The sequence below is a fragment of the Gallinula chloropus genome, assembly GCF_964237585.1.
Source record: "Gallinula chloropus genome assembly, chromosome: 1".
Classification (NCBI taxonomy): Eukaryota; Metazoa; Chordata; class Aves; order Gruiformes; family Rallidae; genus Gallinula; species Gallinula chloropus.
The window spans coordinates 42,698,944-42,771,032 of NC_140085.1; the positions used below are offsets into that span (position 1 = coordinate 42,698,944).

The 72,089-nt window shown below is 41.1% G+C and overlaps 1 protein-coding gene across 1 annotated transcript; it reads right to left on the minus strand.

Annotated features, from left to right (window-relative positions):
• Positions 1-1,557: 1,557 nt before the first annotated feature.
• FAM3C (FAM3 metabolism regulating signaling molecule C) lies at positions 1,558-30,363 on the minus strand. Its single transcript, XM_084268613.1, has 10 exons — positions 30,259-30,363; positions 15,483-15,543; positions 12,684-12,788; positions 11,568-11,597; positions 11,033-11,156; positions 7,394-7,452; positions 6,081-6,131; positions 5,631-5,715; positions 3,208-3,334; positions 1,558-2,155 (listed from the first exon to the last, which is right to left on the minus strand). The coding sequence occupies exons 2-10, from the start codon at positions 15,493-15,495 to the stop codon at positions 2,066-2,068; spliced, it is 684 nt and encodes a 227-aa protein (XP_084124739.1). The 5' UTR covers positions 15,496-15,543; positions 30,259-30,363; the 3' UTR covers positions 1,558-2,065.
• Positions 30,364-72,089: the final 41,726 nt, after the last annotated feature.

The window sequence follows — 72,089 nt, forward strand, 5'->3', positions numbered from 1 at the left end:
TTTTTAATTTGATAAAAGATGAAATTTTCATTGGCATTTGAAACCAGAAAACTAAGAGCAATCCCATGAAATTACTAATGCATACGAGCATAAAGTTTTGGGTTTTTTTTTCCCTTAAACCCCTCACAAGTACTATCAGAATAATTTTTGAGATGTTTTGGATAGCAGCGTAACCAATACTGGCATATACACCGACAAAACTGAATTGCTGTGGAAAGTCCCAGGACTTGCACAATTAGCTTTTCACAATAGCCTCATGTTATGAAATATAATTTATTTTTTGATTGATATAAACACAGGGGTTATTTTGAAGATAAGAATATACATGATTTTCACATGTCCCCCTACATAAGAAAGTCTGAAAGATTTAACAAAAAACAATTTCACTGTGTAAGGTGCATTTATTGCTTTTCCACATTAAACTTGAGGGAAAACCACATTATATCACAAGCTAGTTCAACATACAGAACAACAAAGAATCCAGTCTTACTGTGGTATCGCGTATTTATTTGACTTACAAAGTATCTCCCAATATTGCTTGAAAATTTTAGTGCACAGAATGAAATTTGTCTCTGAAAACATCAACAATAGTATTTTGAGTACCGCTGCAGTCAACTCACACTGAGGGTTCCTGGAAAATCCTTTGTGGCTTTTGTCCCATGGTACAGGCTAGAAGTTTCTGAAGATTATACCAGAACTCATGACAAAGCTCCAAGAGATTCCACCCAATTCCGTGTCAGCCCCTATTTTGTGAACACCAACACCCTCAGTGATACCACAGTAACTTTTATTCCCGCAAAAGTTCAGGCTGGCCCTACTTAAAAGAAACAGAAGTCTCCAAAGCAAGCTGTTTTCCAACAGCTCTGACATGAGCTGAAGAATAAGGCCACTTCAACTTGGTCCGTTGTTGGGTTTTTTTCCATTAAAAAAAAAAAAAGATGAAGGAAAGTGTCAGTTAAGGTTAAGTGTCACACATTGCATAACACAGGATACAATGCTTTCCCTAGCAGCTCCCTGTAAGAACAAATTGCCTCAGCTCACTTATACCAATAACATTGATGGTCAAGGTGCACAAGTGCGTACCCTGGAACAACTCTGACTGGAAGGCAGACTGCTTTCTAACAGGGTTTTTGTGTGATGGGAAATTCATTCCTGATCTTAGAACTGAGAGGAAACTGTTCCATTATTCACAATCAGTATGTGACGAGCCACTATACCTCAATAGCCATAGGTAGAATTGACGGTTAAGCAGCAGTACAAAAATTGCTATAGAAACTGAACAACTTCACCACAGTACTGCTGCTTAACATGCCAAGTCTCTTCTGCACAGTAAATGTTATTTTCAACAAGCGAAGCACAAAACCTTCCAAGTTGCTTTTAAATATCACATACATTACTTAGGTATTTACTTTTGTTCTTCCCCTAAAAAAAAATCATTTATATTGTGCTTCTCATGGCATATCTGTGTTACACGAGCACGTACTCTCCCTTTTATTGATTACTGAGTTTTGATGGGGGGGACTACAAAATAAATTTCTGGAGCACTTGGAATTAGAGTAACCAAATAGCTTTAATAAAAAGTGATGCTGCCATTAAAAAGGCAGAGGATTAAAAAAAAAATTAAAGATCTTTATTAACTTATCACTAAAATCTACAATATTCCACAAAGGTTACATACTCACAGCAACATTACGCTGTTAAGAGGACAGTAAAACATTTGTCGGGATCTGTTTATTAGCTGCATATGCCATTTATTAGCCAGTTCATCTACAAGATATTATTTACCACAGGCAAACTAAATACTGTGCTTTTAAGAAACCTGCATAGAAATGATTTGATGTGTTGGTGTTTTTTACTGTAGACATATTTACAAAAAGGAGTTCTATGTGTGTTAGCAATAAATAATCCGAATATTCAAAATGTCAGTGCTCATGCACACACCGACAAGATGGTTGCATGCTTTAAAAATATTATTTACAGTACAGTCTCCTTCATAGCCCTCTCCCTAATAATAGCAGAAAGTGCATTTCCCTCCATGCTTGTTCTCCTTTCCTTTTGTTTCCATTTAGTCTTGCTTCTGCGGGATACAGCCTTCCATCTCGACAACTTCTGGCCAGCCTTCATACTTATTTGTGTCCTTGTTGTTCTTTATATGCTATAAAGAGAAAAAATATCAATCAATTGTTAAAGTAATTTATCCTGTTGCTTTAACTCACAGCTTTAAAAGACAATTTCTTTACTCATTTTCAGGCCATGGACAAAGAAAAGACCTCACTGTTGGCCTCTTGTGCTTTGTATCAAATGTAACAAGCTCCCAGCATTCACCACTTAATATAACTGGCTCAGACAAGTGTATCCTTAAAACTGTTAAGACATACTGGGAAAAGAGTTTAAAAATTTATTGTGGATGTTTATTTAGGAAGGGAGACAAGGCAGAATGAGACTGACTGCATTAAAATATCAGACACCAGGAAAAAATAATAAGGATCTTAAATTTACAAGACACTGAAAATGAACGGTCAGAACTTTAAGAACATTAATTAATGGTGAATTTTAAATTTATTTTTTTTTTAAATTACATGTTTATTTTTCCACTAGGCAACTATCTGCATTCAGGTAAGACATTACTGCCTCCAAGAGTTCACCACTGCTCCTGCACCAGGTCCTACTCCCTTGCAAAGCTGACAAAAGAGAATACGCTTTCCTTGCCCTCCTAGAACAAAAAAACTACCTTTACAGGTGATTAAAGGCAACAGTGTCACATGCTAGATTTTAACAGCTAAAACACAGAAACACTGTATTTCACAAGTTTTGCTATGAGCAATAATTTTTGCCAGAAGACCAAAGTGAACAGCAGGATCACCAACACCGTAATTCCCTCTTATCTGTCAGAAGTCTACCATTGCTAATGCAGCTAAAATACAAGCGTTAGCCAGAGAATTTTTAATTATTCAGTTTAATTTGATTAATTAAGAAGATAAATAATTAGTTATAACCCCATATAAGATTTTTTTAATTTGTTAATAACCAAGGAAGCTTTTTTGGTACGTTTTAAAGGAGGGTAGTAAAGGAACACCTTTGAAAAGAACGGGGTGCCACTACCACAGTAGATAGCCATCTCGAACAAGAGTGTGGTGTATATATAAAACATGCCTGGCCTTTAGTAGTGTGAACTGTTAAATTCCAGTAAGTGACAGAATCACAGACCTGTTCAAATGGACTTTTAGTCTTAATTCCTTTTCCACCGCAGAAGACCCAGTTGTCTCTGAAGCCCAGGTTAGTAATAGATGTGCTTCCTAAGTCAGCAATCAGTTTCCGTGCTTCCTCATTAAGCCTTGAGCAAAACAGACAAGTTCAGTGTTTGAATAAAATACATACCCTCAGAGCTTTCATTGTGCAATGGAACATTCAGCTTTAACCTGATTAAATATAGTTTAAGTCAGTCAATATTGGGCAAGATCTACCTTTCAAAATCAAATACGGCTCGTTCTGAAATCACCTGATCTAACCAGCACCGCTCTTTAATCTTATAATCTCAAGCAATCAGCATAGAAGCCCATCCATACCCCAACAAAAGCCAAGAACCCTCTCCTATGGGAATTTATACATACACCTCAAGTCATGTCAGCAATGCTCCAAGCAAGTAAAAAAAGTGCACTTTAAACACTATTTCCATGCTCAAGCTGAAGCCTAGATAAAGTAACAAGCTATTTTGGATGAGAGGAATGACTGAAATTATGAAAGAAAATTCTTGTCTGTTTGGGTCAATTCATTCAATTGTGTTGCCCACAGCAGGGCTCAGTGCATTTAAGTCCAAGCCAGATAATTTTAATATGAAAGGGAAAATATAGGATAAGTTATCATTACAAAACCTCCAAACAGCTCTTTTTTTTGTTCCTTCTTCCTTTCAGTTACTATATTGACCCAATTACAACAACACACACAACTTCTGATTATTACTATTTACCATGATATAGTTGTATGACTCACTTTAGTTGAAATTACAAAAATGATTTTGTTATTTGCACAACCCACACTCTGACTTTCCAGCGAATTATGGCAGCTTGTATTTAACAACAACAAAAATCAAAATACAAATATTTTCTCTTCTAAACATGTTAATTCTTCACAATTTTAATTGTTTTCAAGAACTGGCATTTATAATTAACCATCAATCACTTGTGGCTGATTATGTAACATCACTATATGCAGCTCCTGGCTGTCAGCATGAATGGGCCAAGTTCTCCTTGTTCAGCTGACTGTTACCTGCATACAATCTTTCAAAACTGTGACATGAACATTGAAACAAACTAAGTGCACTTATCTAAACCACCAAAGAAGAAAGGAAGAAGAGCAAAGAAGAGAAAAGCAGCAAAACAAGTGAGTAACAAACAGGAGAGAACAGCCTTTGAATGAAGAAAATTGCTTTCTCCTCCTAAAAGCCATGAAGATACAGATGCTTAACTCTTTACTGCAAAAACTGCACACTGCAAGGTTAGGACTTTGTCATAGGAAAGCGGCTCCTGTTTCAAAAACACAGTTTGCAGATAACTTGAAAGACAACAAATCCTTTGGATGGGATGGCTTACATTACAATATAATTTCTACAGTGATTTTTAGTATCTATTAAAAGTGACCATGGTTGGGAGCCAAGCTTAAAGAGAACTAAAACCTCTCAGGCTGTGTCTACATTAGTAAGTTGAACATCTTTGGGGTGGAGCAGTTGCAAACACCCAGACCAACAAGTATGAGGCACACACTAGTAACCTCACAGACATCAAAAAAGGATACAGGCAAGGCATATCGGGAATGGTCTCTGCACCCCTGGAACCATCAAACTTTGTCTTGGAGTTGATCCAAGTAAAGTTCTGGGTGGAACAGACCAATTTCCACCAGAGGATGTTCTCACAGTCATGTTCCTAAGCCTGGATCTATTCAAATTCACTACCATAAGACAGAACAAGCTGTCAGCACTAGAAAAACAGCACTTCTCCAAAAAGATTACATATCTTTGGCAGCATACATTTAGAAAAAGAAAAAGAAAAGACAAAGAAAAATATGTGGAGACAAATTCTAGGAAAGTGTCTTGAAACCTAAGGAGCAAGGGAGAATAAAGGTATGGTAAAAAAAAAAGAAAAGTATCTATATATAAAAAAAATACACAATGCCAGACAAGTCAATATTTTCTTCACAGCTATAGCAGTTTTTTGGGCTGACCATATGCCCCACATTGCCTTCGTGTTGCATCCACACCTTTCTCAGAGGAGAAAAAAAATTGAAATGCAACTACAGCAATTGCTAATTAGTCAACTATTAATCTCTAGCCTTTTCAGATTTTCAAACAACTCTTGGGATATTATCCAACTTATTGTTTGCCTGTTGCTAGTATAGACCCAACACTCCTCTATGGAAATACACACAGAACCCATTACAGCTGATTAGTTTTAATTTGATCCTTGCTGTCCCTGAATGACAGAAGCATTATAAAACCAATAAACTGAAACCATACTTTGAAATTCACCCTCCTGGAAGAATAAAAGTTTTATGAGAAGTGATTGTGTGATAAGAACATGCAGGTTTCTTAGTACAAAACATTCAAGTTGTTTTTCCCATATAAATCAATGACTGACTTGGTTGCACCATCATCGTATGTTCCCATTAACACTATTGTTCCATCCTGGATGGACTTCAGAAATTCAATAAATGGTGCCACATCTGAAAAGAGAGAGAAGATAGAAATGTTTAATAACAAGCAGCCTTTCTACACTTGAACACGCGCGATGTCTTCCTGCAAAGATATCCCCTTTAGGAATATCTGGAAATGTACTTATAAATTTATAAAAAGTGGGAGAAAGATAAAATGCAGAGAGTACTCTTTCATTTTATAGAAAGAGTTTCATCCACATTGTATAGAGACACAACCACCACTAGTGAGAACTACTCAGAACAAATGTGTTTAACCAAACCACTCCCCTCCCACTATGACTGTTTTTGTTTCTCCACAGCAAGTGAAGCCTGGAGAAGGAGGAAAAGTGTGTTTAAATTATTTCTCTCTAACCAGCTACAGTAATTGCACCTACCTCCTCCCCACATGTCAAAGAATTTAGTGTCTAATGCTTCTCCTGTTTTACCTGTAGAAAAAGAAATATTTGGTGTCAAGTATAGCCAAAATTATTTTACAGACAACATGCCCAACTCCTCCTAATGACTCTTTCAAATATTGTGCTGCAGAAGACACCATATAAATTAATTGCTATGGTAACTCTTATCTTTTATGAAGATTTATCCTTGAACAGCATAGTAGTTTGTGAAAAGGTGCAGGAACAGGAAAGAGAAAAAGAAAAAAGAGAACATGCAAATTTCTGATTTTACTTCAAGTGGAATATAAATTAAACCAGAAAGCCCACATCCTTTAAACCCAATGAACTACAGACTGGAAATTCTTCATCAGTTTGAACAAACTGATGAATGTGGAAAATAGTGATCTCACTAGGGTTTGTTGGTTTTTTTTTAAATTATTGTCTACCAAGGAAGTATTTGATGGAAGGTAGAGTTTTCCTTTTAATGCATACATCCCTGCAAAGTTTGGAAGACAGGCAGAAAGACTGGCAGCTATATAATACAATGGTAGGTGTTTCAAGTCTGAACAGAGACAATTTAAGAACAGGATTAGGAAAGTAATGCTTTAGATGACGTAAACCTGAGTACAATCCAAAAATAACATGAATTTATATTGCAGCGAAATGAGAAAGTTCTATTTCGGTGCTACAAGGAATTGTTTCCTACACATTAAAGACAAATCTGCCAGCGCTGATGTTCAGTTCAACTTTCAAGGTGATAGACAAGCAGATTTATTTGGGTTTAATGAAAATTAAGAATCCTGAACACAACTGCAGAACATGATCTGTTTAGGGACTAGATCTACAGATATGGAGTAATGAAATACGCTGATTTCAAGGTAGGAAATAATGATCTCGTCTTTCCATTTAGTAACAGGACCGTTAAATAAGCATTACTGGAAAAAAGAGGCAACAGAAGAATTTAGTCTACAAGATTTTTGGGAGGTGGCAACGCACTAAGTCAAAAGAAGTAACATGCATCTTGTGTGGTTTCTATTTTATATAAACAGTAGGAATGTATCTGATCTATCACTGAGATAGTCACCACAGCACTCCACATTATAATTTTTGCTACACATTTTTAGAGAAAAAAAACTTCGTTTTTCTACTTTCTAACAAAAAGGTCTAAACATCATGTGCATTATCTCACTATAAATATGCTGAACACTTCTGTTTCTTCTCCTGCTTGCCTTTCACCATCCCTTAGTATTTCACCTTGGATTTCAGAAAGAATTTGAAAATTAAGACAATGTGCTCACAAAAATGTCACTTACCGTTGACCAAGGCCACATTTATTCCTCTGCCAACATTATTTTTAACTCCACTCATTAAACTGAAACAAAATAAACATATATTTTTAATAGGACAATTTTTTGATGTTAAATGTTTCTGTTTTTTAAATAGGATCTATCAAATTGTAAGAGATACTTAGTTGAAAGACCACATGTTCAGGAGTAATTAAATGAAGAAAAATTTCCTTGTACTAACCTATGTTATATGAACTAACCTCTTATACCACCGAGTCACAAACAATGACAGATCAAATATCCCAGTTGTACCCATTTCATTTGATCACCTAATCATCTTGGTTCTAAAGTATATGTGTGTATTACAAAAAATCACAAAATATAAAGGGCTATTAATGTATTTCAGAAAATTCCCTGCAGTTAAAGAGCCTGAAACAAATAATAATTTGAGGAGCTTAACACAGTCATGCAATCAACATTTTAAGCTTTTTTGGAAGCACATGATGAACAAAAATGTGTTAATGAGTTTAAAGGCTAACTGATCTGAGGTATTTGTTTAGTATTGCAGCATCACAAAGAGAAACAAGAAAGTCAAAGCAGTTAGCTACTTGTACCTGTAATAGGAAACCTAAATCCAAGAAAAATACTTCATACGCTGCTGGGACTTGAAGCAGAAGTTGAATATAAACTTGGAGTACAATTACACATCCCAACAAAACAGTCACAAACCATGACAACTTGGCCAAACTTAAGAGTGGCGAAGGAGCTGTAAAGTATAGATGTGTTGTGAGGGAAGCCCTTCAGAACTGCAAAGAACAGCTAACCTAAACATCAAGACTGTTAGGGTGCTGCACTATCTTGGACCATGATGGCTGTGTACCCCTCTAGTGAGGGGAGGCTTAGAAACCTCCTCATGCCTTTTCACTGGCGCTGTGTAATAATCTCTGTTCTGCCTCCAGGCCCCAAATATTCCCGCACTAACATTTTGAAGTTACGAGTAAAACTGTTAACATAAACAAGGAGAAACAGGATGGATTTCAGACAACAAAAAACTCCTGCAAATGTAAATAGAAGAATTCCTAGTTAAAGGCATGTAGTGCAACAGTGTGCTATAAAGTTACAGCAGCACAGTCATGCAACTGGCTTAATAGAAGTAAAACTGCATGGAGAAGTTGCCGTAAAGTACAGCAACATCATTCCTTATAAACTCATTAATTAACAACCACGATACTAGCATTTTGACAATGACAACTATTTTTTTCCTAGTTTGAATTACATCCTTCTAGTACAGGAGTGCAAGGCCATAACTGAACTTCTACAGATCAGAATTCCTATTTTGCAAGAAAATACCTCTAGTTTAAATCATATAGAATTGAAATGCATTTTGACTTATTTCAGCACCTTTAGTACTCTCAAAAACCAAATTACATCCTTGTGTTTAATACACAGCAGAAACCTACACTGTAAATACCACTGACAAGTGATGAAAACCTGTTCCTGCTTGTCTTGGAAGTACAAAGAAGACAAAGTAATCGGAAAAATGCAACTTGCAGGAGTGAGTTCACAAAATATCACTTTTTATAAAAAAGAGCTACTGAGCAAGAAATAAACTCTCAGAGCTCTGAGATACTTGAGACAGCTTGTACACTGTCACAAGCATTCCAGGCTGTAATGTGTCAGTCTTCACACAGGAGGGCAGTCGTTCATCAGTTTTACAATTCTTCCAACAATTCACAGTCAAGTTCTGGGAGCTTTTGGAAGAGAAATCAAACTTCTTATAACTAAAGGAGGAGATCACATTAAAATGATCAAATTTTCTGGTGGACCTTTAAACGGACATTACAAGTCCTCTTTGTAAGAAATTCAGAAAGACCTTTGCCATAGCCAACTGGACTTAAGACTCAATAGCTGTGCACTGAAGTATGCACTAGTACTAATGGGAGAGTTCTTGCCAGTAACTACTTTTTCATCACTTTCTTCAATGAAATATCCAGGGGATTTTTTCAACAGGAAAAAGATTCTTCTTAGTTAACCAATAAAAGAGACATAAAAAAAATATTTCAAACACTACAACCCTGAATTAGAATATTACTTTTACTTCCACAGCTTTTAATCAGTGAATCACCTTAAGCCTTCACAGATACTTAGCTTCCCAGCAACAAGAATAAGAAGCTGGCAAGTTTTGTAACACCAATAAAACTACCATGCCAAGAGATTAGATAAGACTGTCTAAGGTCACAAAGCGTATCAATGATAAGAACAGAAAGCAGAATTTAGCAACTTCTAGGTAGTACATGCCAACAGCAGGCTCCTGCCTGCTCTGCACATGCTCAGGGTCTGCACCCATTACGCTCCGCTGCAAACCCACTCCTAACACAAGCCACGGAGCTTGAGCTAAACCAGCCTCACAGAAGAATGGCCTGAAGTTTGAGTGGTCCTTGTGTTTCGACAAATGACGCAAAGCAAAGACACTGCATTTGTTTAGCTGTTGGGAAAAAACTCCTATTTCAACTTCATTACATCTAAATTGCTGCACTCAATGCTTCAAATACAGTCTAGAATAAGTTCATGTAAGATGAATCTTACAGTGTTGCTTTAGACAGTAAAGCATTGAAAAATGTAAGCCTCTACTTTTTATTCTGTTACAGATTAATTATCCTACTTACTATACTACATGGGGTGTGTTGCTTACAGTAAAGTTGCCATTTGCTGTAGAATTAATTATCACTGATTGCTGTACGTGCTATCTGACCCATTCTGCACTATCACAGTGTTGGCTGCGAAGCAGCTAAACTACAGTAGTTGAAATGCAAATGAAGACTGGCTGATATCAGCGTGGCTGATATTAAAAACCCTCCTTCTGAAAGTGCTAACATCATGTCTTCCCTGGCATGTGACACATAAGTGGATAGATTATGTTACAAGCAGCTGTACACTCTGGGTGACAATGAGCAGAAACAACCTATGAGCAAAGAGTCTAAAAATATGTATTAATACTTCCACTATGGGGATTACTGAAAGGTATTCAGTTATGTACTCCAGGCATAGTATTAGAGATAACAGCATGTAATAAATGCAGTTATTACAAATACAGGACTTGAACTCAAAATCAAACTGCTTCAAGTAGTTCCTTTCCTCATTTCACAATTATTTTATTAACTTTAGTTATTAATGGCACAATTAAATTACTACTGAACATTTTTCCCTTCTGAAGCCATCCTTTCAAGCAAGGTGAAAAATATGTTCTGATATTGGTACTGTGGAACCAGATAGCCTAAAAGATGACTTTCAAAAGGCAATTCCACCACAGTTTTAGCTGGTAACATTCAACTAGAAATATCAAGAGTTCTTACTTAAGAAAACCATCATTCACCTAATTACTGTTTGATGCACAAGAACAAGTTACTTGGAGGCAAGTCTGTGTCTGACTTGACCAAGTCTGTCTAATGCCTGAAAAAGTATAAACTATCTTGCAGGTATTAAAATCGTGCACATTGCTGCATTTACCACAGAGTATTAAATGTGCTTCATCAGACTTTAAATAACAATGCAATAGAATTTTTTCACATAGCCAAACCACTGACAAAACACAACCTATGAAGACTCATTTAAACCACTGATTTTGTCTGCAAAGTGATCCAAAGATACTGAAGTAAAAATACTCACACGTTATCTTCTACACAAATTTTTGGTCCAACTACGTTTGCTGCTCCACTTGCCATTTTAAATGCAAAATGCTTTTCAGGACAAGCTTTAGAGATCCCACATTTGTATCTTGGAGGTTTTGTAGCTTTCAAAAGGAAATAAAATATTATTTTAGAGACAGCACAGATGTAGGCTAACAGAAATACTAGCTAGCTCTCTGAAGAAATACAAGGAAAAAAGCAAAGCCAATTAATATCTCATCTGCAGTTTAATAGCAGCCTAAAATAATTTAGGATCTTAGAGCATCTCATTATTCTACTTCTTGTTCTCACACCACTGCTTGCCTCTGGCACTGTCATCAGCAGCCACAAGACAAAACTACAAGTATAACACTGGCAAGAAACAGTATTTACCAGAAATTTAGGAAAATCAGGAAAAGAAGAAAATCAGTTTCTGATTGCATTTGAAGTGTAATTAGGACTTTCTTAACTATGAAAATTCAACAGTTATTAAGAAAAGCGAGTCAGAGCAGTAATACATGCATATGAACACTCACAGCGTGCAGCTGCATCCAGTGCTGATCTAGCTAAAACACAAAAGGAAAGTTTTACAAGATGTTACTATTAAAAGTCTCATCTGCTATAAAACACCCTATAAATTTAAACCTTTCCATAACCCTACAACAACAAGTTGGTCGAAACAAAGCATCAGTTACATCTGAACATTATGTTCTAATATAAACCCTTTAATGGTAGAAGAATGAAGTGGTCTGGGGACCACATTTAGAAGCACTGTATTAATTTATAACTCTCCAATTAACAGAAAGATCATACAAAACCATCAGGGATTTGTGGAGATATGGGCACTTAGAGTGAAACAAATTCCCTTCTTCAAGATGAGGTTCCATTCACCGCAGTGGAAGCCTGTGAATCAGGGGTATTCACAACTCCTGTTCTCAGGATAGGAAGAGACAAGTGACCTCATCATGGGCTTATCTACAATACATCTGTAATAATAGCATCTGTGTCCTCTCACCAATTATTATAGATACCTCTGGTGACTGGTTCAGATGTGGACTCACACTGTAGCAATCTGAAGCTAAATAACATGAACCCCACCCATTATCTGAAATTGTTTTCTTTAAAGATTTTTTTTTTCTTTTAAGTTCATTCAAAGCATATCATGCTGAATTTTAAGTCACCTCAGCTGCTAATCCTGTTCTCTGTAGAACCTGGGCATATCTGAAATGTTTTGATTACTGCATGTTTAATTATACATGGCAGCATACCCCTGCAAGCCAAAAAGCCCACCCAAAACATACATTTTGAATTGCTTAAGTGTCAGCAAGGCAGAGGGCAGATTTCCAGAAACATCATCCAAGTTGCCTAGTTTACAACTCCAGACTAAGACTGCAAGTACCAGTAAACAGAAAAATCATGTAAACTTATGCATACTTGGCAGGCAAAAAAATCAGAGTAGGTTAAACATTTCACACAGAAAACAACATACATTATACAATATATATAAAAAATAACTCTACGCATTGAAAACCCCACAGAATTCTTACGTGCAACAGCGTAAGTCAAGCTTAAAGCATAACGAATATGATATTCTTGATTATGACTCAAGTAAGTACTAATAGATGTTCAGAGAAAGCAAAGTCAACACTTACCAAATATATGTCCTAAGTTTGCATCCATTTTTATTTCAAACACTTGAGATATGACATAAAACGTCAACAAAAATATTGCTACGACAACTACAAACTTTGCAGCACCTGTTCAGAAGCAGATAAAAGTTTCAAATCATTACCTGCAAACGATAATACTACATTTAGCAGAATCAACTACATGAGAAACATGCATCAGATCACACTAAGAACTCAGAGTGATCATTCGTGGATTCACCAAGCAGAAGTAATCTGCAAGAAGTGAACGCTACAATGTAGGATGTAACTGAGCCAGTCTATCAGGTTACTACAGCAAACGCATACCCTGCTCTCAGTTTACTCCAGTTTCATGCTTGTCTGACACCACGGTACACCAACTCGGCTCAGCAGCCAGGAGAAACGAAACACTTCTCTGTGGATATCCAGCTTAACAAGATGAACTAAACTAATCCAACTTGGTTGCTGTCCAAAGGGGAAACTCCCCATTTCCCCCATTCCATTTCCCTGTTCTTAGCCACAGGTACATGTTTCCTCAATGTTCACAAACACTCCTCCCCCTGCCTACTCACCCCCCCGAAAAAAAATAAATAATTGAGCTGCCCCTATTTTAATGTACAGCCAAGACTGAGTGATGAGGGATTTGTTCATATGCTGCAGTTCGGCTGCTTTATTCAAGCAGTGATGAGCATAAAAAAATCCTCCTTTTTTAACAAATTCAGATTACTGACCTTCATAAAAAAAGTTTGAAAACCCAAAAGAGCTCATTTAAGAAGTAATAAAAAGTAGTACTCTCCCCTTGCCCTTTTAATGTGTATGCTTAAGTCTCAATTTTTACAAGCCTTTCTCCAGTGCTGAGCAGACAAGCTACCTCCTGGCAGAAGAGCTGGAAGCACGCAATCACAGCCATTTATATCTGAAATAGAAACTCGGGGGTGCGTGCTACTGCTGTGAACCCCACCACTTTTTAGCATAATTTTCAATAAATTTTTACAGAATACTTCTCTCAACTGATTGCAAAATACTAACTGACAGAGTAGTTAGGTGAGGAGGCATCTGATCAACATCCCGCCTTCCTGTCTCACCCCAGTATGTCAAACTCTTTAGAAGAAGCAATCTTACAAGATGCTTCTGTTTCTCAGATTGCCAGCCAAATAAATCTTTCAGCAAAAAAAAAAAAAAAAAAAAAATTCCCCAAGTTTCTGTACTCCTGCAGATCTCAGACTGCTGCTGTGATGGGCTGTTCAGGAAACCTTAAAATAGACAGATTACTCAACCTTCAAAAGGATGAAAGATGTTAATCAATCCTTTCGAATGGCTAAAAAAAAGATAATGGGATAGAAAAAGAAAGTAAAGGTGAAGAAAGATGCAACTTTTTCATTTGCTTGCAGCTCAGTCTTCCCCTTCCTCCCCGCACCATCACTTTCCCTTTTTGTGTGTGTGAACATACACGTACTATGTAAGGGAGCACCGCTGCAAGCTTAGATTTTACAATACTATCCTGGAAAACTCCAAAGAAGTTTGCACTTGAAAGGAAGCATGTAAGTACAAGAGAAAACAGATGATCTGATCATCTGTTAGAAAGTGGAGAAAAGGTTTTCAAAGCAACACTGTTTAAAAGACAAATGGTACCAGACTTTGGAATGTGTCATGTAGCAAGTGGCACTGCTGTTGCAGCAGACAGTACGTGACATAAGTAAGAACTCAAGGATGAGCACTAACCATCCCATCTTCACTCTGTATCCTGAGCCTTTCAGCTGAACTATGAGCACTCCCTTTAAGGGAGAGGTAAGAAATCTCCTAGGAAACTCTTAGCACTGGTTTCAAAACCAGCCTGCTTGCTATAGGTTAAACATTCTGTAGGAGTTGCCATGTCATCTTTGTGGGTTTTAACAACAAAAGTAAAAAAAAAAGAGGTTTGGGAAAGCAATTTTACAAGTGATTTAGACAATTCCTAAAAATTGCTACGTTTTCTAGTTCTTTATCAGATTTACTTTAGCAGGTTGCTCCCAGTTATACATATTGAGGTTAAAACAACAACTTCAGAAGTAGAGCCAAACAACTTTTAGAAGACAAAAAATGAGGAGTAATTTCTCACATTAAGAAGGTTAATGTACACCTGTCCTGGAAAAGGTGGTGTCATTCCTCCTCCTGCAAGTTAATGCTACAGCTACTGAGAAAAGTGCAATACATCAGAAACTCCAAACTGTTCAATTGCCACATGGGCGGCTGTTCTACTGCAAGGAAATCTCTACAATATTTTATTGTAGGCCTGTATCAGCAACAACCTTGTTTTTACAACCACTACACCTTCTGTCAAGTAAAATCAGTTCCTTCAACCCTCTACTACAGTACCTTACCACAATGGAAAGGCTTTTGTAGCTTTCAAACTCCCAGTAACCATTCAGGAAGTTTCAGACACTCTCTGGTAAGAGTTAATAGCGCTTACAGGAGCGTGAGGCGGGAGGGTGAGGCAGAGGGGGGGAAATAAATTGCTTAAGACATCAATGTGCCACTTCCTTATTCTTTCGTCATCTTACAGAATCAGCAACCAAAGCATGCCAAGTCATGGCACCTTCACCAGCCACTGCAGATCCGCTGCAAAGCAAGTGTTTTAACGAGCTGTTTGCTCTTAGACCATCCCAAATTCCAAAATGAGTTTCATTAAACACCAGTTAAATGGAACGCCGATGCCTGTTACGCCAGTTCAGTTTGTTTCAAAACCTTATTGTCACACCTGTTAATGCCATCTACAGAATTTGTTTTACAAGTGACAGAAGCCTTGATTTTACTGAGTATACTTACCTGCTATTCTCATGTTTAGTGTTCAACCAGGTAATGACGCTACTGCATTAAAAACAGCCACCTAGGGAAAAAGAAAATCACATCATTGTAATTACAGCCAAAAAGCACTTTTCTGATAAGTTAAGAGTACAAACACGCCCACAGAATTTATAGCTAATAACATTAATAACTATTGTCCTGAACACCTAATTTTTAATGCTCAGAGGAATGGAAGAAGATTTAAGATGGATATCAGATGGACTGCTTTAATTTGTTACTCCATGAAACAAGTGTTCTGAAAAAAAATTAACTTCATTTTCAAATACACCACAATTCTGTTCAACTTTCAACCTTTTAATCTGTAACCTAAGTATTTATCAGTGCTGTATCTACAGAGTCTTCGATTACCTAAAGCTATGTGATAAAAGTCAACAACTCCACCTGCATTGCTTCAAAGTCCTAGCAATGTGTGGATGCAAGCTGCTATTTGGCAAAACAACATAGCAAAGTATACTTTGGAGAGGAAAAGATTGAAGCATTTTGGCCTCTAGGATACCACATTAGCTGGACTCAAAGGAACTGAAAGCCGGTTATTCTAACAGTATGCATTACAGAAATGTAACAACCCTTTTGTCACCTACAGCTGCATCCAGAAGATTAACATGATGGTCAATGGTGAGGGAAGCACCAGCCCTAGAACTGGAACTATTTCAGCACAAAATGAAAACCACTGCCTGTGACAAACACTCCACACAAGCACCCAAACATTTCTTCTTGAGATAACCTCGCCACCACGTAGGTCAAAACAGGCCACAGCCTGCACAGACTGCTCAAGGGCTACCACCTCCTCTCCTCAGGCAACCCCTTGGTCCCTGGCCCATGCCAGGTCTCTGCCTGGTCATGCTCAGGCATGGTGGGTCCATGCTGCACTGTGCCTGGACATGTTCTGTCTCAAGTATCCCCTGCTCCTGAACCAAGAAACATGGAGCAAAGATGACCACTACAGCCACTTGCCACTGACATGGCATCAATGCAGATCAGGTTTGGCAATCTTTAACAATTAAATACTACACATCTGTTGGAAACACTGTAATTTGGGTTACGTAGATGAAGCACACAAAAAACCTTTAATTAATGGAATTAGAATTTGCTTGAAAACAGCACGCTACCTGACCTGTTCTATCTCATTTCTTCTACTCTTACCATACAGAAGGAAGGACCCTTGCTACTTTCAAAAAAATACATGAGGCATTCAGGCAAATAATTTGTACAATGAGTACTTCCCTTCCAGATTAAATAAAGAAAACATACTTCCAACTATGCATTTTTCTGCATAACTATTAACATATAATGTGGCAAAAGAAAAACTGTTTACATTCAGGGATCACCTACACCAAGGCTGAATTTGAAAATAATAAACTGTCATTTTAGTCCAAGCAGCTGTCCCACATCCACATCACAAAAGCTACAGCATCCCTAATACTATGCCAGGATTTCCAAAAACCATCAATACCCATCAAATTTCTTTAGAAGTTATTTGAAAAACTATTTTTATTAGAATTCAAAAATGCAAATCATCTGGAGATGGCCAAACCCCCCCACACAGTGCTCACGGTCTATGCTAGGGAGGAAAATAATTATACTACATAACCGACCTTTTGACTTTGCTTAAGTTCAGTGATTTCTGTCCAGATCCTCTTTGCCAGAGACACAGACAGTCATTGTGCTCTATTGCTTAAAGTTTCCAAGAAAATGGTCAGCAGAGAAATAAACAGGAAAAAACAAACACAAGTATAGAAATATTTCTTTCTACTCCATAGGAATTTGAAAATAAGTTCCAACAAAGTTTGAAAAGCAGACAATTGGTTTTGAATACTAAAGCTGTACAAGGGAAATCTCAACGCATATTATGGACATAATATATCCATTGTATTTAGAGTCAATTATACTAACTATATCCATATATAAAGTCTTTCTTCAGTGAAAGACTAGTATTTATCCATCCTATAAAAGAACAGCAAAAAAACTGCCAGGCAAATATACTCATTTTACTTCAAAGTCTTCAAGAGAGTTACTCTAAGCTGCTTTGTCTCCCCTCCCCACCCCTGGAAATATATCAATATTAAAATAAAGCACCACCTGTAGTTTGAACAGACACAAGCTTGTTTTAAGTCAGCACTGACAAAAATGTTTCCTCTTTTTGCTTGCCTATAAACAAAAATACCTAACAAATCCAAAGCATGAGAGCAAATAAATGAACAAAACAAAAAAGCATAAACTAAGTGAAATAATCACACCATCCAACCTTGACTACAGAATGCCCTTGTATGAATGCTCACATCCATCCACCTCAGTGATCATTATTTGTTGCAGTCAATAAATATTCAACAGATTGTTTTAAGTTTTAAATGAATATTACACTCTAACTTGACAGGAATTTAACAATTACATAGAAATTGTTCTCTTAAGTCACAGCATACCAAAAAATTGTGAGTTTTGATGTAACAAGTAAGTACAGGAATGCTACAGCACAGATTAACATTGCACAACATTTTCCAGCTACAAGAAACCTCAATTTATGAACGCCAAGTCATTTTCCTATACAGTAACTAATTTATTTTTTAATTAAAGACAGAACAGGAATAAAATAGGACAGCCCATGAGCCCTTAGGAATCACGTATAGGCCATTACTCCCTATCTTCAGTATTAGGCTTCATAACTGTAATTACAGAAGTGATATAAAAATGGACTTGGAATTCTAATAGTGCTTACTTTAGGATCATTTGAAAACAAGAAAAGGATAAATAAATGAGCTTGCTCAGTCTTAGATGCACAAAACCAGTGCCAACAACATTCCTTCAATTGCTTTAGGAATGGGCTAAACAGCCAAACACTATTTCTCTCTTCCTTAATATTTCATCAAGCAGAGGCAGCAGAACCACAACTTATCTTCTTGCCTTATCAATGTCCAGTAATAGTAATAATCACTTTTTTAGAATCATAGAATCATTAGAAAAGAACAAGAATTTCAAGTCCAACCATTAACCTAGTATTGCCAAGACCCACCACTAAACCATATCCCTACATGCCACATCTACACATCTTTTAAATACCCTCAAGGATGGTGAGACACAACCATTTCTGAGGGCAGCCTGTTCCAATGACTGACAACCCTGTCAATTAAGAAATCTTTCCTAATATCCAACCTAAGCTTCCCCTGGCACAACTTCTGCCATTTCTTTGTGTCCTGTCACTTGGGAGAAGAGACCTGGCTACAAAATCCTTTCAGGTAGTCATAAAGTGCAATAAGGTCTAGGCCTTCTCCAGGCTAAACAACTCCAGTTCCCTCAGCTGCTGCTCAGACTTGTGCTCCAGACCCTTCCCCAGCTTTGTGGCTCCAGCATCTCAAGGTCCTTCCGGCAGCGAGGGCCCAGAACTGCACACAGTACTCAAGGCGTGGCCTCACCAGTGCCAAGCACAGGGGGACAAACACTTCCCTAGTCCTGCTGGCCACACCATTTCTGATAGAAGCCAGGATGCTGTTGGCCTCTTTGGCCACCTGGGCACACCGCTGGCTCATGTTCAGCCAGCTGTCTGTCACCCAACACCCCCAGGTCCTTTTCCACCAGGCAGCTTTCCAGCCACTTCCCCAAGCCTGCGGTGTTGCATGGGGTTGTTGTGACCCAAGTGCAGGACCCGGCACTGAGGGTTGTTGAACCTCATAGAACTTGCCTCAGCCATCGATCCAGCATGTCAAGGTTCATTATGTATCATTGATAAAGATATTGTACCTTAACATCATTTATCTCTTGTCAGGCAGTACAATAAAGTTCACATTTATTACTTACTAGTCAAAGACTGAGGCCGAAGGAGCAGCCGACAGCCGGGTCTGTAGGCAGCACCCTGAAGAGCTGAGCAAAACCCTATACAGATGCAAAGGCCAAAGAGGGCACCACAAATCAGGCAACAGAAGTCTACAAGTTGCATATGAAAATGGCTGGATTTGGGGAAGCATTATATTGTATGATTGTGAAGCGTGGATTTTATTTTTCTTCAGACTGTTTTCTTGGTGCAGAACTTAAAGTGCTTATCAGCCAAAGTCTAAAACTTGGGTCAGTGGAAAGAAACAAAAGAATAAATCCCTGGCATGCAGCATCACGTGCTTTGAAAGGAGAAGCCAGCCACAAAAGAACTGGTGCCTTCAGATGCCAATTTTCTTCTACTTCATGAGAAAGTTGTTACTCCCTAGGCTAGTATATTGGATGGAGAGGTGTGGCAAACTGCAGATTTACATTTACTATAAACAGCAGTAAAGATAAAGTCAGAACAATAAAATTTAGAGAAAAGCAGCAGACAGGCAGAAACTGTTGCTGCCATATCAGAGTTCAGAAATCGCTCTTCAGCACAGCCTAGCATGAGGGCTGCTACTTCCCCCACTAGTAGAAAGAGTAGACATCTCACCAAACCAGGGAAAAAACAAAGTAACAGGTTAAAAATCCTATTCCAAGGACAGCATGTCATTGTCCAGTTCCCTGCATGGAGCTGCATGACTATCCATGCAGAAAAAGAGTTATTTATTCTGGATGCAAACTACTAGGGAGTGGATTTGTGGACAGGCAGTTGGGAGCTGAGGTTACTGGTTGCTTTTTTGCTGCTCCACCCATCCTTGTGCATTGTATTCTGTCCCAAGACAGGGGCAGTTTCCAGATGTTGTGATTTCAAGTGCCAAAGCCATTCTAAGCAACCCCCATGACAGCCCCAAATGCTGTACGCAGGGCAACATAACAAAAGTAGAAGACAACAGAAAACAGCAGCTTGCAGTAAATAAATAAAAGAAAAAGGCAGAGAGAAAAGGGCTTTCCCCCAATTTTCTTACCACTTGGTTTCAGTCTTCAGTGGATTATTAGTTTGTTGTTCTGCTTGTTGATGATCTTGTGTGGGAATGACAGACTCAACATGTATCTGACAAATTCAGTACATACATCCAAATTTCTACTGTGCATATTCTGATATGTACTTGTTTTTAACTGAATGAAGTTAATTTTAGTATCTGCTGCTCTCATGTGACCCGTGTCTCTTGAGGGGAACCCTGCCAGGTACTTCTCACGGGGACATTATAATATCATTTAGGAAAACTATGCGCCTGTAATCCTGCCAAGCAAACCATCATCACGTCTCATTAGATGATACACATTTTATAACGTGTTAAGATTGAGTTCTCCATTTATTAGATATGATGACCATCAAGCAAATTTTCTTCCTCAAATCAAAGTGCAAGAAGAAACGGCACTGAGGTAAGTAGTTAAGTAAACAAACAGTTCTTATTAGTACTGCCACACTGATACAATACTGAAATTAGTCCAGATTTCAGTCCTGAGATGAACGCCGTTCCATTCAGCCAAGTCTTTATCAGCTTTGCTCAACACTCGTGCCCAAGGACACACGACACGAGACACGCCACTTTGGCACAGCCTCTGCCCTGTGTACTACACATGAAAGCTTTGGCACTTGCAATGTACTTCTGTTTATAAGGGGTTTTCAAGTACGATTGCAATAAATGTTTTAATGGGCAATAATAAAACATGCAGATCAGTCTACTTCATTCCTGAAATAACAGCATTTCCATTAGAAATTTGATAGCGCTCATGGATTGTCCTTATGAAGTGGGCTGCCAAAAACAAGCAAGAGAATTTAGGTGGTCAAGGTAAGTCTGAATTCTGACTACAGTTGATTAGAAAACGGTCCCAAAATCAACAACAATATTTAGTAAAACAGAAACGAAGACAGTTCAAAATATACACCAAATATGACAAAACAGGCAGCAGTAATGAAGAACAGAATCAGAGAGATTACAGCAACTCTCTAACGTTGGGGTGAACAACGTGGTATCACTGCAAAAGTGTACCTGATCATTGGGAGCTGCACCAAGGGGACTGCTGTGTGTGAAACAAAAGGAAATTATTTTGCTCTGCCTAAACAGACAAAAAAAAAATACCCTGCTCTGTGTGTTACCTAGACTTTTAACTGAGACCCATACATATTTTTTCTATCTTAAAGCGTAACCCCCAAATGGAAGAACCTAGATCACAATTAACCTAAATAAACCAATTTAAAGGCCTAAAAGAATCAGGTTTATTTTGCAAGGAATTGTGAAAGCAAAGAGAGAAGGAAGGAACAGACAACTCTGACCGTTACCTCCAAGATAAAATTTTGAAGTTTTTTTGAAAGATGTCAAGATGGACTGTTCTCAATATTCACTACTTGCTGCTTATCTCTTTGTAGCTATAATGTTAACGAAAGACATCATCCAGCTACAAGGATAAACAAGAAATACAAAAGAAGGCTGTAAATCATCATAAAATTCTGGGAAAATACAAGAGAAATTTTCTTCGCCTACAAGATCTGAGTTAGCATCCTCTTCAATATTAACCCCGTATTTCTACATGTACCCAGATATGCAATACTAAATCTGTACCAGCCCTAGATGGTCTGAGTTAAATTGAGGGAAATTTTTCTTCCAAGAGAATTTAAAAGTTTTCATATTTTCAAAAATACTCAAATAATGTTATACCTGGTTTTATTTGTATTTACTATATGAATAGCATACAAGCACACTATACAGAATTAGATAAGCATTCAAAATTACTTAGTACCAAAGGGAAAAAAAAAAAAAAAAAGCTTGAGCTTTTATTTTTGAGTCATGAGTAGATTAGGATGGTATTTATTTTTTGCAGCACAAACTGTCATCCTCAGTGATTAACAGATGCATTTTCTCCCTGTCAGAGAGCAACAAAAAAAGCCATTTTACTTTTCCCTACCTGGTAAAATGGACTCAGTGAAACGTTTCATTTAATCCAGCCTGTGTAAATAGATATTTTAGTCTGTTGGTTTCAAGCAGTTCAGAGCAGTGGTGGTTTTATTACACAGTGAATCAGATGTGTCAGGGACAGCATTAGCTATTCTTATGCGAGCTCTGGTTTTAAACCAGTGCTTGTGCCAACCTGAATTACATGCCACTGACCAAACAGCTGAGACAGTCGAAATCATTCCAAGTCTGAACTGGCACAGGAACCCAGGCTTCTAATATAATCATTTTACGCAAATACAAGCAGCATTTCCTTACCCAGATGATTGTGTAGTCTAGCAGAAGGGTAAGCATAGTTTTTCCACACTATTTCAAATTAAATTAATTTTGCAAACTGACGAATGGCAGGCACAGGAAAGAGTTGCACTTCTTTTTAAAAAAAAGTCCTCTACTGCCGTTCAATTTTACTGTATAACCAGGCTCCATTTGTGTCTTCTGATAACACAGGCTGTGACCCAAGGAGCTGCTCCCTACAGGCACTCCTACATCCACATGAATTCCTTGTGGTTAGAACAAAACTCCACCCAGGCAAAAGCTTTGTCCACACAGAACGACCTAAAGACTCGCAGATAGCACTTTTTCCTCACTTGAGGCAAATACTACCATGAAGTATAATTATTAACTTCATAGAAAAGAAAAACCAATAACCTAAACAGCATTCTTCCATATACACACAAGATTTAGCCTGGTGTTCTGACAACACCCTAAGTGTTTGCTTCTTAAAACGAGATTTTATTTCACTGCTACCAACTGCAAGTGAAATCCAAACTGATTAAAAAGAAATAAAAAGGTAATTCGGCTACATGGTTTCACTTCTAAGAAAGGAAACGAAACATACATGGGACTAGCATTACTCTGCCAGAGTGTTTTGCTACCTCAAGTGCAAAACTAATGCTTCCCAAACATTTGGGGCAATCCTCATCATCAATACAGACTGGGAGATGATGCGATAGAGAGCAGCCCTGCAAAGAAGGACTTGGGGGTGCTGGTGGGAGCACTCACAGCCCTGAGAGCCAACCGTATCCTGGGCTGCATCAAAAGGAATGTGGCCAGCAGGTCAAGGGAGGTGATTCTGCCCCTTTGCTCCGCTCTTGGGAGACCCCACCTAGAGTACTGTATCCAGTTCTGGAGTCCCCAACATAAGAAGGACTTGGAACTCTTGGAACAGGTCCAGATAAGGGCCACAAAGATGATGAGAGGGCTGGAACGCCTCTCCTGTGAAGACAGGCTGAGAGAGTTGGGCTTGTTAAGCCTGGAGAAGGCTCCGGGGAGACCTTATAGTGTCCTTCCAGTGGGGCTTACAAGAAAGCTGGGGAGGGACTTTTTACAAGGGTGAGTAGTGAAAGGATATGGGGAAATGGTTTTTAATTGGAAGAGGGTAGATTTAGATTAGATATTAGGAAGAAATTCTTCACCATGGGGGTGCTGAGGCACTGGAACAGGTTGCCCACGGAAGTGGTGGATGCCCCCTCCCTAGAAGTGTTCAAGGCCAGGTTGGATGGATCCTTGAGAAGCCTGGTCTAGTGAGAGGTGTCCCAACCCATGGCAGAGGACTTGGAACTTGATGATCTTTAAGGTCCCTTCTGTCCCTGACCATTCTGTGATTCTAAATGACGAGTTAAAATTACTGACTCTGCAGGCTTTTGCTAGTAGTATCAATCCATCAATCAATCTTTCACCTTAGGCAACACACAAACTAACCTGTTTCCCAAACAGAAAAATTCTCCCAAATCCTGAGAAGCCCAAGTGCTAAGGCATCATCCCACTGAGAACAAAACTCAAGCCCCATTCCTTTTGCAATTAAAACAACAACAAAAAAACCCACCCTCACAAACTAATAAAACCCCTAACTGCATAAGCACGTAATCCACACTTTGAAGGCTCTTCCCAAATATTACACAAAATTTACTGGTTTGTATATTTAAAAACAGGATATAATTTACAGTCTCTAAAATCTATACTATTTATATGTGATAAACTGTACACTGCTGATGATGCAGCTCTTAAAGGCAGCCTTAGCCCTGTATTTCACAGAGTTGGATAAAATCATGTAGAAATTCAGACAGATTAAATCCTCAGTGACAAATCACTGAACCTCATTCACCCACTCATCTTCCAGCTTCATCACACAGACATACATAAATCTCACAGTAGATTTAAGAGTGAGGTTTAGTGTTTTCTTCTGTCCCCCTGATGCACTGCTGCAACTACAAACTGTTCAAAAGTTCAAAATAGCTGATTTGTTTTCTGCTGTGCTAAAGAAAAAAAAATTACCACCTCAACTTCATAAAACAGCAAAGTCTTTGAAGCCTTTCCACAACAGGAAGGAGTAAATAAAGCTTTGCAACGCATTTCACTGCAAGATGACAAGGTCTCGCTCAAAACAAGGTGTTGCCAGAATCCAGTAGATGTTTGAAATGTACAACAGCTTTCGTGTTGCATGCACATCACGACCACGTACCTTAACCTGCCCCATACAGCAATTCTCAATAGAACTGCCATACAGAAAGGGTATGGGTCTGAAGAACAATTAGGGCACATTACTATGACTTGATATAACCACACACAATCACAGCAGAAATTTGAGGCTCTGGTTATAGCACACCCCTTCACACTGGGAAACATTTCAAATAAAGTTATCAAGCAAGCAGAATGGCAAAGGAGCATTACAAATACTCCGTCTATAGGTCCAAATTCATGGCAAAAAACAGATCTGTTCCTTTCCCCTATTCTCCCCAAGCACAACCAGACTCTAGATAGTAGCTTTATGATGTCAGAATAAGATCATCAGCTTATAAGTGAGATTAATTTACTGCGCAGACCTCATCAGCCTTGTCAGAGCTGCACACTGAGACCACAGACACAGCCAGGCATGGAGCCCCATACCAGGGGACACCACCACAGGCTACTGCCAAAAAAAATACTACCATACAACCAAGCATTTGAGCTTCTTTCACAAAAGCTCATCATGATCTGAGGCTGTTTGTTGAAGAGGAGTTGTAACCACTGCTCAGTAGCAAGCTGACCTCACCAGGAAGCTAGGACGTGCCTCTGGGAAAAGTACTAGGCAACAATCACTGCTCAAAGCACTGTTGGTATTTCTCCCTCCTCTTCCTCCAAGGGATAGAGGATCCTCTGCTCTACTGACAGAGTGCTTTCCCATCCACTCATCTCCCATATGAGGCAGCACTTGGCTTTGGCCTTTTGCAGGTTAGAAAGAATATGCCAGTGGCTGTGGTAAACACCCTGCTGAGACAGCATCACGCTCAGCTTGGCGGGGAGAAGGCACAGCAGCAGCACAGCAGGCCCAAGGCACAGAGGGGCCACACTATGCCAACAGGCCGCTGGAGGATGGGATCACATTGCAGATATGAGACTGCTGTCGATGACTAATAACCTCCTTGATGTGTGATACACTCAGAATCACAGTATTCTGTGGTACGGGCAAGTTGTTGCTACTGGTCCATATTATCACTACACATGCCATCGTTTGTGAGCAGTGAGGTGGAAAACACTCAAAAATGTAGAGGAAGTCAGTTAGTGGCATGATCCTTTACAGCTCTGGAGTGACTCACTTCCTACTTAAGACAGAAAGACACAGCAACAAGAACTGCAGTCTCTAGACTGGCTTCCGAGCATGAAGTGATTAGAGCAGAAATTCATAACCCACCTCCTGGCTAGGTACAATCTTCCAGCAACCAGTACAAAACACATTCAGGAAGAATTAATTTCACAGAAAAGAAAGAAAAAAAAATAGAGGCAGTGTATTCTTATTACATTATTACAAACATAGACACTTTGCATCATTTAATATTTTGTTAACAATTGGTACACAGCCCACTAAATAAAATCCAACACAGCCATATTCTATCCTTTGAGATTTTAAAAGCTAAAGATCACCACAGGTGGGAAAAGTTAAAGCTACATGGGATAGCAAGTTACCGCATGTCATCACCTATGGAGAAATTTGCCACATTAATTATATGCAAATTAATTTAAGGAACAGCATTCCTCAGTGACAGAAGGGTGCTTACCACAGCGAGCTTACAACAGAGACTATACACAGCTGACATGAAGCTGCTGATCACTGTATACTGTAACAGCTCCTGATGCCATGCCCCTCTGGATCATGCTGTCCTAAGAGAAATTCACTAATCATTACAGAAATTCCTGTAATAAATCATTGCCTGAATCTATTCAAATGCAGTTCCAGAGCCATTTGAGGTGTCACCAACGTCCAGCTGGCCAGCAAGCAAACAGCCGTGGCAGTTCCCTCAACCACCTCACCTGGTATTTACACAAATACCTGGGCTGATCCAAAGGCAGAAATAAGTGTCTGGGAGCAGGTCAGCAGCTTTCTAGCAGCTGCAGTATTAGCTTATACCAGCTTAAACGTTTGTGAAATGCTGACTTAACCCACTGGTGATACTAAAACAGATTTAAAAAAGGTCTTTGCGATTACAAGACCCTTACTTTCTCCTTCGATAAGAGAAAACTAGAGAGATGGTAAGAGAAGGGAAGCCAGCCAACTTCAAGAAGAAAGCAGGTCTTATGAAGAGAGGGAAGACTTAAGTGTCATCTATTTTGATGTTAATTAAAATTTTAACTGGACCTTCATTACAACTACCATGCTTTTGCATATATAAGCACATTGTGCGACTTTCTGCCATTAAAACTGACTCAAAGGCAGCACACATTAAGTGCAAGGCAGAGCTCGCTCCAGCAGTTAGCTCCCTTTGTCCTGATAGTCTTCTGAAGTTTCTCCCCTCTCCCCTATGTCTCCTCTATATCCTCTTCTTGGCACTGAGCTCCAAGAAGACCTAAGTTGTAGCTCTGTCTGCAAAGGAAGACAAACCACTTTTGTATCACAGAAATATAGTACAAGAGTAACTACTGATAACTGCCAGTGGAGACTTAATTGTGACTGAATTTCAGGGAGCCTGGGTAAAATAATATTAAATATTGTCATCAATGACTAGGACTACTGAACAGGGATAAGTTTTTTTTTTAATTTGTGGATAACATCAAGATGCAGGCAGATACAAAGTAAAGGGCAAAATTAGAATTACAAATTAAAAGAAAAAAAATCTAGATAAGGAAAATCTTTAAGTCCTCTGGGGACAAATATACCATTAAGAAAAGCATGAGGAGGCTATGCTTGAATTTGTGGTTAGACACCACATTTTAGACAATGAAATAGGAAGCCAGGAGCCCCTATTTATATGCTAGAGATGCTTTAACATCTGAGTTGAAAATTCTGGTGCTAAGAAATGAGGTTTCAAGCAGCAATACCAGCTTAAAGTTATTTCCTCCCCTCGCTATATTTTATGTTCTGACGTCACTGGGTCTCAGGCCTGGATAGTGCTAGGAGGCATGAAAATTTATGAGATAGGTGACCTCACCTCCCAAAGCTGCTCCAGCCACGCTCACCCGTTCTCCAGCCCAGGCTACATAATTTTGCTCACTAATAAAAACTAGTCTAGTAAAAGAGAACTAATGTATTTTTTTGTCAGCTTAGCAGACAACTTTTAGGAATGTCAGGAGGCAAGGCACTGCAGCATCAGGCTGTTAAGATTTGTTCAGCCACCTCATGAAGTCCCATTTCAAGACTCTTCTTAAGATTTCAGACGCTACTGCAGTTCACGTTTTGCTAAAGTTATCTCAAGAATTTATGGACAGCCTTTATTTCAGAACAGTGTGAGACTTCCCAAAAGGAACCTTCTAAACTGTGAAACAATCAGAGCAGGATGTCCAGGGGGCTGGTTGGGTCTCCAACCCTGGATGTATTTAAGGGATGGGTAGATAGGGTGCTTGGGGATAGCGTTTAGTGGAGGATGGGTATGGTTGGACTCAATGATCTCAGGGTTTTTTTCCAACCTGGTGATTCTGTAATTACAATAAGCCCAGTGCTGCTGACATCAGAATGATTATCACAAGGTTACGCAGATAGCCACCAGTAGAGCAAACACGTGGGTTTACAATATTTTTGCCTTAAATTCTAAGCTTTCTCAGCAGATTTTAGTGACAAACTCAAAACTGAACATATAGATCAGTTATATGAAGCCTCATGGAAATGGTGACTGCTGGTGTAAATGGTAATATTTACAGCCCTTACACTCATATGTCAACTGTCTGACATCACTGGGACTGTGATTTTAGAGGAAAAAAAAAAATCTCATAAATTACACTAATATTCTGAACAAAACCAGAAACTAGACATTTAGTAGTAACAGTTCATTTCTTGAACATTAGCTTGTCAAAGCTTTATTAAATTCTCAAGCTCTTTCCATATTACTGCTCTTCTCCTGGAGAGATGAGAAAATTCTCCCTGGAAGTCGGCCACGAATATTCTGCATGCCCTGAAGAGCTCAGGCAGCACCTCGTCAGCACCCTGAGGAGACACTTCGAACTATTTACTCTGCCCTTACTGAGTGAATTGGTCGGGGCAGTTGGAAGGACATGGAAGCAACAGCCTCCAACAAATCAGGTGCCTCCTCCATCCCGAAGCGATCAGATGCTATTACAGGACAATCCCAAGGTGCGATCTTGTGAAGAGCCTCCCCGCAGGCTCGAAGCATGTTACAGAACTTGTTTTACCGCACACCGACAACTATGCAAATCAACAGATGAAAAGAGATCCCTTCATACTTAAAAGAATCCCCCCCGGGAGGGTGGGAGGGGGGATAATATGTGCTGATGAAGACATTCATAGCTTGATTAGTTTCAGAGGCTTTTAAAAAAACCCCAAAACTCTAGTGCACCATCATTAACGAGGTTTTGTTGTTCTTTTCTCCCAAATAACTCTCCCGCTGGTATTAAATACTTTGGTGGAAGGATCGCGCTCGTCAGCCGCGTTCCACAGCCAAGGAGCGCCATGGGCTCTAAGCCTGCAGGTAGGCTGGGGCACACGTAGGAAAGGAAACATGGTCAATGCAGAGAACTTTACAAACATCTGGAGTTATTATTTAACCTCTTTTTAACGTAAAAAAAATTATATTTATATATATATATATATATATATATATATATAAAAAACAATTAGGTGAGTTACGCCGCCCCTCGGCAGCTCGGGCAAAAACTTAAGGCATGGCAACACTCACCCACCAAAGGCAATAAAACATAGAATTACTGTATTTTTTTTCCCCCTACTTCAGCAACTCAAGATGCCAGAAACCACGGTAACACCGACTCCTGCGCCAAGTATCTCCGCAACCCCGGCCGCAGGGCACGCCGCCCCTAGCAGCTCACGGCTCTTCCTCTGCAACCACAGACTCCCAAGTGCTCCAGTCAAGCAGGAGCAGAGCCGCCCGCCAACAAGCCCGCGACCGGCTGGCTACCCAGCGCAGGGAAAGGAGAGAAGCAGCCCACTGGCACCGAGCAGCAGCACCGCTGCCTTCTCGCTGCGCCCAGCCGTTTGTTTCAGGGGCAGCAAGACGCTCCCTGCCCGGCAAACGCTTCCACTCGAACTGCGGCTCCGCCGAGAGCCGCCACCGACAGCCCCGACCGCCGGCACCGGGCGCAGAGCGGCTGCCGGCCCCGCGCCGCCAGGCTAGCCCTGAGCCCCCTCGCCGTGCCGACAGAGAAGGGAACAAGGGAGGAGGGGAGACCTCCGCCCCACTCGCCGCCCAGCTGGTTGCTCCGAGGGACGCCCGAGGACAGGGGGTGCCGCCCGGTTCTGCCCTGCCCCGCACTCCCAGCCCCCCTCACTCCTCCCGGACGGGGGAAGGGCCAAGCGGCCCGGGGAAGTTGCGCCGCTGTGGGAAGCCGTCAGCGGAGGCAAGGGCAAGCGGCCAGCGCCAGCCTGGCGCGGCGCAGCTGCCCCGCGCAGAGGAGAGCGATGCGCGCAGGGGCGGCAGAGCCAGCAGCGGGATCCCCACCTCAGGGAGGGGAGCAGAGCCGCCCGCAACCCCACGGAGAACACGAGTACCTACCTGGGTCGCACGGGCGCGTCGCTCAGCAGCCGCGCCGCGCAGGCTGCCCCGGCCCGCCCGCCGGCGACGGAGCAGGAAGCCGAACGTAGCCGCCGCCACCGCTGCAGAGCCAGAGGAAAGCGCAGAGGCGACGCGCCCGCCCCCTACCGGTGGCGGACCGTGGCCGCGACGGCACCGCCCCACAGCCCCTCCCAAAACCGGCCCGCGGCACCCGCCCCCTCCCGCCGCAAGCGGAGGGGTCGGCCCGGTTAGATGGGGGTCGGGCGTGCTGGAGTGGCGGCGCGTCTGATCCCACTCGAGGGTCGGACCGCTTCCCACTGCCTCCGGGGTCGTTCTACGCGCCCCTCAGGGTAGTGGGGCGGGCTCCTGCGGCGCTCCGAGCGGCTGCCGCCCCGGGGGGCAGCGCGGACCTGCCCCTCTGCCTGCCAAGTGCCTCCCGAGCACCCCGAGGGGGTTGGGTTCGCGCCCATCCTAGCTGGCACGGCGCAGAGGCGTCTTCTTATGGGGAGGGCTGTTCTGGACTACGGCTTCTTGGGTGGTTTGCCGAAGGCTCGTGTTCAGAGAACCCCTCCCGGCTGTGCGCCCACAGCCACGCATCCACAAGCGAGCGGCCGGGGGATGCTAGGTGTGCCTAAAGTCAGCCCGGCTTCTTTCCTTTTGTGTTTTAAACACCTCCCCTCCTCTCTCCACCCCCCCACCCCCCACCCCCCCCCCGCAAAAAAACTCCAAAATAAAACCCCCAAACGCCCCATCAAACAAGCAAGACACACACCAGAAATTGTCTTGTAGTACTGAATAGAAAAGGTTTAAAAAAAACAGAGCTAAACTGTGTTACTGCCCGAGAAACTCCATTTTTCTTCTTTATCCTTGGTTGTGCTCTGTGGCTGCTGGGCTGTTAGGGTCTTTCGGTGTGTGCTTTGTTTGGGGGGGGTGGCACCAGTATTCCTCTGCCCCCACGGTGAGCTGGTGTAGGCAGGGAGCTGGGCTGGCGGGCCTCTGACCATTCTATTGCAGGGAAGAAGATTTCGGTTGGCGCGACTCCCTCAGCCCGGCTATTGCTGGGGAGGGTACAGAGCAGGCTGGGGCAGCAGCCAGCCGGGTTCAGTCAGCTCCAGAACTGCCAAACCACAGAGAGAGCCCTTTTACACGCTGAAGTTCTCTTAGAGAACAAAGCCACAGCAAAAACGTAGGGCATATCATACACCATCAAAGTCAAGCAGACAAAAGGAAGTTTCCATGTCTTACGTTAACCGCATCTGGTTAACAGCTCTTTCTTTTAATGTGTTTACAATAATGTGCTGCTATCCCAACTGCTCCTTGTTTCGGGGTGGTTACTTGAACATCAGTCAAGTAATTTATGCAGGGAGTTCTCACAATACATTGAAACTTCGGGCACGCCGTAATCACAAAAAGGAGCGCAGAAATACCCAGTGGGAGCACCGCTCAAGGAGAGACAGACATCATACCTTTTACTTCTAAACAATTAACTAGGTAGATCTTGGTTTGGTGGTTATTTCAGTGCTTAACAGATGACATCTTACCACATTCCTGATTGCGTATGAGGTGACGCTGTCTACATAAGAGGGCAGTAAGGTCAGTATACTGAAGGAGGCTGGCCCCTTTGGTAAGCAAACGTCTGCAATCAAACCAAACATTTTAAGATTACATAAGTATCGTATTATTAGAATGAGAAATAATACTATCTGCACAATAACCAATACACATATCAGAGCCAGGGCTTGAGAACGGCCACGATTAAATCCTCTTGATTATTTACATGGCTGAAAGGCTGCCACAACGCACGCAGGGTAGAGAGTCGCGATTCCCTGGCAATGTGGCATCTGGCAGAAGCCCAAAGAAGGGGGTGTATGCCTGACACCCCCAGTGTCTCAAGAAAGCTCCGAGTTCCTATTTTTGTTCCCTCCCCAGTTTTCCTTAGAATTCTTTTTTTTTTTTCTAATTTTCTTTTTTTGTAATTCACCTCTTAATGAAATAGCTGTGGCCATTTAGTGGAGGCCTTCCATAAGAAGTACAAACAAGATCTACACCTACAAGAGTTTCTTTTCCTTTTTGCTACTGTCTGTGATGAACTATTTTTTCTTCTATAAATTGAGAAAGTCAGTATGAAACAGAATGTGCTTCATAGCCACTTACATGCTAAATGTTTCATCATGATGTAAAGTGTTCTAAATTTACAGGTTTTAAATCCAAAATGTGTATCATTATTTCAAACAATAGAGCAAAAATTAGCTTGTTTTTCTCATTAAACTCTAAGGAAAGACACATACTGTAACTATTTATTTTGCAAACTTCAGAAACTGAGGTGTCTTAAGAACTCAGATACATTATGCTTTAACAAGGAGAACCTTGTTGGCCTTACTCTCATCTTTGACAAGTTTCTTTGCTAGTGTCTTTAACATTTGACCTAAATATGCTTTCTTTTATCCCTCATAACTACTAATTTTTTAGTAAGTAAAATTATAGCACTGTGATACGCTTATTTTTTTCCTAAGAAAATAAAAGCATTCTCTTCATGCAGTTGCAGGAAAGCTAAACATGATGCACGCCTTATTTAGCATCCTAGATCTAATTAGGGAAAATAAAAACAAAGGAAAGTACAGAAGCAAAACCTTTCAGGTGCTTTATGCTTGATTATTGCCTCTTCGCCTCCGGCAGTAGATGTTCTGCTAATCAGTAACCAGTCTTGATTTTCAGTTCTGGTATCAAAGCATTTCCTGGTGGATTTTAAAAAAACCCTTTTTTTCTCATCATGTATGGTACAAACTAATGTCTCTGCCTTAGCAGATCTCGCTGTGGAGTTTTAAATGAGCTGGCCCCAGACTGCTGGCCAGACACCCAGCTCTCCAAAGCTTGGAAAACCAGTGGCTTAGAAGTTACTTTTCTCAATGCAGTGGCACAATCACAGAAGACGTCTTCGCATTTCCTTGGGTAGGCATTGCAGTGATGCTTTAAGATGCAAACTCTAGGCCTTCTTTTAAATGTTACATGGGGGGGGGGGGGGGGAGAGGAAATGAAGAAAAGAGAATAGAAGCAAGTAAAAGAATGCTGCAGGCAATTTGCCTTGAAGCAGTTGGAAAATGTGATTTTCGCTGAGTTGTGAGTAGCTTACCTAGAAATAGAAACTGAAATGTCTAAGTACAAAATGAAACCCACTCCTCTCTCTCCTCTCCTGCCTCTTCCAAACATGTGAGAACATGTATGAAAAAAATCTTCTTAGCTTTCTGGCTGGTGATGTCAGTTTTTATATAAATAGTATGGATATGTGTCTGAAAGAGAATGAATTATTTAGTATTTGCCCTGTGACGTGGTAGGTATTTAAAATAGATATCTTCCCATTTTTGTGACTTCTCCCCCTGTTGCTATCTAACATTAATTCTCAAGCAGCTAAAATATTATGCCTCTGATATGAGAAATCTGAGTAACAATGGATAAAAAGGACAAATATGGAAGTAATAAAAAAATCCAACTCCAGAAGATGGATTTGAGCACCTCCAAAGTTGCTGATGCACTGATCCTGATCTGTATCTGACAGATATCTCTTTTTTCTGTCAGATCAAAATAAACTCGAGGTCCAAGCATTCCCAGTCTTTCAGATGGTCTTTTTTTTCCAGTTTTATTTAGGTCTATTTTTATTTCAAGTTAAATGCATCTAATTATGGGAGGAAATCTTTACGTAAGTGTGGAAAATTCCACTAGAGTCAGTATGATTGCAATTGCTACAATAATGTTACATTTCAACCACAGTGCTTTTTATTTCATTTTCCTACCCGTGAGTTCCTCTAGTATTGTTTAACTCTTATAGGCTGACAATAGCAGAGACCAAAGCCTTCTGTGAATTATGGATGCAGGATAGGTTAGAGGAAGGTTTCTTTTCTTGTTTGTTAAAGTACCTTAAATGTTACAAGGACTGTTCCTTGTCTGTGATGTCCTATTAATTCCTTATGAAATATAATGGCTGGGTTTGTTGTGGGGTTTTTTTGTGAAATCTGGCAATTTGTTGGGGATGAGGACAGGATATTCTGTCATTTAGACAGAAGAAGTGGAAGGTGGTAGTTTTCTTTTACCATATGTGATTCATAAATATGGGTCTTAACATCTGGTACATAGGTACCAGTGCAGACACAGTGAAATATTGCTGGCTTGAGATCTTATAAGCAATGTGTATCTGGGGATCCACACAAAATCTGCATGCAGTGATAAAGAGCAAAAATGGCTATCTTTAACAAAACCTCCAATCTGTGGGTGTGCCAATCTTGTGGATCCCACATATGACTTCATAGACTCTAAGGAGTCTCCCAAAGAGCTTTAGAAATCCTAAAAAACAGGAGTCTGATTTTAGATGAAGAGCATCTGAGGAACACTTCCAACTGAGATGTACCCATTCAGATCATTCACCAGCTGGAAACTGTAGATGTCTGGAGACATACACACCACAGATGGCATTGTTCATGAGTTGCACTCTAAAAGGTCATGAGCACCACTCTGAACATCTTGTGGTAGCATGAGAGCTCTTTTCCGTACGATGAAGCTCCTCCAGCTGCAGCTCTTCCCCATAGGAAACATATAAAGCTTACCTCAATGTTTTTCAATGCTTCATGATGCTCTCAAGCAGCTCATACCTTTCCCAAGGCAGGGCTCCATGCATCCTTGCTGTTCTTACATAAAAAGGGCTATTCCTTCCCTCTGTCCCAGCCTGTCCTTGCTAAATCACCTGTCTCCATCCATTGCATCACCCCTGTTGCATAAGCTATGCAATGACATCACTGTGATACTAATAAGATATTGTAGCTTTGCAGCTGCACTCAGAGCTGTTTCCTCCCATCCTCCATGCCTCATGCGTTAATGTAGAGGCAGTTCAGATGGGCACCCAGTACTGCTGGTTTCCTGTAAAAAGTGCGAGTGCTTTCCCCATAAAACCATACTGTTGGCACTTCCTTATTGATGTGCATTTGTTTAAGTTGACCTCTTTCACCTTGTTCTGCTGATTACACATCACCCTGCACCACTTCCTTACTTGATTGTAGGTTGTCATCTCCTTCCCTTGTCATTCCTAGTTTAAAGCTCACCTTATCGCATTGGCCAGTCATTTGGCAGACTTGCTTTTGCCACATTTTATCAGGTGGATCCTGTTTCTTCCCAGCACTTGTTGGCCATCAGATAGGGTCCTATAATCATAAAACCCACATCTTTGTCATTGATACCAGCTACATGATGCCAGCTGGTGATCTGCAGTGTCTGTCCACTCCTCCTCAAGCCTTTCTTTTCTCCAGCAGGGATGAAGCAGAAAACCACCTGGCCCCTTGACTCTCACCACTAGAGCCATATAGTTATGCCTAATATGTCTGTGGCTTCCTCTGGCAATATCATCAATGCCCATGTGGAAGAGCAGCAGAGGACAATGGCTTTAAGGCTTACAAGTCTCAACAGTCTTTCCTCAATATCTGAGATACAAGGTCCAGCAAGAAAGAAACGCCCTTTACCAGCAGTGAAATCAGCCAATGGGGACCTCTTTTCCTACTGTAGGAACTCTGCCCCTACTATCACTTGCCAATCACTCCTGGTGATGCTGCAGGGTCAGGCTTAGCTGGTACAACTGCTTTGCTGACCTCAGCTGCTACTAGGGCACTCAGTCCACTTTGTAGGTACAGATCTGCCTGTTCCAGAAGGACCAGGAGCCTTCTTCCTGTTGTTAGAAGCCACAAGCTTCCAGACTTCATTATCATTTCTTTCCTCCCACCTGTGTAGGTGAATGAGCAATGTGCTCAGTTTTTCACAGCGCAACTCAAATGCCGAATTGATGGACAGTCTCTCCATGTCCACCCACACCTTAGTGCTTAATGAAGATAAAAATTCTTCCTCGCTTGCCAACATGTGAACCATCGTCAGTCGTCATGTCTCTGTTTTTCTAGTGGAAAGAATCCCATCTTGTGAGGAACTCTCAGGGTGATGGGACAAAGAGACAGGGCAGCTCAGGAAATATTTGGAGGGTAGAGCCTGTGGTCAGTTGGGCCCTTAGGTGTTACTATAATGAAAACCATTAAATCCAATGTACCCAGAAATAAAAAGCAGCCTATGTAATTAAGGATTCTGCCAGCTCACGCAGTTGTCACCAGCATGAAATGACCAGACCCCACCTTTCTAAGCCTCAAATGATGAGTAAGATAAAAAGTGCAGAGACATTGTTGATCATCCCATCTCTACTGTTTGTGCTGGGCTAGACCACAGTAAAAAAAAAAAAAAAAAAGAAAAAAAAATTTGCATCCTTGGTCATAGATAAATAAGTCCAACCCTGAAGAAGGGATTCTAGCTCTAACCACAGCGTGTTATAGAACTGGTAAGGAGGCATCTGACTGAAAGCGAAAAAGAGAACTTGGACAGCAAACAAATTTTGTGTGAAACAGATCCAACTGTGGCTGGTTTTAGGCCAAACAGGTTTATGTAGAGAACAGACCAGGCTACACTGTTGCCTAGCTATTACAAAGCAGCTCAGCTCTAATGAAAGGGTCCACAGCAGCTGCGGAAACTCCAACCTGGTGATGCAGCAGAGCTTACGGCTCACCAGCCTTGAGACCACACTTCAAAAATGAGCTCTTCAAAGCCCAGGAGATACAGTAGTCTGAGACTAAAATACTGAAACTGTGTCAGTTTGGACACTGAGGTTAGTTGGCATTACTTTGCAGTTGTAGAGGAAAAGAACCAGAACGGTGAGAACTTCTTAAATTACTTGAAAGGTGTCAGCTCCTCCGTTAATCTATATGCCCTTGGGACCTGTTCACTCACCATCTTCACGCTGGCATTACGCCTCTGTGGATGTCACCACTATTGCTGAAAGTCTCAAAGCAGCACAGTAACAGTCACAGTGATACGTAAGCAGACTATGGCCTTGCCTGGAGCTAACCAACTCCTGACTCAATACCTCTTCACAGTCCTGCCAGGACAGGTTCAGTGTCACTGAGCCATAAAATAAATGCAGTGGGGAAGTTTCTGTTTGTCTGGTCACAAGCACAGTGGTTTTCTGATCTTGGCATTTTAGGAACTGGAAAAAAATATCTCACTAATTACTTCCTCTTACCACAGGGTTGACATGGCCAACTGAAACTCAGATGCCTTTGAAGGAGGCTTACTTCAATAGTCAAATTAGCATGATATGAGAAGCAGCTGATTTTAACAGGAGTGTCATTAAACAAGATACCCTGTGAGAACTGACACCTCCTGCTTGCAGCAGGACACTCACTCTGCGCACGAGAACTTGTAACTGTTTCTTGTGCTTCTGGGTTCAGTACTGTACAAACTTAATAACACAGATTTTCTGACAAAGGAACAACATGGCGTTTGGGGATTTTTAAAAGCTGTATTCTCAAATGATACAACTAAAGGTAACTTAAACTTTAGTTCAAGCACTAGGAGAGTGCTTGCTGTGTTTCACAGTAATGCGCTGTGTACAAACAGCATCGGAAAGAAAGAGTTCAAGCGGTACAGAAAGATGCAGCTTGTCAGTAACTCTAGCCAAGGCGGGCTTTGGTGTGTTTCCTGCTCTGCTTTTGCTGGGTCTGTTCAGCCAGTTGTTCAGCTTGTGTTCAAGTCTTAACTTAAATACCAGCTTGTGGATTGTTCACACAGCAAAATCTTCCTTTTAAAAAGAGAGGCGCTCACCTTCCCAAGCAAAGCCAGATTTCTCAAACAGGCACAGACACCTTCCTTCATCAGATCCATCCAATAGGACATGCCCTCGCTGTCCCTAGAGCCTATATTTCTGTAGAAAATGTCACTAATTCTGAAGGATGAGAGGTTGTACGTGTGCCTGCCTGTGTACATGCGAAAATAGCTTTCACTTCTTACATCAAGTACTAACAGCCCTTGTAGCAGCAGTTCTGTTACGTACTTGATCTACTTGCCTGAATGTGGGTTTTTTCTTGGTGTTTTTTTTGGGGGAGTATTATACATTTTATTTTATTCTAACAGTATAGCTTGTCAAAAGGAGAATCTATTTAGTACTTTTTAAAAAGAAAATAATCTAGGCGAGATTCAAATTCTAAACTGCGATTACTTGCAATCAATCTTTTACCCTGCAAATGGAAACAGCATGAAGTGGAAGGAAAGGAAAATACTGGAGGAGTGAGAGTCTGTTATGTGTTGCACAGTTAGTTTCTAGACAGGACATATTGAAGCTGAAGTCATTTGACTTACACTAGAGAGAAGTGTTACTTTAACAGATTTGTGTTATGAAGTATCCTTTCAATGTACTTTCCTTCTTAAATTACTGTATTTCCCTTAAAATTCCCTGAAGGTGTTTCTCCCAGTATGCTGGTCTAAATGATCCCTAAATCCTTTCCTTTCAGAATACACCAGAACTGTTACTGGCTGATCAGATAAAGTAACCATAGTTCTCACAGAATATTAGGAGGAAGTTGAAAGGGACCCTTAGTGGTCACCTAACCCATCTTTCTACTTCCCATCAGAATCACTAATAGATGGACTTTTCCTTACAGATGTTGCTTCATATTTGTGTTGTCTCTATCTGGTAACGGGGCATCTAGTTTCCATACCATTATTTACCTATGCTTATGATCCTAATGTCTAACCTAAATCTTCCTTGCTGTAGTCCAAGCTCATTTCTTTGTTTCATCTACAGTCATGACAGAGAACCATGTATTTCCTTTGGCTTTGCTATTACCATTTTATGCATCTGAAGACCTTTTTTTTCGTCCTGTTTTCCCTCATTCCTCTAATCAGTGTTCGCAGATCGTGTTTTCCAGATGTCAGTCTCCTCCTCTGGATGACGATCTTTTTGAAACATGGTGCCCAAACCTCGACACAGCTCTCCTATTTAGGTATCACCAACATAAAATCAGCTATGACACACAGTACTCTTGCATTGTGTTTTCTTCTATTTTTGCTACAGCAGTCCTGTTGACAGCTGTGGCTGCGTATGACCCCTACATCCTCTGCTGTACAGCTGCTGAGAGTTTCCAGTCCTATATTTATACAGTTGATTTTTTTAACTAAACCGTAGCCTGACATTTTTACACCATTTCTGCACTGGGGCAAGATCTTCTTGAAGTTAGTCCTGTTCTCAGGCTTTTGCTCACAGGCTTTTGCCGATTTTGCTCACAGGCTTTTGCCGATTGGTTTCATCTGTTTATTTAACAATTAGATCCTCCATTAATAATTAGATACTCCATCATTTGGAGTGTTAATGGAAGTAGTGTTCTGTACTAGAACCAGGACAGACCATTGGGGAGAGTGCAGCACAAAGGGATTTTGGCATTATATACCAGAGTGAAGTTTTTTTCCCATCTCTGTTGCACCCATATCCTAGCAGTTTTCCCAAATCCAGTATGCCAAGGTTGCCTCTGAAAATCTCATGAAAAGCAGAGTCCACAACCCCACTACCATCAAGGTAGTGCTTTTTTCCTATCTACATGGCCTATTACCTTAGTTAGGTTGTCACCCAAGTAATTTTGTTCTTCTTTAGCGTGATAGGGTCTCTGATGTTTGCCAGAGGAAAGATGTTTGGTTTCTCATGGCATTTGAAATAACATTTTTTCTGCATTCATAGACTCTTGATTTCACAGTAATTAGGAGATATTTGCCCACTTAATCACAAACCAGATTTAACATCACAGAATTATTGCTATTTACATATAACCATCTCTTAATTGAAATAACCAGAAAAATCTTACACTTTTTGAAGCAGTTTTTGAGGGATTAGATTATTTTTCTTCCATGTAGCAGTATTACAAGCTGTCTAAATGAACACAAACAGCTTACAGAAACATATACCAGGATTTCCATAGGAAATCTTCCTTTCCTGTATTTAAGATTTAAGACTAATCTGGTATTAACGTGTATCTTTAATCAGAGACAGGCCTCTAGTTCAATTAATTGTGCAAGGGCTGTTCTGAATTTAAGAGCACTTATGGGCATATAAAAAAAGTAGCAGTAGAGAGCAGCTGATTACCTTTTGGTAGCAGCGTGCTTCACTTGACGCAATTTCTCTGAGGCCTGAATGACGAAGCTGGAACTTAGATTTCTGCCAGAAGGAGGGGTTCCTGGAGTAAAACCTACAACCCAAATGCCACTGCACATTCAGAGTCCTTTGCTCATTAAACTGCTCCTACCAAACCCTGTGAGAGTGTGAAAAAAAAAAACCAAACCACCACCAACCCCCCAAAAAAAAATCTACTTCCAGCAGGGAACAATCTGCCTAGAAATTTCTGATGAAACATTTTCTCATCAGGATATGCTATTCGCTGAAATCAAAATGTTCCACAAGAGAATTTCCATTTTTTGACCAATTTCCAATGGAATCCAGGCATGCTTCCAAAGCAACTGAGCCTGCCAGTTTGCCTGTCTGTCTTCTCAACAGCCCTTCTGGCTGGTTCTAGGGGATCCTGGGCTCACAGACTCTTTCACTTTGGAGCTGATGAAGTGCCGAGAGCTGGGAAGGAAGGACCCTTCAGGTTGTGGCTTCTTGGCATTCCTAACTGCCCAGACATGCAGAGGGTGAGACTGACAGGCTGCCCCTGAGCTGAGGCATCATGCCATGAAAAGACTCAACTCTCCTTGCTTTCGTTCCAAATTTTGAAATATTAAAATCTTCTATTAGGGGAAAACCTGTATTTCTTCATACTGTTCTAATGAATCTGCATTCCTGATCAGAGCCTATCTATATTAACAAGCTGTTGCATAAAATTACACAGATATTAAAGGGGCTCTGGCAGGCTGATTACACATAGGTGTATAGATGAACACATGAATATGAGACAAGGCAGTAGGTGCTCATGGTGATGTGCTTACATGCCACTATTAGTACTAATGTTTTTCTTCATAGTACTTGACAAGAGATTAGTTCTTCTTGAAGTACTAATAAGTAATATTCAATTTTACAGGCACAAAACTGACATGGAAATGTTACTCATTTGCTCAGAACCACAAAATATATTAGTATCATCACGTTTATTATTCCTCAGAGTCTTCATTAACATAAAAATATCATTTTTTGTGTCTTAGATAATAATGCAATTATATCTTCAGCCAACAGAAACAATTCCTTTGCTGCCTGTTCGTTTCACTTTTCTCATGCTATCTTACGGTCAAAGCACTTCCTTGCCCTTCAGCTCAGCTTACAGGAGGAGTATGTGACTGTTCCTGTATCCACTTCGTGTGATGGCACAGTCTGTCTCGTACTTATCCTAACATGGCAACATGAACCTATGCACTGACCCTGCTGTTGACTTTGGGGATCTATGGAAAAGGAAAGTAACAAACAGCCATGGAGATGGCAGTGACTTAAAAGCCACAGCAGATATTTCCAAAAAGGCTAGTTGCTGTTCACATTATTCATGGTTGTTTGGTATTCCCACACAAAAATGTGTTTGGGACAAGCTCCAATAGACCATGCACAATGTCAAATATAGAAAAATATACAATTAGAGTTGCTAAAGAAAGCTACTAACAATCAGATAAATTGGGGTAGTGTGTGGCACACAATACAGTATAGCTTTGGTCCAGAAAGATCTTTGAAAACTTGATGATCGGGCCAACAGAATCCTCATAAATTTGCAAGTAAGGAGGTGCAAACTTCTGCACCTGGGGCAGGATAATCCCATGCACTGAGAATTAACTGACTGAGTAGCAGGGCTTATGAAAAGGGCTGGTGGTGAGTGTCACAGTGGATGTCAAGTTGAATATGAGCCACTAATACAGTGAGGGGATAGGAGCATGTGATGTACAAAACCCAAGGGAGTTTGAGTGAGTGGACAAGAGTCCACATTCAAAACCTGCAGCAAGGAAGATTTTAACCAGACAAATGTGAAGTGCACAGTAAGAGAGATTATGCACAGTGAGGGATTGCTGATGAAGACTGTGGAATCTCCATCCTTGGAAATAGTCAACACCTGGTTCAAAAAGGTCTTGAGCATCTTATTCTAACATTCAAGACAGCCTGGCTTTGTAGACCAGGTGATCTAGAGCAGATCTACATTATTCTGTGCCTCTGTAAGTGCTCTCATGGTCAATATGGCAAGCTGCATACTGGGCTCTATCAGGAGGACACTGGTTGGTAGGTGGGTGGGAGCTCTTATCCCCATATTCAGCAGTAGTAAGGCTGTCCCTGGGATGGTATGTACAGGTTAAGGGTCACCAATTAAAGAAAGATGTTGAGTCCTGGATAGGACCCACAATGCAGTGAAAGGCCTGAGACACTTGACTGATAAACCATAATTTATCAGCTAGCTGATGAGGGTTATCTTATCCTGCAAACCAGAGTTTATGGGATTTGAACTTGTTCACTCTGCAGAAGAGGAATCTCAGGGGTGATCTGATAGCAGACTAAAACTGCTTGAAGGACAGCAGTTAAAAGGACAACAGATCTGAACTCTTCTCAGTAGTGGCAGACATCTTGACAAGGAGTGAGAGCCATAAAATGGCAATTGGGAGGTTCCATCTGGACATTCAGAATAACTATAACTCCAGGAGATTAGGGCAGAAAAGAGACTGGTGACCTGGAGAGGTTGTGGAATGTCTGTCCTTGCAGGTTTTCTAGTCCTGATTAGACAAAATCTAGCTGACCTGATTTAATGTTGGCTATAGTCCTACTTTGAGTAGGAGAATAGACCAGTCAACCTCCATAAATCCCCTCTAACCAACATTTCTATGATTCCATTAGTATTATATTTTCTAAATTTCTATTTGATTAACATGAAACATGATTTTCTAGGTGAAACCAAGAGGTCTGGAAGTTTCTTTATTGCAAATGAACAGGTTATCAGGGTAAAAAAAAAAAAAAACAACCCAAAACCAACCTGTTATGTTGTACTCATGATTTGTCCTAACCTTTTTTCCTCAAGCATACAGTGCTAGCCACTGTCAAATACAGAGTTACAGGAACTATTGGATCAACTTATCTATTAAGGAAAATACTAGTTCTGGGTTCCTAAAAGAAAAGTATAATGGCCCTTTCCACATTTGTTGAATGTAAACATTTGCTGAAGGTAATAAAAATGCCTGTCTGTCTTCCAGACAACTGCTATGGCTGGAAGACACCCCATGCTCAAATACTGCCTCTGAGGGAGCATGAAATCCTGGTTCTTAGGAACACCCATGAGAGTGGTTTCAGGGTTTCAAGCAGATGGTCTTAATCTGCCTACTTATGAGACTTTAAGACAGTGCTAATTTACCACTCATTTGACTAAAATTGACAATGATGTATATTTTAGAAAGTAAACTAAGGAAAAGAGTGTGTCTTGTATAAGGATAAATACAAGATGGCAAAGACGGATGGATTCTCCTTTGGCTGCTTACCTAATACTCTTTGCACATAATAAGAGAGTTTTAAAATACCCTTCTTTTTTTGCTATCATGACAAATTTACTGCCATGTGATGAATATGGGGGAAATCCTGACTTCTCTGAAGTCAGGGCAAACTTCCCGTTGCCTGTATGGGCCAACACCTTGTACACACATGACTGTGTGAGGCACATGAAATTAAATTTTTACAAATGTGAGCAAGAGACCAAATTATCTTTTATATAGTGATTAAGATTTATTTCCCACTTAGTCAAACATCTAGTTGTGTTACAGGGTAACAACTACTATGCTATAGACAGAAATCTCAGAGTGACTTGGCAGCAGATGAAAGGCTGCTGTCTGAACCTATCTCAGAGCTCAGCCCCCTCTTTCTGTCTGTTATAGCATTCTTAGGCTAACCCACACTCAAGTCTGCTGCCTTAAGGATGATCTTATCCCTTGATTTTCTTTCCAAAATATTAGGGCCCTGAGTTTACCGTCAATGATTTCAAAGTAAGCACCTCCTGTATTGGAGTATTTCACATTCGAGAGGTTATTTTTTAATTAAATTCCAAACTTTTCTTTGTACAAACCCTCTGAATTGTTTTGACTCAATTTGAAATTCACGTATCTTTGGGCTTCTGCTACTATTTGTCTTGGCTTGCTTTGACAGTTCTCATTTCTCTGTATAATGTAGTACCTGGGACCTAAATTAGTAACTATTCATGCTCTCAAGTAGGACTTTCAGTCTTAAAACCTAACGCCAGGAGACAAAAAAGAAATATTGGATGCAAGAGCAAGAGCAAGAGAAGGTCTTAGCTTTCTCAAGTCTTCTGCTTCGCTCCATCGAGTACCCAGACAGTCAGAAAAACACAGCTGAAAATGCATTTTATACAAGTTAGGTTCAAGTCAATTTGGCACAGAGTGGAGAGGCCCACCCCACCCAGAGAAGTCAGAGATACTAGTGTAAAATTAGTTGTATCCATGCTCACCATTTCTGATTTCAGTATGACACAGTCCCTCAGACTCGCTATCCACAGTTCAGCTAATACACTGTCTAAATAGTTTTCAAGGTCTCTGAAATAATCCGAGAACCTAAATCAATCTATTTCTAATGTAAATGGCCATCACACCCCAATTACACGGGGGTCTGGCATTATGACTGAACTGGCATCACGACCCCACTGGAAAACTATCCTGCAGCACTGCTCTGCCAGGCATGCACGGTCGGCTGTAGGCTACTGATTTTGTGAATTGCCTCCTGAACTACTGCTTTTTTGTCACTTGTCAAGGGTTTCTATGTGTATGAGTGTCTCCATGTCCACAAATGCAGTATATGCAGTCACTTCCCAAGCACTTACTTGTGCTATAGGCACAGCATGAGAAGTTTATAGCATATGGGACCCACTGTGCAACGGATTTGCACAGGCACTGGAAATAAGATGCATTTTGAACACTGATTTTTCAGCACATGTACAACAGCTCTGATGCATCCAGGGTACATCAGGCCCCATGCACGTCCGAACATGTATGAGTTGTGTTAGTATGAAAGAAGATTACAGAGATAGAGTAGGCAGGGTTGGAAACAAGATGATGATCTTTCTCAGACTCCATTGGTCTCACTGGCAGAATGAGACGCTGTCCAGCATGTGCCCATGGCTTCACTGGTTTCAGACACCACCAATCTTTTCCCCAAGGCTGCAAGACAGTTTGAAATCAGAGGGCCAGGTTTTCATAGCTAAGGAAAAAAACAAGAAGTATTCTTATCTCAGCCTCATACCTTGGTCACAGTTATTCAGAAATAATGGCTATTCATGCTACTTCATTAGAGCCTGTGACAGTAAAGCATGACCACCCCGTCAACCTGGCTGGCCAAGATGGACAACTTCCCTGTGATCAGAATGAAAAAGGTATGGTGTATGAAGAAACACCTTTGTGGCTATCTGCCTTACATACTTAACAACAAGTGTGTAGGAAACTTCCTCAGAAGTAGAACTGTGCTTCATGTAAGGACATGGTGCTGTCCTTTTACCCCAGTGCTTTGAGAGCTCTCTAATGCAGCAAAAAACAAGGAACAAAATGTAAACCTGTAAATCAGGTACCAACTCAATAAAGCAAACTATAAAATTAGGCTTCACTGCTGGAAGAAGTTAGACAAAGAGAAGGTAGACAAAACAGTGCTGCAGTAGCAGCTGAAAACTAAATTTATTTTTTTTTTCTTCATATACAGAAAACCACTGAACTTGCCCACAGAGCTTCCTGAGCCTGAGGTGGCTGCACACACAGCAGCCAATGGTACAGTGTATTTCTGCTGTGGTCACTTCCATTGTCTTGAATAAGCTGAGCAACAGCAGAGGGTCTTGTTACAAACTAATATACTTAGTGCTGCTGACTTCTCCTTTGTACTGCCACAAACCTGTGAGTTTGGTAGGGGTGCTCACAGCTGCCCCTATACTTGGAGATAATGCCTTCTGTTACAAGGCGTAGCTGTTGAGACATCAGTAAATACTGTATTATTTTTCCTGTTAGCTTGTAAAGCAAACTATGGAGCAGTATCAACTTGACCCTAACTGCGGTGGCTTGAAGTATGAAAGTCTGTACAGGTACAGGTTTTTCCACATTGTTTTGCCAAATTACTTCAGTGGTGATGCAGAGCCTGTAAGCTGTTCTGATCCTGAGTCAGGGCTGAACTGAAACTCTCAGCTCTGATAACTTTTGTGTTGCAAATGCAGACCTTGTGTGAGATTACTGCCTCAATTTTAACTTTAAAATATGGATTAAAGCTAAATTACTTCACACGCTAAGGTGGCTTTAAGATCTTCAAGCTAAGGCCTTCAGAAAAGAAAGATATCTAATGAAGCTTTTTGAAATTGTTTCCTGAAGAAAAAGATATTAATATGTTGGTAACAGGTTACAACATTTAACACTGTAGTCTTGACATTTCTTATTAAATATTTAACTGCTGGCAGCTGTGTACTTCACAAGCATTTGTGAAAATGAAACCCATTTTGGAGAACACAAGGTTGGTACTCATAAAATAAAGATGAGGACATGGACAAAAGGAAATATGATAATGTTATCACATCATTTGTTACCTCCAGGGCAAGATTTGAGCCTTTTTTTGAGATTTGCTAAGTGCATGATGTTTTTTCCCGTGGTGACAAAAGCTTGTAGAGTTACTGTAATAAGTGCATTTAATTTTAAAAAATGGTGATTTGAGGGTTGGTTGGGTTGTTTTGGTTGTTTTGTTGGGTTTCCCTCCCCACGCCCAGGATTTTATGTAAAACACTCCTTGTATTTTTAAAGCAGACTTTTTGAAATGTGGTGGTCAAAATAAAGCCAACAGGGGGAGAACTTCGCAAAAAGAGCAACACCGTGCACCTTTATACCCATCCTCAGGATAATTTCTTTTGTAGTGATACTTTTAAAATAGGAAACACCTGAGACATTTTGCTTTTGAGAGCTAGAAGCTGGTGCTGCTCTAAGTCTCTGTAGGAATTTTACCCAGAGGAGTGGATGAAAGATGGCAAATTAAGAATTATCTAATTCTTGTGCTTAAGTGCTATTTTTTTTCCACAGGAATAATAAGAAATACTGTAAATCTAGTAAAATGCCTAAGCACCTACAGAGCTTTTCCATTATGCTTTTATTATACACTGCACTTCTCTATCTGTATTTTCTGCATCATATGGGAGCGTTTCAATTTTGATTCTAAGTAAGGTCTAGTAACACCTAGTTACATCATGGAATACTCTTAAGCTGCTGAGGAGTAACCTTGGAAAAAAAAGTCCTCAGAGACAGCCTACTCAAGTCCTTCCCTAGCTATGTCTGAGGGCAGCAGGGTATAATTTTCTCTTCAGTATATTTGATCTCTTGAATTAGTGATCACTTGAATTTTCCTAGGAAGGGCAGAAACACCGATTTAATGGCTGATTAAACTGGATGTAGTCATCTTGAGTAGAATCTCAAAAGAAGAAAAAATTAATAAACAAAACACTGATCACAACTAATGACAGTATTATATACTTGGTATTGTCATATTTAAGCAATAGAACAGGTTTCCTGCCTACGTACATACCTAGAATAAACTAAGCCATTTATGTTGTCTTAGTCTTTCTTTAAAAATAATACATGAAATATATCAAATCTATAATATATGTCACATCAACAGGCCTGGAAGTGAAGACCTCTGCTCACCCTAAGTAAAAGTCAACCTCTTCAGAAGCAAGTCTCAAGCAATGAGCTTTGTGTCTACTGACTATGGTGGGAATGAGAATAAGTTTTTAATATGTTATGGTGGGTTGATGCTGGTTGGAAGCCAGGTGCCCAGCAAAGCTTCTCTATCACTCCCCTCCTCAGATGGACAGGGGAGAGAACTTACAACGAAAGACTCGTGGGTCAAGGTAAGGACGGGGAGAGATTGCTCACCAGTTACCATCACAGCAAAACAGACTCAACACAGAATAAAATTCATCTAATTTATTGCCCAGTCAACACAGAGCAAGATAATAAGAAATAAAACCAAATCTCAAAACACCTCCCTCATCCCTTCCTTTTTCCCAGCTTCAAGCTTGTTCCTGAGTTCTCGCCCTCCTCCCTCTGAGGAGGAGATGGGCAATGGGGGTTTTGTTCAGTTCATTACATGTTGTCCCTGCTGCTCCTTCCTCCTCTGGGGCAGGACTCCTCATACTGTTCCCCTGGACCAGCATGGGGTCCCTCTCATGGGAGTCAGTTCTCCACCAACTTCTCCAAAGTGAGTTCTTCCTATGGGAGCTTCAGCTCTTCATGAACTGCTCCAGTGTGGGTCCCTTCCATGGGGTGCAGGCCCTCTGGAACATACAGGTCCAGCACAGCCTTCCCACTGGGTCACAGCCTCCTTCAGGTGTCTCCACCTGCTCCAGTATGGGGTCCTTCCATGGGCTTCAGGTGGGGGTCTCTACTCCCTGTCATCTTCCATGGGCTGCAGGGGGACAGGCTACTCTACCATGGTCTTCTCCACAGGGGAATTTCTTCTCTGGTGCCTAGAGCACATCTTACTTCCCTTCTTCACTGACCTTGGTGTTTGCAGGGTTTTTTACATCTTCTCACTCCTCTCTCTCAGGCAGCAAAAAGCTGCTGCTTGTGGTTTTGGGGTTTCTTTTCTTAAATATGTTATCACAGAGGCACTATTACCACTGTTGATTGGCTCAGTCTTGGTCAGTGGTGGGTCAGTCTTGGAACCAGCTCATATTAGCTCTGTTGGACTTGGGGGAAGCTTCTGGCAGCTTCTTGCAGAAGCCACCCCTGCAGCCTGCTTCCTGCTACCAAAACCTTGCCATGCAAATCCAAAAAGTATGTGTTGATAAGTCATTTAGCATGCTCACCTCAGCACTTTATGCACTGGGAAGATAAATGGGAGGAACACTTTGGTACTTCTCAAACCATGAGAAAACACTCATGCACACGTGCACAAATGCTGCTCAATCTATTTTGTGATGGAAGCTGTGTAAGGACAGATAAGTGGCCTTAAGTTGGACTTATTGGGGAGCTGCAGGCTCTCAGGTCAGTTATGCTCTCTGCTCCTGCAAGCGTGTCTCCTGCCTGTCTCAAATGTCAGTCCCTAAGGAACAGTGAAGATTTTATTCTCTGTCCTTTGGCAATGCTTTCAGCTCTTCTGTTGAACTTGCCAGCACAGATGCTGGTTAGTGGCAGTAGCGGTGATGATTTTGTGATGAAGACATGTCTCTCTTGGGAGCTGGATGAAATCCATCTAACATTTTGCAGAACTTATTTCTGTAGAATGTATTACAACCTCTTTCAGTCACCACGAGCCTTACTTGATTCAGATGAGCAACAGATTCAGAAAATGAAGAGGAGTTTAACTGCACTTTTGAAATTACATTACCATATCTATTCCTGTTTCTATATGTAGTCATATTTTCTTAGCACTCTTTTTGAGCCATAGTGATTTTTGACAGCTTGTTGCCTAATCTGATTCCCCACGAAGAGACACAAACCTGGATGGCAGTTGAGATGCTTTTATTAGAAACACTCACGTCCATCAATGTGATGGGGAGGACCAGGCAATCACTTCTGCCTTGCCCTCGTCCTTCCAGCATGTCCACGGATAACAACCACAGCCTCAGAGCAGCCCCTATGTGAATCACCAGTTAATTTGTCCCTTTGGATAAGCCTGTGCATCGTCTTTATGTTCCTCTCTATACAGACACCACAGAGAGTTGTAGCTTGCGGTCTGCTCTCCTTGTTCCACACCAAGGTTAATGTGGTGTTCTGTGTACATGCATTAATTTACTGCAACAACAGTGTAGCCTGCAATTTCTTCTTATTTGCTCAGTTACTACAGTGGTTAAGGCTCTAGGTTTGTAGAGAATGCCATGGTGAACAAGTAAATCTCCAAGTGTGCAATGGGTTTGCATGTCACACAGCACATAAAAGGAAGATAATACAAAGTTCAGAATATAGAAGACCCTATTTGCACAGAAATAACTCCAGACACTTCCATTTCTCCTGTAAAATAGGGGGAGATATTGAGGTATCCAAGATGATACTGAACAGCAACTACATGCAAAGAAAGATTTTTAGTAGAACTTTTATCCACAATAAGTTAAAAACATATCATGGAGCATCATGGCTGTGTCACGGAAAATATTCCAGTTATAATACATGTTCATACTCTGCTATTCTGACTGTATCTTTAACTGTTTAAAATTCCTTGGCCATATTTACTCTTTTGCAGACAAATAATCAGAATGCATAATATTACAGTAATATTTGTAAAACGGCATCAAGACCAAGAATAGGCTGCCCTATACCCCTGGAAATCTGCCACTATGCAAGATAATAACGAGCAGAGATGTGGCCTCATTTTCTGTGGGCTGGCTGCACCTATGAGGCACTCTGCTATGTGTACAACATGAAGTCCATCAGCCCTTTGACACCTCTTAAAATCATAATCATGTTCCAGAAAACTTTGGTCCCTTAGCTGATCTGTCCAACAAACCTTCTGCAATCAATGAACAGAGACAGGCACTTGCAGTTGGCTCGGCTGAATCACTCTGTAAAGGTGGATCTCTGTCACCTGGAAGGTAATACCTTAACCAACAAATTCTGTTCTTCAGTTAGGAACCTGAAACAACTGCCATGATTTGTGTAAATGGCTCTCCAAATTTTGCAAGATCCAATGAAATGTTTGCACTGTCATACCTGAAAAGGACTTTTTTATTTTTCCTTTCTGTTCTGTATCCTCCTGTGGTTGCAGAAGGGTCCCTAGCAGGGGTGCTCCATTCTGCGCTGCTGGAGGGGAGATGATCATTTTCTCAGCGACTAACAAATTGCTGGCAGTGTAAACATTTCCCATGCAGAGTATTAGATGATGTCTCCTGACACCATTTCACCTTCTTGGGTATCTGTATAAAAAAAAGAGAAAAAGATCTTACTTTTTATTACAGCTCCTTAATTGATTTAAGAGCCAAACCACACTTCAGGCAGAGCATTTCTAACGTCTAATTCCATGCCCCTGGCAGTCAGTCACTTAGCCTCCACCATCAGCTTGCAACAGTCACTATCTGAAGTGTGAAAATAGTTACTGGGAGATAGATTTGTTTATTTGCCTGTGAGAAAGCCTTTACTCTATCAAGTTGTTTTGATAGGAATGTCTACAAAAGCCACAGGCTTCCAAGGATGGACTGAATCTTTTCTTTTTGGTTTTTTTTTTAATTATTATTATTTTTTGGTATCAGTATAAGCAACCTCTGCATAATTCAATTTCTAATTGAATTGCTCACCTCAGTCATTGCTGCTTGGCTAATTACTCTGGAAAATCAGTTTTGTTTACTTGACTGACTTTTAAAAATTATTGCTTCTTGGATACTGCAACTTAAGGTTAATTAGTTATTTGGGAGCAGAGGTATCTTTGTGATCTAATGACTATGAGACAAGTGAAATTTCCATCCCAGCAAAGTTTATTCTTAGTGCTGGGATTTCTACTTTTACCATAAGACAAATGCAAGCTTTTTACCTCAGATTCTACAGATTTTTAGAAAGCTTAAGCTAATTTTTGTGATGTGCGAGATTCATCCCTGTCAACTCTCAGTCAAAACCAGGATGTCTGTCATTGGTTTTAGTTAATGGAATGCATAATTTGATTGCATAAAGCAGAAGGGCTTCATCTGGGTGCTATTAATAGAAGACAGGTTGGTGGAGCTGAGGTCATTCAGGAGAAGAAGGATGGCAGAACAGTGAATTTATAGAGGATAAAGGTTGACCCTAGCTCTAGGGCATGGCCTCATCTAGAGACCAATGAATGGGCTTTTTTGGGGGTGTGTGCAGATGGAAGGAAAACTCAAAATGAGTGAAAAATCTGCTTTCATTTCTTTCCTCTTCCTCAATGCAAAGATATGCAGCTTAGTGCATGTTTGAAAATAAAGAGAACATTAACAGCAAAACACACTGCCAACCACTTTTGCTTTTACATAGAGTAGCCAACAACTCCATCGTTTTTGGCCAGCTGCTCAGGATGTAAGTAATAGCAGTGTTATGTTAAAATGCTGCATTTTTTAGAATATTTTGTGTTCCATTTTATTAGAACACCATTATAGTTCATAAATTATCGGTCCCAAATGAAGTCCAAAGCACAGGTTACTTGTGTAAAACTTCATTTCTTCCTACAGGGTAAAACCATTCAGAGAGGTGATTTTAGTGCACCATGACAGGGGGGAAGATAGATGATATATTACCATATCAGCAGATCAGTAAGTGCAGAAATCTCATAGGGATTCTCCCCTGCAGCATGTTGTAAGGACAGAAGCTTTTCAGGACCCTGAATCCTTATGGATCCTAACAGGAAGAGCTTCTTCAGCATCTGGTGCAGTCCCTTGTGACTTCATGCGTGGCTGCTAGCATCAGCCATTAAGATTATACAGATTTTTTAATGGTCATACTTGTTTCTTTCAGTATGTCATTTTTTAATATTTAGATGCTCAGAGCTCATTATAGTTGAATTTGTTGAGAAACATGGCTAAATGAGAGAAGAATCTGAAAAAGAAGTTCATTAGAGTTGGGAAAGAATCGTTTGCTGTGCTTGCCAAAGCTCGACTGCATTTTAGATCTCCAAATTTTTCTCAGCTCTGGAGGTGAAGCGTGACTTTGTCTGTAATGCAGCAAAACAAAATACCACTGTGTCGAAGTTCACTGAGGGCTTTTGAAAACTAGGAAAGAGCTAGGAACATAGAAGATTAATAACCTGAATGACAGAAGAGCAGCAGACAAAAGGAATTGGAAGGATTGAGAATATAATAACAAACATCTGTATTTCTCTATCAGAAAATAGCTTCCTAACTTACTGTGATACTGGTGAGTCTCCTCTTTTTAGCATAGCATCTCATTACTACTATCTGCTTTTCCAGAGGTTCAAGTTATTAAGTGGGCACTGGAAATTAAATGTTAAAAATTATATTCAAAATCAGTGCATTAAAATAGAGAAAAGCTTTAGAATTCACATATTGAGAACCCAGAGGATGACAGAACTGGGGATCTTTGTGAAATTTTAATTTGATCGTTTGAGGCACAGACATTGTGATTGCCTTTAATAGTATGAAACTGCACTGTTATTTTTCAGTGGTTTCCCACCTCATCCAGTGATTTGGATTAAAAAGAAATCTCATTTTCTTTACAGAGGCTTAAGGAGTGCTGTTAATAGAATAAGCTAAGTAATTCAAAACCATTATTATAGTTATCTCCACAATGTGACTGGTACATTATGTGGTATCGTTATCCTCATTCTATAGGCAGAGGCAGAGAAATGAAAGCCAAAATTATCAGTACAAAATATGTGGCGATTTCTACAGTTAAAAAAAAATAAATCAAGGCCCTAAATTTTCAAAGTATAAGGATCATTGATTGGGAAGACAATAGGTTGAGTGTAAAAAAATGTGTATAGAATCACAGAAGCAGTCCATAGCTGATGAAAGGTCAGGATTCATTCCCGTGGAAAAGCACTCAACTACCTCGTCTTAAGACCATAACTTCCCATTCTGCTCTTCCTGGGCTTACCCACCACATGTCTACTGATGTCTTTAAAGGAAGCAGCCTACAGTTTTCTAGCCTTACTAGCTCCAGATTTGCCCCAGTGTGTCACTAATTCCTTTTGTGAAGCTGAAATATTTTGTAATTCGTATAATCTTTTGTACAATTAAATATGATTATCATAACTCTTAATGCCCAAGGAAAAACTAACTGGGATAGAATGAAGAGCCCTAACTGGGACATGTAGTGAAGATGTCCCTGCTTACTGCAGAGGTGTTGGCCTAGATGACTTCTAAAGATCCCTTCCAACCTTACATGTTCTTTGACTCTATGATTCTGTGATCTTATAAGCTTGTGAATGCTTGGCTTTACTATCTGATGTTTTTTGGTGTTTGTGTTGAGAAGGGGGAAGCTAATTACAAGCACATTTCCAGGGAGGGCATGATCATCAGCATGCTAGAGTTGTACTGATTTTCAGCATTAGTAATAAGGCAGTCAGCCATCCAAGTAATCTTACAGTAACCATTGTGTACTCAGCTGCTCAAATGAGTAAAAATAGAAGGAATAATTATAAATTACAAACGCATAGTGGTTTGGGTTTTTTCCTAAAGAATGGTACAAGACAATGTACTGCAAATTCGTTCTTTTGCCCTGTGTGTTAATTGCCTGTTGCAGTTGAAATGGCTGGCTGTGATCCAGCTCATACTGAATTGTGTGAGAATCACTCCGCTGACTCCAGCAAGAACAACAGCATCTCAGGGTGGCTCTAAGGTTTGTTGGCATTTCACATCAACCAAGCAGATTCAGCAGCTGCAATTTGGCATTACTCGTTAGCTTTTTTTTCTTTTTTTCCTCCTAAACACAGCAGTTTTATAGAGCTTCATCGTTCATTTGTCTGTTTGGAATGATGCATTGTGGTAGTTGCATCGTCCTGTATTTTTAAACATATGTCTGGTAGTAGGTGAACCTGAGAATAACTCCACAGAACTGAGACAACCATGTCCGTACCTATCTGCGGCCTTTCAAGGAGCTTGTTAGAGTTCTGATCACAGCTGCACAAACAGAAAGCTAGAAAGAGAGGAAAATGAAATGGCAAAGACTTAAAACTGACAACTCATGGTACCCACCACTACAGTGAGTATAACAACAAACCCTTCCTTGCTGGAGAAATGCCAAGCGTGACTTAAACCAAGTCCAAGATTTCTGCAAACTGCAAACTGTAAAATAAAACAACGTTATCACTTGAATAAACAACTCAGTAAGGTCAAAAAACCCACCTCTTTCTCAAACATTCCTACTGTGTGCTATCAGGGCTGCATGGGCTGTGTCTGGTACGCTCTTCTCTGAACACACTCAGGGGGAGGCTTGCATTGACGTGCAGCGACACGAGAATACCGCGTGCCAGGGCTCTAGTCACTCACCGGGGCTCCCAGGCCCCTATAAAACCACAGAGCAGTGCTGCAGGGCGGCTGCCCCAGCAGATGTGGTTGACCCCACCTGTGCATGTAGGGAGGGCAAAGGGAGAGGCTTTGCATAGGGATGGTGTCCCCATATCCATGACTGGGGATGAGATCTCACATCAGCTTCTCTTATAGACCAACTTTTACATTTTCTTGTTCATTATTCGGCATAACCTGGCCAACTCTATCATTTCTTGTAATAATTTGCTGGATTTTTCTGTGCTTTTTATGCCATCACATTTTTGCTAGGATTTCCATTTTCCTGGATGCTACTGCTCTAGTTGAGGTTCCCAGACACTGTGGAGCCCCAAGAAATGAGTACTTTGTACTTCTACTTTGCATGTGCAAAACTTTGCAGTTAAGATATCCCATGCGGTATAGTGTGGTTGTCCAGCTGTCAGTAATCCACCCAGCTGCTCTCTCAATCCCTCGCCTGATGGGACAGGAGAAAATAAAGACAGGGAGATCACTTGCCAGTCACAGTCATGGACAAACCAGACTCAGCTTGGAAAAGATTAATTTAATTTATTGCCAATTAAAAAAAAAAAAAAAAAAAAAAGTAGGATAGTGAGAAGCAAAGAGAAACCAAAACCACCTTCCTTTCACCCCAGACCTTCTTCCCAGGTTCAACTTCAAGCCATGATTCTCAACTCTTCTACCTCTTCATTCTCCCCCAGGTGGTGCAGGGGATTGGGAATGAAGGGTTTCTGTCAATCCATAACAGTTTACTTCTGCTGCATCTTCCTCCTCACACTTTCCTGCTACTCCAGCATGGGTTGTTTGCATGGGGTGCCATCCTTTAGGAACAGATTGCTCCATTGTGGATGCCCCCTGGGCTACAGCTCTTTATCTGCTCCTGCGTGGTCTCCCGATGAGTTTTGGGTTCCTTCAGGGCACATCCACCTACAGGGATGGCATGAGGCATGGTTTAATGTGGATATCTGCTCTGCCATTATCTTCCACGGGCTTCAGAGGCACAGCCTGCATCATGTTGGTTTTCTCCATGGGCTGCAGGGAAATCTCTGCTCCAGAACCTGGAGCACTTTTTCCCTCCCCTTCCTCTTTGATCCTGGTATCTCCAGGGCTGTTTCTGTCACATTTTATTACTTCTCTCTCTCTCACAGCTGCTGCACAGTGTCTTTAACTCTTTCTTAAATGTTTTTACAGAGTTGCCATGAACTTGGCTGATGGGCCAAGCTGTGTCCTGTGGTGGGTCTGTTAGAGCCAGTTGGAACTGTCTCTGTCCAACACAGGGACAGCCCCTGGTCTTTTTTCACAGAGTCTGACCCTGCAGCCCTCAACTGCCAACTCCAGGGCATGGACACCCAATACAGTTGCTGTGGAAGTGTGCAGGAAGTCCAACTTGTCCAGAATGCACCATGTTGCAGCACACATCTTATTCAACTCTGCAACACATCCCTGACTGCATCTGTCCCACCAGTAGTGAGTCAGCGTGCAGGTCGGGAGCAGTCTGGTTATCCTCATGGCTCATTGCTTGCCAGAAGACTGCTCCTGCCCTTTCTTCCCATGCTTCCAGCTACGTAACTCTCCTGCTCTAGCATGCCTTAGCATGTCACATGATCTGCTGATTCAGTTTGTTAATCTGATGCAAAACCTCTCCCTTCTCGTTTACAGAGTTAGTTTTGTGACGTTTGTTTCCTAACAGATGGTAAGCATCTAACTAACTAAGTTAGTTCAGCTGTAAAGTTTAACTGTGTGTGAACAGCTGTGATGGGTCTCTGCATGGTGTGCAGAGATGAAAGTATGGGATGATTTTTGAATGTGGAGTGTGGAGAGGTATACATGATGAAACAGAGTTGTGATTCCCTGTGCTCAAGTCTGTTACCTTCTTGGAGTGCTGGGGAAGAAAATGAACTAGCTTATGGAATGGCCTGCTTTGCACATTGTAGTCAAGAGAAAAAATATACCAAATTTCACAAAAAACTACACCCAGGCAAAGGATTTGATGATAGGTAAGGAAACAAAAAATTTCCAGCTAAAGGGCCAGAGAAGGATAAGCATGATCACAGAATCATAGAACAGTTTGAGTTTGAAGGGATCTTTAAAGGTCATCTAGTTCCACCCCCCTGCAGTGATCAGGGACACCTTCAACTAGATCAGGTTGCTCAGAGCCCCATTCAACATGACCTTGAACGTTTCCAGGGCTGGGACACCTACAACCTCTTTAGGCAACCTGTTCCAGTGATGAAATATATGGAAGAGAAAGGGAAGGATTTGTTAATATATAAGGCTATTAGTCCAGGAGCTGAGGAAGTATACCTTGTTGCCAGGATTGTCTTTCAGCATCACTGTGCTAGGCTAGATGGACATTTAATCTGAAGCAGTACAAATGCATTCTTGATGACAGACAGTAGCAAGACATGTAAGTAAATGGTATGATTTATTGAACACTTGACAAATGAGCATTAATTGCTGTGCTATGATCTTTTTCAACATGCATGTCTTCCTGAAGTAAACATGAATGTGAGCTCTGACTCCAGCCAAGATGACAATGCCGATGCTTTCAACAACATGAGCATTTACAAGGGAAAAGGAGAGAGGACACCCCAGAAGGTGCTGCATGTTTCGTACTCCTGGAGGTCAAGCAGCCCAATCCAGACAAGGAGGAACCTGAGTGGAAAATGGTGGGACTGCCTGAGGCACTGGAAATAAGCGGCAAGTAGGGACAAAAGAGCCTCAGCAAAGTCAGTAGATTTTTTACTTTAGCCTTGGGAAGGTTCCCATAACTTTTACATCCTTTATAGCGGAGAGACCAGATGAGGTACAATGGTTTCAAGTAGGCATATCAAAAGTATTTAGACCAAACGAAAGATTCAAACGTTAATAAGTCAGCCAGAGCAGATTGCATTCACCCAAGAGTTCAGAAGGAAATGAGACATAAAATTGACAAACTGTTGGCCATCTACAGCAAGTGCTAGAGGGAGGAAACCTGGGAGATACAGAGCAGTGAGTCTGATTCTTGGGAAAATGGTGGCAAAGGTCTATAATAAAGAAAGAGATTGCCAAATACATGAATAAGTCTATTGGAAAAGTGTCAGCATGGACGGGATGAAGACTCACTGGCCTGCTGGATCTCTGGCATTGACAAAGGGGATAGTATATTTGAATTTCCAAAAAGCCTTTGACCAGATTACATGCCAAAGGTTATGGATAAAACTTACACTGCCACAGGATTGCAGGAAATGTCCTTTTATTGATTGGAGGATGGATAAAGGATGGAAAATAAAGACTAGATCTTTGTAGGGTAGACCAATATCAGCAGTGGAGACCTGTAGGGACTGCTGCTGTGACCAGATTTATTCAACCTCTTCACCCGTGAAGCAGAAAGGGAGATGCAGCAAAATCCTCATGTCTGAAGATGATATCAAACTCTTCTGGTAAGCAGGGAGGAATTCCTGAAGGAGTTTACAAAACTGAAAGGACAAAGAGGCATAAAATTAGTTTTGCTGTATCTAAATTAAAAGTAATGGAGGTAGAGAAAAATAATCTGAAGTACACCTACCTGCGGAATTCAGAATTGGTGCTTTCAGCTCAGGAAAATGATCATGGAAACATCATGGTCAGTTTATCTAATTCATTAGCCTGGTGTTCAGTGTCAGCCAAAAGAAGGCAGTAAAATGTAGATCAACACCGGGAAGGGGGTTGAGGATAAGACAAGGAACATCATTTTGCCAATATGTAAAACCCTAATTTCAAGAATTTATAATGTCTGGGTCCTCAAGAAGAACACAATGGAATTAGACAAAGTACAGAGAAAGGCAACTAAAATGATTGGAGGGGACGTCATGGCAGCCTTATTAGGAAATATTAGAAAGGCTGAAGCTGTCAATAGTGAAATGAGAAGGCTGAAAGGTAAAAGGAGTAATATATATAGAATTACGAAGGTGGTGGAAAAGGTCAATGCAAAAGTGATATTCACTAAATCTTGCAATGCTAAGACTAGAGAACACTAGTTCTAGTTTAAAATAGACAAAAGGGAGATACTATCGCAGGCTTGACAGGGAGTAGACAAATTCCTTAAAGGGAACAGGCAGCCATGTATGTTACCTTCTGGTATCTTTTACCCAAGACTTGTGGATGTTAGGGAGCTATGAGGGGAATTGACCCCAGATAGTGGTGTTTGCTTTCTCCAAATCACATCTTCTATTCCCACATTAAGAGGCATGATGGGGGCTGATGGTTTGACTGACTGGTCCTAAGATAGGATGTTCCATGTATTTTCCCCCGCAGACTAAATGGGCTGGACTAAATGATATGTGAGGAGAAACTTCTCTCCTCATAGTGAACACCCACAAAAGTCACTGCTTTAATTTCTTCAAAGCCCTTTGGGAAAAAAAAAGTAATAAAAGAAATTTCTCTAATATTTTGCTCCCCCTCATAAAAACATCCTGTTTCTATTCCTTCCTTTAGCATCAGCTTATTAAATGCTAACCGCACTGCAAGCTATGCAATGCACTCTGGTTGAATAGTAACACAAAACTAAATACAGTAAGTACAATAAACACAAGGACACGGCAACATTAATAAATACAACATTTCTTTCTGAAGGCTCCCATGGCCAGTGAAATGGAAGATTTTAATTTTCTTCTGTGCCCCACATGCACATGATGATCAAGTGAAGTGAAACTAGATTTCAAGTTTTCACAGCTCTCTGCGTCTCAGAAACCTACAAAAGGTTTTACTGTCCTCCCACTCTGCTCACCACTCCTCCAACTGACATGCAAATAAAATCTGCTTTCCTCCCTCCCCAGCTCCCTTCCTCCCACCAGAATGGATAAAGAACAAGAGTGGCTTTCCTGACTTCTCACTGTTAACAGGCATGCTTGAAACTTATCTTCTCACTCCCCTTGCCCATTCACAACCAAAAACAAAAGAAAGGAACATCGCATTGGTGTTTCTGGTACCAGTAAAACAAAGCGAGTCAAAGCTTTCCTATCTTCCCACACTTCCTTCTCTGGCTTATCCTGCTTTACTTGCTGTCCTCTTAATAACCCCAGCAGGATGGCACAGTTATCTTTAGTTGTTTCATTGCCTTTAGGTGTCTTCATTGTTTCTTATCCCCTTTAATCCTCATCTATTCAGGGCTGGCTCATCCTGTTACCTTAGTTGAATGTCTAGTTGCGGCCTCCCACATGTATCCTTAGTTCGCATTAAAGTCCTGGACTTTCTGTTCACTTTGCATTGCCCTTGAAGCTGCCGTACTGCCCTGGGTTTCCTGTTGCCCACATCACCTGTCCTGAGTGGGGATGCAGCAGCAAACCACACAGGTTTGGCCCAGGAGACAAGCGTAGCACAAGCGAGACAGTAAGACCCTTTCTCCCCAGTGAATATTCAACGTTACTCGTGTTGAATTAAATGAATACAGGCAAGTGACTGGAAAATCAACGTCCCGTGTGCGGTCCCTGGGCTCAGAGGATTTCAGGCACTCCTCTGGATGATGTTTGCTCAGTTTCACAAGCAAAGTGGCACTTTGAACTCAGGCCATGCCCAGCCCTGTGGAATGCCCTAACCAAATGTATCTGTCACGCTGAAGTGAAGCCACCACCACCCTTGATTTCCTTGGCACCAGCAGGACCTCAGAATGCAACTTCTCACATCATGCATTAAATTTGATCTAAAACTAATAATTCATCTACTTGAATGCAAAAAAACCCCCAAAACCCTACCCTCAAAAAAGGAAGAAAAGATGGTGTTCTAGGTTAGCTGAATGGTACTTTTTAAAAAGGTTTTTCATCCTGCCACTGAATCAGACAATCTGTTAGTCATAGAGCTTTCACCTAGTACAGCCCTTAAACAGCTCAGAGAGTCATAGCAATAAACATCTCATCTGGAGGGACTGCATAATTACGTAATGCTTTTGTAAATTAATGTTAAACCCACCTTTTTATAGCAATTACATATGTTTGTTCTTATTTCTTATAACTTATTCTTTCGATTTATTAAAAAATATGAAATGGTTTTGCAGTATGTTACCTTTTTATTTTAAAGACTATAATGCATTCTAAGCATTAAGATAAAAAAGTAAGTTGTTTTAGAAGGGAGTGATTTACAGAAAAAGATCTTTATTTTAATGAGAGCCATTAGGACACTCATCGTTCTCTTTTTTATTTTCTTCTTTTTTTTTCCCCATGTGTTAGTTTTGAGTTATTTTTCTCATAAAGATGCAGTGCATATATGGGTCTGAGAGACACAAATGACAAAATGTTCCAGGAGCAAGAAATTCACTAGGAAGTTTCAAGACTTCAGTGCAGGCACCCACATACATTCCCATGTTTTGTGTGGCACATTCAGCTCTGTAGCTCCAGTCTGTGTTCTCTGTATTTCTGTCGGTTTATGATATGTAGAAGTTTTCATAGCAGAACATCTACATAGAATCAATTTTGACAAGTCATAGCATGACAGCAGTGGGGAAAACGTTCTTTTAATTTATTGCTCCTGGTGAGGAAAATGTAACAGCACCACCACCACCAGCCCCCTTTGCTAGTGAGCAATGCACTGTGTTATTTCACAAAGAATCAATGCCCAGTAGTAATTCATGACAATATCACCGCATTCCTCAGACAAATAATTTCCGTGTTGCTGAGGCAAAAACCTGGACAACTTCTAACACATCAGATATGAAGCTGATAAACCTGAAATCATTTTGTAACACTTACTTTTCTTCTTGCTAGGGAGAAGTTTTTTACAGAAAGAGTGGTGAGGTGTTGCAACAGGCTGCCCAGAGATGTAGTGGATGCCCTGTCCCTGGAAGTGTTCAAGGTCAGGTTGGATGAGGCCCTAGCTCATAATTTTTCAGAGGAGGTTTCAAAACTTGTTTTATTTTTTTTCTTTTGTTTAATAGAAAATCCACAACTTCTGGTTTCTTCCATTTCAAGTACTGCCAAGTACGCTTGGGAAGATAAACACCACCACTCCAAACATCCCCCTCTTCCTTCCTCTTCCCCCAGCTCTATATGCTGAACATGACACTGTATGGTATGGGATATCCCTGTGGTCAGCTGCCCCAGCTGTGTCCTTTCCCAACTCCTTGTGCACTCCCAGCCTCCTCACTGGTGGGGTGGTGTGAGGTGCAGAAGAGGTCTTGTCTCTGTGCAATCACTGCTCAGCAATGACAAAAATATCCCTGTGTTACCAATGCTGTTTGCAGCACAAATTCCAAACACAGCCCCATACTATTGACTATTTTCTATGAAGAAAATTTACTCTACTCCAGCCAAAACCAGCATAATGCAATTAGGAAATTGAACTCCTGTGGGAGCAGAAGTGCAGATGATGTGTAGTGGTGTCCTTAGGAAACTGAAACACTACAGCAGAAGGCTCTTGGTCAGGGAGACTGTAAAATGGACTGAATTGGTCTATTACAGTAACACTACCAGAGTTAAAAACTTAGCTGAAGTTTGTCTGTCTGGGCATGCAACCTTTTGGCAAGTATTTTTCATATATATTGGACACAAAATGTCTTCTGTGCATTTGTCAGAAAGACAAGGAAGGACATGAAAGAGGGCAATAATGACTAAAAATCAAATGACTGAGTCCTGGGTTTTATCAACTGAGTCATGAAATTATTTCTCACAATTCTTGTCTGTTCTTAGTTATTTGGTGCATCAGGGTGTGGAACAGCAACTGTATATAGAGTACAGAGGACTCTATTCAAATAGAGTACAGAGAACAGAGTTCAAAAGAAGCAGCAGCTCTGCTTCAAGCTTTAGCCAAGCGTGAAAGAGTTGAGCTAGGTAAAGAATTTATAACATGAGATTTTGATAATATATTTTGCTATATGGCATGCAGTTACTACATACACACCTATATTACGTTACATTAATATATTTTTATATATATTTATTAATTTTTATATAAGAATGATTACAAATCCAGCTGTCATCCCTGCAAGTCTGACAACACTCAGAGTTCCCTGTTAAACCTGAATAGCCAAGAATGAAATGCAAAGATTAGACAGATAAATTTAAAGGGATTTCTCACTCTGAGACAGAATTTATAACAGATGTATCAAACTCTGATAAGCAGCTGGAGAAGCTTTGAGTTATAACAGGGGGCCCCAAGTTCTTACAGGAGCTTTGCACCTTTAAGTGGTGCTTACCACCTCCAAGTGTTAGACAAACTGTTCAGCACCTTGAAGAATGAGATTTTACTCAGAGTTGCACATAAAGCTCTAATTAATGTGCATTAGATTCACAGGCATGACAAAGAAACAGGGTAATTATCATCTCCCTTCTTAGATATTGCTGACTTCTTGTGATGCGGAACAGCTCCCAGCCTTTGAATGAGAAAATTTGTTGGTATAAGTAAAATAGATTTAATGTATGCGATGTAATTCAGAAAATCTAAAGGGAAGACAGAATTTGCCCATGAGTTATGTTTTAAATTAAAAAATTAAGAAACAGTACAAAGCAATTATTAATTTCATATGAATTATCTCCATAAAGGAAAATACTTTTCTCCAGGAGTGCAAGGAATTAAGCTGATTATGGAGAGATGCCGCCAAAATTAAGGATGAAGTGCATTCACTATGCAAACCCCATCTTATTTTCCTTACCTGTTCCACAAAGCCATGGTATTAAGATCCACTTTTTTCATTCAAATTTTTCCCAGGCCTATTTTTTTTTACTAATTCCTTTTAGACTCATTTTTGCAGCAGTTTTACAAATCTGGGAGATGCCTTCCCAGTCAAAAAAGGAGATGATGCATTGCCGGTGCTTCTGATAGTGCACTTCTAAGAACCATCAGGAGTTATTTTCACTGAAAAAGAGGGTTGTATTCAGATTTGTCAGTAACTGATGCAAGGTCTAGGAGACATTCAAGAACAAAGTCTGTTTGTGTGTACTTTATCGTTGTAAGGGAAACTGAGCCTTGTCTCAGAAGCCCGTCAAGAACCTGTGACTCTCAAAACATTGGTCACGCTCGCTAAGGTTCTGGTAAATCTTATATTGATAGTTTCTGTCTAAGCTAAGAGCCAATCTCCAATCTCTTCCTAAATGACACTGTGTGATACGTGTATCTGGCTGAGAGACATAATACGGAGTTTAAGTAGAGTCTATTTCATTTAACTTGTTAACAGAGGTGTCAGTCACATCTCAGGTTTCCTCTTTTGGGCTGGATTCACCACTGCTGTGCACTATGTGCTGGTTATTTTTCTCATGTCTGAAAGAAATGTAAATTGACTTGCTAGCAACTGCCTGAGATGCAGAAAAAGGGTGAGTCAAATGCTCTGCATGCACCTGGGGCAGACATGACAGAGCTGCCGTGGTCTTGTCAGAGGGGTCTTTTTGGCAGCCCATGACACTGAACTGCACAAAGCTGTTTTACCTCTTCCAGCCCTGGTGAGAGAGGTAGGCTGTGTGACCTTAGAAAGGCAGGCAAATGTGTTTTCTGCCCCATAGCTGAAAAAGATTAAATATAGTCTTTTGTCCTCATACTGGGTCATAACGAATCACAGAATCACAGAATAGTTTGGGTTGGAAGGGACCTCAAATATCATCTAGTTCCAACCCCTTGCCATGGGCAGAGACCCCTCACTAAACCAGGTTGCCCAAAGCCCCATCTAACCTGGCCTTAAACACCTCCAGAGATGGGGGCTTCAACAGCCTCTCCGGGCAACCTGTGCCAGGGTCTCACCACCCTCATAGTAAAGAATTTCTTCGTAACATGTAATCTAAACCTTCCCTTTCAGCTTGTAGCCATTACCCTTCGTCTCATCACTGCACTCCCTGGTGAACAGTCCCTCTCCCCCTTTCCTGTAGGACCCCTTTAAGTATTGGTACACCGCAATTAGGTCACCCTAGAGCCTTCTCTTCTCCAGGCTGAACAAGTCCAACTCTTGCAGCCTGTTTTCATAGGAGAAGTGCACTAGCTCCTTGATCATCTTTGTGGCCCTCCTCTGGATTCACTCCAACAGCTCGATGTTTTTCCTGTACTGAGGATCCCAGAGTGCTGGGAATGCAGCACTGCAGGTGGGGTCTCACAGGAGCATGAATCCACTACCTCCATGCCCCTCTCTTCCTGCATCCAGACCTCCTCAGGCCATACCATGCCACTGACCAGGGAAAAGTCACAAAAGGCAGTGCTGCGCAGCACTGGGTTTCCTCTTTGCTCTCACCCTCATGCTTGGAGAGTGTCCTGCTAGTGTGGCTGCTCACCCCACGAGGTGCAGGCAGGGAGCAAGGGCAGGGGTGCAGGCAGCAGCAGACATCTTTGTACTACAAGGGCTGTAGGGCTTTCTTGGTCTTTATGCTGTGAACCAGAAAAAGCTTCTTTACCACAGCTGCTGAGCCAATGCAGATTTTTCCACAGCTTTCTTCGCCTCATCCCAAAGCCAGTCCTGCCTAGGAAAGACCTGGAGTTTATTTAGGTCCTTGTTGTCAAAATGTGAGCTATGGGGATCGATCACCCTCCTGAGACATCAGTGGAAATTTTTTAGTTTGTCTTCAGTGAGAGTGTGTTCAAGTTTCAGATATGAGAGCTAAAAAGCAGCTGAGCTATGCGTCTACTGAAACCAAAAGTAGCAGTTGGAAAATTTCTGAGGTTCTACATTGTTGGGTTTCTTATTCCTTCCTAAAATTTTTTTGTCTAAAGTAGGCTGCGTAAAAAAAATGTCTTCACTAGACCATCTTTAGCCTTGTGATTGCTGGAGCAGGAACTGACAGAGGAACAAGGCACTTGATGTCAACAATGAAAGTGCCTTGCTGAGAACTGTAAATATTGTTAAAGTAATCCCATAAAAGGTGACCTGTTAATATTCAGTGGAGAGACATTATTACAGGCAACACACATCCCATTTCAGGTCAGCAATAAGTCCAGGGAGAGACACAAATGTATCGTATCCCTATACGGCTAAGTAAGTGGCCTACGGGCTGCAGTACAGCAGTGGTGTCAAGCCAACCCTTGAGAGTTTAGCTCTAGTGTATTAATAAAAATAGAGGGAACTTTAGTGTAGTAACTGATTTTCCTATGTCTAAAGTGCTCCATAAGTCAATTCTGTAAGCTAATGGGATGGTAACGGATCAATGGCAATAGCGTGAGAAAATGTCACTCTAGCACACAGAGACCATCAGATAAGCTGATTAATGCTCCATCAGTCATCTGGTACAATAGAAATAGTCATTATGAAAGAACACCAGTACGTGATCTCTTTGGAAAATAAACACTCTAATCTAATAATTTTTTCCACAAAGCAGGAATGTTCCCTAAAAGCATTTATGAAGAGACCAGATGCATTGACCACACATCATGCTAGAAAAAACAGCTCTCCGGGCATAAGTAGTCTTCAGCCATAATCCTGAGAAACACAAGAAGTGAGTCTTTCATGTTTCCCATGTCCCTTTGGTGTCAGTAAGTCAAATGAAACACCCTTACAGGAACTGCCCAGAGAGGGATAGGTTTGCTTGTTGCTTGGGAGCGTATCAGTGGGGTTGTTCTGTCCCTCACTTTATGACCCACTGGCTAATCTGTTAAACTAAAACCAGGAGTGTGTAGAAGAAAACAAGGGCTTAAGGGTATAAGTAACTTGTCTTTTCAGTGAATATCATTATCTCATGTTATTTGGAAGCATTCTTAGACTTTGAAACCCAGAAATGAGGAGCAGGATTCAAAGCCTTGGTAAACTTACAAACCAAAACTGAGCCAATCTTCACCATGAAACCGGAGAAAGCCAAATACCTCTGTAAATGGGTTTAATGGAAAGCACATTATCACTGGCAAGCACTGCATACTTAGCTAAGGGCACAGGAAAACCTTCATTACCTGAGGAAAGCTGAGGAAGAACTGCACAGTTAGCATATGTGAACAGTCCTGCCAGTGAGGGTTCCCTTGACCCTTGAGTTTTTCTTTCTTTTGCCCTCAGATGGCTCAGTGAAATTTCTGGGCCCAGGGCTGTTTTCAGGCAGACCCATTTCCAGCTGCCTGCTTTCTGTGAAGGAGCCTTAGAGATGCTTCTAGCTTGGTATTATCCCTTATTCTCCTGTAGCTGCAGTACTGCTGCAGCAGTGATTTGTGCTGTAACATTTACCCACCAGTATCATACTGCCACTGTGCTTGGTCCAGCCATTCCAAACGCTCTCTTATCTACTACCCCGGCAGCTTCAGCTTTAGGGGTGGTGCTCTCACTCTTTCTGTTGTCCCTTTTTCCAGCTCCACAGCCAGAATGGTTTCTGATCAGCAGTGTGCAGACAAGGGACAGAGAAAATCCTCAGGCATCTTGGCTTTCAGCATTGTGAGGACACTGAGAAATGTCTGAGCACCAGGGGTATCCTTCTGCTTGAGAAAACATCTCAAACCTTACCCTAGCCAGTGTCCCTGAGCTCAGAGTTTGGATAAGACTGTGTGTTCACTCAGGGCGTCTTAAAGACTCATCCTTTTTTGGTATCTCTCTCTTCTTCCACTGGCCATTATCACCTCCTGAAAGCTGTTGCTACCTCAAGCTGTCTCAGGGAGATCCATTGTTGCTGTAGGCAGTGAGGGTGGAATGGGAGATTGCAGTAATGGCTGGAAGGCTGCAGTGTGGAGGCAGCTCACTCAAAGCCTCCAGAGGAAGCATTTGTCTCTTCAAGTGTCACTCATACTTGAATAGCAATCCAGTCTCCTCCAAAAAAGAGACCAGATGGAAGCATCCTATATGCCAGATTCTACGACAGGTTGCCAGTTGGACCACACTGGGTCAGACAAGAGGGCTCACTAGCTTTGCACCAGAAATTCAAAGGACTTCTGGCAGAACCCCATATTACTTGGCCTGGCCTGAGGTCATGCAAAAGCTGCCTGCCAGTTTCATTCCCTCCTGTGTGTCCTCTGTAGATGGCATCAGAGAGCCCTTTCCATCTGTGAGCTTTAGCCTTCAGGGCTAATGATGCTTTTGTCATTTTCAGTCTTGGGTAATTCTCCTGTGTGAAGATTTTATGACTATCACAGACTTTCTCTTTTCTGTGGTGGAACCAGTTGATTCACACAGCAATAAACAGAGCGTGTCCCTGGTGTGAAACGTTGGTTGTTCAGGATACTCCTATGGAGTCTGGATGCTGCGATGGAGACCTGTGGCACGAAGCACATTATCTCCCGTGGAACACGAAGTTAATGCCTATGGAAGTATGAAGTGTGAGAAGATGCTGAGAACTAATTTAGGCTTAAGCATGATGAGAAATTATGCTCAGAGAATAAAAAGTTACATATTGGTGCCAGTATGCCTCTGGGTGTTCCCATTGCTGAAGAGCATGAGGAATTATTATCTTACTCATTCTTTGTTTTATAAAAGTTATTTCCTGTTAAAAAAAAAAATCCCTCAAGGGCATGACCTATTAAAGCATTTTCTTTCACACAGCCTGAAGTATTATCTGTACAATAACAATCCTGTCATTGGAATGCAAGACACCATGTTATTTTTAGCAGATCAGTATCCAAAATCATTCGACCACAGGCCAAGGATACCTTCTGAGACAAACCATGAGCTCGATTGTCCATTTATTACCTGTTCAAATGTTCTCATTTGCCTTCCCTTTGCAAAATTTGGCTCTCAGTACTCAAACAGATTCAATTTCAGAAAAGATATTTTCACAGTAATAAATCTCTGCATTGCGTCAAAGGGCACGAGTTGGAAGGGAATATTGGGCTGTATCCAGGCAAAACTGTCTCTAGGACAGAGAGACAGGCTCAGTTACCCTATTTGATCATGGTGGAGTTGTGGCAAAAGCCAGAGCTAAATGAACCCACTATTGTAACGTTGCAAATTCATTTAACCAGTTGATACAGCCTGGATGCCTCAGCCAGTCCTCCCTGGGCAGGGACCAAAGGGAGATGTATGGAGTCTCCAGCTGGAAACTTCTTCTGAAGGTCTGAGAGCAATTGGCCTCTCAGTGCATTTATGTGAGTGGGTGTGCGGAGGCAAGGAGCCATCTTCCTAAATATGTATCTCTAAGAGGGAAATAAGTAATAGTGTCTGCCAGATGCCGGGATACTAGTGGAGGCAAAATCTATCTTGGCTTTTCATGGTGACGCTTTCCAGGCAAAGCATCTCTGTGTCTTGTAAGAGAACAGAGACCTGAGAATGTGACTGCCCTGCAGAGGGAAAGAGCTGAGCGTGGCATTCCCTTTTTTGTCTCTTCCCAGGGAAGAACATTGGCTCGTGCCTTTTCCAGAAGGAACAGACTGGCTGCTCCAAACATGGCTTAGGGCAAAAACATGTCCTAATGCTGCAAATCAGGACAGATTTGTTTTGGAAACCTGCTTTTCCAGAGTGGTCTGGCTGACATGCTACTTATTCCCTACTCTTGGCAATTGCTTGCTCTGACTGAATGTCCTTTTGAAAATGTTGACAAGATCTATGCACCACCCAGAAGAGTTGGTCTGCACACAGCATGATCTACACACACAGAGTTTTCTTTGCTGAAGTTCTGGGGGTACAACTGCAAGCTGCAAATGTAGAGAAGGAATAATTGTGGTCGGCAGCACTGCAGCTACCAGGGTGAAATTCATATCACAGATTATATGCAACAATGCACACCCAAAAAAACCCTCAGATATTTTATTTGTAAATAATAGCCTGACAGTCTAGGCAACAAGACGTTGTTGGAAACTCTGAATTATCGTCAAGAAATGTTGATCTCTGCATTTGTTTGACTCAAACGCTGTAGTATGAAATTCTGGTGTTTCCCTTATATTAGGAAACATTCTTAGGTTGCCACTGATTTTGCTGCCCCCAGTCTGAATTAAAAATAACTCCTTATGCAAGCAAAAGCAGGCAATGCTATACTGCCATTATATTCAGTGGCAATGCAGGAACTGGGAGAAACAGAGGTTTTGAAATGGAGGGCAGTTGCCTTCACAAGATTGTTCTTTCCTTGTTTCTGTGGCTGGTTTTCTGCTTATTTCCACATATGAGACGTTTTTTTAGGCTATTTTCCTTTTAGTGAATTGTCCACACAATATTAGCCATGAATAAAGATGATTTCAAATGTTTCCTTTAAATTCAGAGTGCATTTCAGTGTCTCATATGCTTCTTCATGCTTCTAGTTCAAGGATGCTTCTGAAATCCATTACTGGATGTGCACCTTGCATTTTGCTTGTGAGTACTAACTTCTCAGCACTGCATTAGTCAACAGGGAAGAGGAAAATGATGAATGGAGCAAGGCAGTGGCTAATGATGTTAATTTTTCTTCAAGAGAATGAAATTCCAACAATTGCTGGTTTTACTCCCATTCTGGTGTTGAGACTATGTTGTTTACCAGTTTGAACCCAAGCACTGAACGAAGCAGATCCCTGTCAGAACCCTTTGGATGAATGATTATCAAACTTTTCACTAACACTCTACTTAAAAAAAAACCCCTAATGACTAATGCAGAGCAAACCATCACCTTGGGTGGTAGCAAAACCCCTAAAAGGAGAAAAATTGTATGTAGAACAAGAAGGTTTTGTAAAGTGCTCGCAGTGCATTTCCCGGGTCCTCTTCTACTGCTGGCTGTATAACTCCCCGTGGAACACCCCAGGATGCAGCCTGCTTGCACTTCCCTCTCTAGCACTCATCCTGCTAGCATGGAAAGGAAAAGTGTGGTGCTATGCAACACAGACCTACTTCAAGATCGGCTTTCATTTGTAAGGCTACAATTCTTCAACATGTTCTGCTTCCCCAAAGCTTCCCATTCCCCTCCTGCTTTCATGGGACCATTTCTGTAGATTTATTCAGGAGAAAGAACATGAAATGGAGCCATTAATTCTCCTTTACTGTAGTGTTTGCCTTTGCCCTATGGTTTATTAGGTGCTTATTTATAGCATGATCCAAAATAGTTTCTTTCATTTTCTAGAAATCAAAGCTAAATGCAGGGGAGACTGAAGCCCTCTTTCATCCTGATGACTAGTTCAGTGTGGAAATGTTTGCCCACCAGGATAACACCGTCACAGCAGCTGAGAAGATCAGGGCATGGAGAATCATGCACATTCAACTTGGGCTTCTCTGCAGTGCGAGTAAGCTGAGTTTTGTCACCCCAGAGGGAACTGACCATTTCTTCCCCGTAAAAAGGTGCCAAAAGTTGGAGGGTGGGATGAGAGGAAGAGCTACAGGGGGTATGGAGGAACTGAGGAGTGATTGCAACATGTATTAGGGACACGTGTCCTGCAAAAAACAACCATCTCATGACTCCCTTGCCCTCCCACTGACATCAGCAAGAGCAGCAGGTGACCTGTCTGCTCATAGCTCTTGCCTAGGCAAGGTGGCTCCCAGGCTGTGACACTCCTCCCTACTCCCCTTCCTCCCTAGCAGTCCTGCACCCTATCCAGCCCCCTATTCCGCCTCTGCCTTGAAGCAGTCCCAAAACTGGGTGGAGTAGAGGTGACCTACCTGCTTCCACCCCGAGGCCAGGGCTTATTTTCTGGAGAAAAACACGATTATAAAATAAACATGATGTAAGATTTTGTAATTCTTTATAGTAGGTACATCTTAATGCAGAAAAATGACATTAAAAATGCACACTAAAAATAAACCCTTTCAGTACATAACAAGCTCTTATTCAATACTGACAGCTTAATCTCCTATCCTACAAAGAAAGCTCTGCACAAGCTTCTCTGTTTCCAGGAGCTCCATCATTAATAATTTTCCTTCATCTGTAAAGTGAACTCATGACTCTGCATAATCACTCTCCCTCCTGTATGAAACAGAGTTAAGCCGGTATTGCACGTACCATTACTCTTGAAGGGCAGCTTCCAGAGCTGCATTTTAATTGGGGTGATATGTTGCTTTGTCTCTAATGGTTCACACACACTAGTGGGTTTCTGAACTTTAATAAGTTACTGCACATCAGCTGAAGCAGGTGACTGCCAAAGTGCTTGCTCCTTCTCTGGCAAATGCTAGGGAATCCATTTTTTCTCCTATTAACCTAGCATGGAGTCTGAGCTGACACATTTTACATTACATTTGCAGTAAGAACCTCCAATCAATTACCAGTAGCTTTTTAAACTGCAGGTGAAATAATCTCATCCCTTACTGCACAGTGCTTAGACACGGCTGTGACACTGCCCATCATA

Excerpts from the sequence above, each read along its gene's own strand:
- FAM3C (XM_084268613.1), bottom strand. Across the intron at positions 11,598-12,683 it reads AAACTTAGGACATATATTTG|CTAGATCAGCACTGGATGCA; the intron begins GTAAGTGTTGAC and ends TTTGTGTTTTAG. Across the intron at positions 6,132-7,393 it reads AAATGTGGCCTTGGTCAACG|GTAAAACAGGAGAAGCATTA; the intron begins GTAAGTGACATT and ends CTTTTTCTACAG.